The sequence below is a fragment of the Sander lucioperca genome, chromosome 10 (genome assembly GCF_008315115.2).
Source record: "Sander lucioperca isolate FBNREF2018 chromosome 10, SLUC_FBN_1.2, whole genome shotgun sequence".
Classification (NCBI taxonomy): Eukaryota; Metazoa; Chordata; class Actinopteri; order Perciformes; family Percidae; genus Sander; species Sander lucioperca.
Genome location: NC_050182.1, coordinates 36,153,482 through 36,217,155, shown reverse-complemented (window position 1 = coordinate 36,217,155; position 63,674 = coordinate 36,153,482). Strand labels below are relative to the sequence as shown.

At 41.4% G+C, this 63,674-nt stretch overlaps 1 protein-coding gene across 6 annotated transcripts; it reads left to right on the top strand.

Moving 5' to 3' along the window:
- The first annotated feature begins 3,849 nt into the window (after nt 1-3,849).
- LOC116035275 (zinc finger protein 516) lies at nt 3,850-58,253 on the top strand. Of its 6 annotated transcripts, XR_004898535.1 has the most exons (7): nt 6,680-6,954; nt 38,217-40,546; nt 43,752-45,224; nt 48,850-48,954; nt 51,779-51,849; nt 54,325-54,498; nt 54,531-58,253. XR_004898535.1 is itself a non-coding variant. In XM_036006194.1 (6 exons), the coding sequence occupies exons 2-6, from the start codon at nt 38,797-38,799 to the stop codon at nt 54,599-54,601; spliced, it is 3,573 nt and encodes a 1,190-aa protein (XP_035862087.1). In that variant the 5' UTR covers nt 6,679-6,954; nt 38,217-38,796; the 3' UTR covers nt 54,602-58,253. The 6 variants fall into 6 exon arrangements, 3 of the variants coding, with proteins under 3 accessions (XP_031134138.2, XP_035862087.1, XP_031134137.2); XR_004898534.1 differs by lacking the exon at nt 51,779-51,849 and having other exon boundaries at nt 6,679-6,954; nt 54,325-54,829; nt 54,869-58,253; XR_004101314.2 differs by lacking the exon at nt 51,779-51,849 and having other exon boundaries at nt 6,679-6,954; nt 54,325-55,622; nt 56,641-58,253.
- The last annotated feature ends 5,421 nt before the right edge of the window (nt 58,254-63,674 follow it).

Here is a 63,674-nt window from a genome sequence, read left to right as displayed (position 1 = left end):
AAAAATGCACATCATTGCATTGGACATCATGGGTAGCTATTATAAGAGCTGCCCTGAGGTGCTCGTTTGGGTCTGCCACACACACACACACACACACACACACACACACACACACACACACACACACACACACACACTCACACACACACAAGCAGCCATGCATGCAATAGTGTGCAAATGCATGCATGCATTGTTGTATGCATTTGCACTGCTGGTACAGTAGGCAGTGGAAGATTCTCAACCCCCCTCCCTGCCCTTTTTTTAAAGGTGAAGGTTCAGTGAGGTATGTTCTAAAATGCTGAGTGGGTGAACCTGCAGACTGAAGGGCGTTCAACAACCGACAGAGAGGCTTCTCTGCCGACTGGTTCAGAGGGAAAAGAGAGAGAGGGAGAGGATACCTTGGTGTGTGTTTTTGGCCTGACATTCCCTCTGACTTGGAAAGCAGGAATGGAGAGAGAGAGACAGAGAGAGAGAGGCTGTTTTAAAGACTGCTCTCTTATAACAGGAAGTATCTGAACAGTGACTCACACACTACAGGGAGAGAGAGAGAGAAAGAGAGTAGGGAAGCACTGTTCATTGTGTTGTAGCTATGTATCACCAATGTGTTGTATGTCTGTTATTACATTCATGGGTGTGAATAATGTACTAATGAACGTCAGTAGTGACAGTGTGTGTTTGCTTGGGAGTGTCACATTTTTCAAAGCATGGAATGTTGTTTTTTAGTAGCCATGTTGCATATTTAACAAATATCTTTGTGTGTGTGTGTGTGTGTGTGTGTGTGTGTGTGTGTGTGTGTGTGTGTGTGTGTGTGTGTGCGTGTATGTGTGTGCGTGTGTGTGTGTGTGTGTGTGTGTGTGTGTATAAGGAAGTTCACTTGTATGTGTATGGGTGTGAGTGTATGAGTGTGTGAGTAGATCACATTTCAAAAATGCAGCGCTGCATTTTAGTAGGTATGTGTGTGTGTGTGTGTGTGTGTGTGTGTGTGTGTGTGTGTGTGTGCTGGAGGGGCTATCGGTGTGTGTTTTAATGTGTGTGTTTCTTATGTGTACTGGAAAGTAGATCATATGTCATCAAGGACATAATGACTTACTTGACATTCTTGTATGTGTTATATATGTTCTTATATTTGAGAAAGCAGCGATGCATTTTAGCGCTTAAGATACTCATTGGTCACTGTGTGTGTGTTTCATTATATGTGTACAAATGCTCAGGGAGCCCCCATGTGTGTGTGTGTGTGTGTGTGTGGGGTGAATGCATTTGTAAAGCACTGCCATTACAATTCAAGGGCTCTTTGCTGATAAGATGTCTGTGTGTCTTAACTCACTTGTACATCACCAGTCAGCAACATGGCTCCCTCTCACTGCACACATGCTGAGCAAACAAGCCTGACCTCTGCACAACAACACCGCTGCGTGACAGTTATTACACATGACTTCAGCATACAATAAGCTGGAGTACGCTTTAACAGCATCTGTGTAGTGTCATGCTCTTAATGCCTGGCAAAATGTTTGGGGGTGATAGTTGTGATATGTGCAGATAGTGACAATTACACATGCATACAAAATAGTAGTAATTATAATACTGATCATAAAAAGAATTATTTGAAGAGCCCTTTTTATATAAAAGATGTAGGCCGAGCTCAAAGTGCTTTGATGAAATTAGACAATAAAAAGACAGTAGATGATAAAATGTATAGGTGAAAGTAAAAACAGAGACCATTAAGAATACAAAATATGAGAGAATTAGTAGAAAATAATAAGAATGACGTTATTTGAAGCCAAGTTTAATAAATTCAAATAAGGTTTTCAGCTGTGATTTATGTCTTATAGCAAGTCTTCGTTTTTTTTAAAGCCAAGGACCCCTAACTAAAATAGAAACGGAGCAGGGACCCTCGACTACATACGTATATTGTATAAACTGAAGTTGCATAATAAACTGGGCCCACAATAACGTGTAGGGGGACCTAAAGCCTCTATACATACATTTTTTGTATAGAACATTAAGCTAATAATTGTATGCATGATTTTATAAATCATGTTTTAATGTTAAACATACATGTGGCACAGTGAATCCTTAGGATTTACTGTAGCTGTGGATGGCCTTAGTGACTACCTTACCTATAGGCCAGTAAGCAGTGGGTTATATTTGATCAAATATGTTTGATTCATGTTAATATTAAATTGTTAAATTTATTAATTTAAATTATTTAATAAAAAAAAAAAAATAATATATATATATATTTAAATTAACAATAATTTGGAGGCCCTCCTGCATTGACTGTGAGGACCCCCTAGGGGTCCCGGACCCCCCCTGTTGAAGATCCCTGTCTTATAGCTTTTAAGGTAATTCTGTAATTTTGGAGCTTAGTTAAAAAGGCTGCGGTGTCTATTTCTTTGTCCATGTATTTGCGTGTATTTAAAAACCCAGAAGTAGAAGATCTTGTGAAGGATTATAAAACGACAGGGATACTGCAATGTAGGCCGGTCCCAAACCAATAAGAGCTTTAAAAACAAGTAAAAGAACCTCAAAATCTATTCTAAACGATACCGAGAGCTAATGGAGTTTAGCAAATCCCAAATATCACAAAAGACACTGATCAGAAATGATGTGTAATCAGATCTGTTGGCTAAACAACCACAGTTGTCAAACACTTCTGCACCATTGGGTTATCATATTTATTTCTCATGCTTTTTTAGATTTTCCAGTCCTGCAAGAGAGTTAAACCTTTTGTGTTTGGCTTTTTTTTTTTTTTTTTAGCTTAAGTAAAACGGGACCCAGTTAATCAACTCGTTTCTGTTGTTGAAGCTGTAGTCTGAAGTCTGTAGGAAGTGGAACACGGGTGAGCATTAGAGCTACATCTAGCAGCAACATGCGTGTTGTAAGGATCTTATAGTTATTATGCGATTGACTTTTGAGCATATAGCTCGACCATGGGGTTGCCACTGTGTTATGGCTGTGTTATTTTGTTTGTCGTTGTCAAGAGTGTGCGTGGAACAAGATTGAGAACCTGCTTGAGTGAAAATAAAGTAGTTAGGATAGTCATGCATTCCAGGAGTATCAAAAACAGTAGGACAAAATGTACATTGTTTGAGTACAGTTTCATTTCTTTGAGGAGCTGTCCACGTGAACCAAAACCACAGTTTCTGTGACAGCACAGAATGAGACAATGTGCTGGTGGAATCATGTAACAATAGGTAGCCTATTAATGTGTGTGACATCTTTGTGAAAAAAGAGGGAGATGTTTTTTTCCAGCTTTAACCAGTGAATCAAGTTAGATAGTCTATATAATATTAGTCATATTTTCATACGTGCATGCTCATAACAGTAAGATTGAATCCCTCCCCCCCCCCTCCCCTTTGAAACAGCTGCCTGGGTGTTGTTGCAACAGGGTGGGTCAAGGAGGATGACTCTTCAGCTGTCTATCTATCTACCCCTGACACTGCATTGGCAAATGACATCGCTATCTATACTTGTATCTACGACTGTATCTCTTTGCTTTGCCTTGACATCATTTAAAACCTTAAGTCTGAATTAGTCGGCACGGTGGACATGCACGCACTCTTTACGCACTTTTTATTTGAGTCTCTAGCAGTATCAACAACTTTTCGCTGATGAGACAATAGCAGATAGTTCCATTTAATGCGGGAGAAACCATTCGGCCGCGGGAAAGGGGTGTCAGGAAATTAGCAGAACAAACAAGGAGGCAGTAAGCTAACATACTTTTCATATCGCAGTCGTTGTTGTGGTTAACATCTAACATATGAGTCTAGGTGTTCAATTTCAAAACGAAATGTAACGGCGATATGCAAATAATCGCGGAGAGGAATCCCTGTTCACCCCCGCGGGACAGAATGGACTCGACCTACTCAATCATGCACTTCAGCATACACTGCAAAGAGCATGCTTCCACCTTTAGGATTGTCTATGTTTCTTGAAGTCCCCATGGAATATTCTTTTGGATAAAGCAGGTACGCAGATTTCTGATTTTCTCCATTTCTAACGCATACAGAATAGACTATACCGGCCCACCTCGTGTGCTCTGAATGGGATGTAGGTGGAAGGCGATTGTCGGATCTTGATTTATAAATAGGTTACATGCAGGCAAGGGTGTAGTGGTTGATTAAAGAAGAAAACAAAAAGATCTTGTATGACCTTCTGTCGGCGATCATCGCAAACCAGAATTGCGTAAGAAATAATTTATAATGTCCACTTTTCATAGACGCTATATAACTTAAAGCAGTTTAATGCTACTTGAGATATGAGTCACCGTAGCCTACTTATTGTCAAGCTTTAAAAAAAACTGCCTAAAGTCAGTTATTCAAATAATTTTTTTTTAGGAATAAACTGAGAATGGCCAGACTCATCTCTGAGGTTAAACAAACTTTCCACCAGCTCACACTCATCTCTTCCTCCTAATTATTTTTCGGACAGCACACTCTATCACCGCAGCATCGGACAGACAGATTTGTGGCAACAATAAAAGTGCGAGTAGCCTAGTAAAAAAAAAAAAAAAAAGACTCGGCTCAGTGCAGAAAACATCCAAGAGATGGATGAATAGGTTCTCTAGGCTACTTTCTTTCTTTCCATTTATTTTTTTTTAAGATTGTTTTATTCACACGGAGACAGACACACAGGGTGGAGGTTGACGTTAGGGAGGGGTAAGGGGGGGTGGTATATCCATATTAGGAAGACGTGTCCTACATAATAGGCATACAAGGCACACAACTGCCACTGAGCAAGGCACAGGTGCCGGCAGACGGAAACTGCTCTTCATGTCAGTAATTTGAGGATCTGAAACCGCTGGAAGATCTCTGGTGTGTCGCATGTGTTCTTCTTTTCAGTGTCTGCACCAAATCAAGCTCTCACAACTCATCTGCATGCAGTGTGTGTGTGTGTGTGTGTGTGTGTGTGTGTGTGTGTGTGTGTGTATGGGGGGGGGACATGTGGCGAGGGAGAAGTAAATGGAGGGGGTGTTTCGTGTGTGATTGGGGGGATGTATGTAACTTTTTCCCCCCCAAATAATGATGCACCTACAGGATGTGAGCCTGCTGTTTATGGTAAAGGGACACAATAGGACTGAGCCACAGCTGGGAGGGGGGGCTTTTCAGTGCAAGACAATCCGAATTAATTAGGGTTTTTTGGTTTGTCTTTAACTCCATTATCGGACGTGTACGTGCAGGTCTTAGCAACCAACATGTCTTTTTACGCACAAAACCGATAATGGTTGGACTGCAATTGTTCAGCGTCACCTCTTCTCTGGACACTTTAGAATACACACGCACACACACACACACACACACACACACACACACACACACACACACACACACACACACACACACACACACACACACACACACACACACGCCAGCTGATCCTGCTCATTGGAAGCGATGGAGACATAGGCAAAATGGAACAGAGACGCAGTGAAATGCGTGTCCTCTGTGTGTGGACGTAAGGTTTAGTGACAAGGACAAGCCTACACCGCGGGGACAAACTTTTCTGCTTCTCCTTTTTTTTTCCGCCCTCGATCTTGTCCTCGGTGTTTCACACACAGGGCTTCTTTCCATTCGTGGTGCGTTCAGGTGCTCCGGAAAATTCCGCAATGTCAATGATTGAGCACGACTTTGATCAGACAGACCCTCGTCGTGTTATTAAACGGGGAAAGGTAGCTGTACTCTCTACTGTGACTTGATAGGGGATGTCTGATGATCATGTGTGTTTTATCACAAGACCATCTAGCCTCTGTGAGCCAGTGCACTTCCATATAGATGAGTGAATTGTGGGAAATGGAGTGGGCATGGGTCTCAATCAATGGCATTATAGAAAAAGTCAGATTTCACTAACAAACCATGCAGTAGCTTATATGCCAACAAAATATGATATCTTAATCTGAAGAAACATTATTTTTCATGTGTTGCATATTGATTTAGCCTAACTGTAAACTAGTATAGCCTAATAATAAAATAACAATAAAACAACTAAAATGTTGCTCAAACTGGCAGTTATTTTCTCTATTCATTGAATAATCGATTAGTCTGTAAAATGTCAGAGAATAGAGAACAATTCCCGGAGTCCAAAATTAAGTGTCTTCAAATGTACGTTTCTTTTGTCGGATCAACAGTCCGTCAGTCGGTACAATGAGAGATGCAGCAAGTCACATTTGTGAAGCTAGAACTAGCAAATGTTTGCTATTTTTGCTGTAAAACCAACCAATTAATCAATCAGCAAAATGTATACTCACTGTATCATATTATTTCAATTGACCAGTCAATTAATTGACTAATCATTTCAACTTTATTGTCAACATAGTGTACCCTGCATGGAATACCAGATTCTGAATTAAAATAGCATGTTAATAATATCCCACAATTCAATCCCCCCCATTTTGGACCCCAAATTCAAGACACATAAGCTAGGTATATCTGATATGAATTATACTGTATGAATTAAAAAACAAACAAAAAAAAAAACTCGCCCTTCTTCTATGGAGACTCCATCAATGAGCTGCGTTTTTAATCACTTTACTGAATTTAGTTTTATTTATTTTTTATCTCTGAGTCACGACATTTCCGACAACACCTGAAGGCAGCAGCAGTGAAACGACAGGAGACAAGAGAGAGAGAGACACACACACAGCGAGAGAGAGAGAGAGAGAGAGAGAGAGAGAGAGAGAGAGAGAGAGAGAGAGAGAGAGAGAGAGAGAGAGAGAGAGAGAGGGGAACCTGTACTGTTCTACAACACAAGGAGATCCAGGAATTCGCCAGAGATAATAATAATTGCACACCATTTTTGCAGAGTTGAACCACGGGTCGCTGTTGTCAGTCGCTGCACTGGAAGACACAGTGTGTCTCCTCTTATCTCTGCCGGATCTGGACTTTTTATATTTTGCTTTTGGAGAGCTGCACCGGTCCTTTTTTTTGTGAGTGTTTGAGCTCAGCGGTGTTTTAACTGGTAAGGAAGTGGCTGTATAATTATCATTGTTTGTTATTTTAAGGGTGCGTTCGTCGGGCTGCTGCTACAGTGCAATCTTTGGCTGTTATTACCGACTCTTTGGCTTTAACCTAGTCATTTCCTTAAAGAGTGTAGAAAGGAATGATTAAGACACGGGCAGCACAAGTACATGTGCTATAATGGAGATATGGGTCATTTTGAGGATTTTTTTGATTGATAACACACAGTGGAACCTGGAAGGGTGCTAAACAAATAACAGACACAGTGGAGTTCTTAAAGTTTTTTTTTAGTGATATTACATGCAATATTACAATGATATAAAGTAGCATAAGAGCGCTAGAAACTTACTAACCAGCAGCAGGAGTCCCATACGTTAAAATGATAGCTATGCCATAGAAACACATCCATAAAGGTCACAATAAAAGCCATTACACATTAAATATAGGCTACCTATTACAGTTAGGGACATTATAGGATTGTCATAGTGATCCTCCCTTAGGGGCAGGATGGAGTATCAGAGGAGATAGTTATGTAAAAGCAGAGTTTACAGTAGAGAGAGAGAGAGAGAGAGAGAGAGAGAGAGAGAGAAGACAGTGCGCACGTGCATGTAGCCTACGTGCGCGCGCACGTGTCAAAACACGCGCACTTCTACGTTTTTTGTATTTTAAAGAATACAAATAATAAAGAAACACAAAAATGAGGGCTCTGTCTTATATGGTGTTGTTGGAATTTTGACTTTGAATAGCAGACTATATTGGGCTGACTGACACACACACACACACACACACACACACACACACACACACACACACACACACACACACGCACGCACGCACGCACGCACGCACGCACGCACCATGCTATTCCTGTTGTCGTTTGTGTGTGGTAGCCTACTTCAGCGAGTTTGGTGTTTTTCAACTTTGAATGAATTTCTGTGTTAGTACTAGGTGATATGAGCATTGTATTCTGTCCTGTATTCTTTCAGTATTCTAGTATTTATCTTTTACAAACTCACAGTGTGCATTGGATCATCAACTGTGAGCTTTCTGTACTTGCCAGCATTTTCCCCCTCTCCTTTGATATTGTCTTTCTGTGGTGTGCTGTTTTTCTCTCTGGTTGTGTGAAGATACAGTGTTTTCTTCTGTGTAAGGTCACATACAGAAAGAGGAAGAGATAGAGAGAGAGAGGAGGGAGGGAGGGAGGGAGGCAGAGACAGAGTGTTGTTTTGCAGACAGGATTACATGGTCTCCCCTATGTCAGATTTCAGACATTATGTTAAACATTTCATTTACAGCCTGCTGCCCTCGCTCTGTGGTTATACTAGTGGGTACAACACAGCACAGCAATAAATGATCTTACTTTCCCAAATTGACTGTTAGATAAAAAAAATAGTTCTTAAGAGTGCCACCTGTTCTCCAACTCATGAAAAGTAAAAGTGTAGTTAGCCTAATGTAGTCTGTGTAGCTTTCGGTAAAATGTAAATAAATGCTTTTCTTAACATTTCATTGATTTCTGTCTAATGGCAGTATCGGCAGACTTTAGGTTTTGTTTTTCCCTCTGGGAAAAGCCACAATGTGGTAGTATTTTTCTTTCTTTAGATGGTTATGTCATACAAGGTTCCAAACACTGTCATGTCTGAGATCACTTGTTGAGCATTGTTAAGTCAGGCAAAAGAGGAACATGACCTATGTTTAAATGTGACATACCAGTTGACTAATACAGAAGGGATTCATGTTGAATCTAGCTTCTACTGCGGTTGCAAAATGTGATTTTTTTTTTGTGTGTGTGTATGAAGAGCCGGTCACAGATGCTTCGTACACACAAATGGATCCGCAGAGAGCTCACACAGGACTTGAGTGAAGCTTTTTGTATTTGCTCGCCGTCCGCCCTTGTGTCTCTTTTCATATAATTAATAAATGCTCCATACATTTAGCTTTTGTCAATAGGACTGTTTGTCTTTAGTAGGCAGCTTGTGTGCTTACTTTTCCAACCACCCCCCCCCCCCCCCGCACCCTTTCCTATCGTGATCAAACTTTCAACTCTACCATGACTGTTTGTCTCTTCCAAAGACCTGACTCTTCACCCCCCCCACACACACACACACACACACACACACACACACCTTTCTCCCCCTGTATCTGTAGGAGTAAAATTAGCAAATTCATTTTTTTGTTTTTGGTATCTTCTCCCTTCAGAGTGTGGACGTGTTTTATTGGCGTGGTGAGAAACAATGAGGACAAGGCAGGGCTTTGTGGTGGCAGAAATGCATTTTTAACCCATGTGAATGAATGGCGCCTCACATTCCACAGCAGCAGGCCCTTTACTGAAGGGCAGCACTAACTCGGCTGTTTTCATTACTCATTACTGCCTTGTGCCTTTTCACCATGGACATAGTCATTTACCTTCATCAAACGAAAGCGGGGTTCAACACTATACAGACTGTCAGATGAGATGTATTTTTAGATAATATCACTGAGCTGTGTAGTTTGTTCTGCTGGTTTTTTCCCTCTTACTCAGCAGGTAATATTAAAGTTGCTTATAATCAAAGATATGATATTAACAATGGCTCCAATGAATGTGTGTAATGTGAAAGGTGTTGCTCAAAGTGATCAACGCACAGGGAATTTTCACCTAACTTTGAAATTCCCCTTAGCTCTACAGATATTTATAGAGAATTTTAGCTTATTGTTTTGGTTTTCTGGCAACTTTACTGTTTTGATTCGCTCTCAAAAGCTCTGTATCGCCTTTTTGATTTTACAGCGAAACAAGTCCCAAAAAACCCACGCTACATGCTCAGGACTAAACATCAGAAAGACAAAGTCAGGAACTATAGCGAACACAGGTGTGCATTTGGCAGAAATAAGCAGATATTTCCCTCAGGAGTTGGTGTAGACCACGACAGAGCTAATAAGAAAGAATATTGGATTTACATTCATCAGGTGGCCAGAAACACAAGCCTGGATTAATGCTAAAATGGATTGTGCTGGATATGTTAATGAGCCACTGTTTGCTAGCAAGTTTGTCGTTTCAACCTAATACTATGTCAATGGTGTACATTACAGCTTGCTTTTGCTGCCCCTAAGTGGCCAAAACATCACTCAAAGCAGGTTTACAGTAAGGATAGCACACTGACGTTTTTACAATAAGATTTGCATCTACTCTTGCTATCAGGTGCATATCCTGGTTAGTATCTCTATACTGTTCTGGAAAATGGCAGTGGCTTAATTGTGTTGGATCTCCTGTTTTTTTTTTTGCTGTAATGCTGACAAGTGTTGGCATCGACCAAGGTCTCTGTGGTTTCCAGCACCTTGTGGAATTAACGTCTGGAAGAGTTCCAGAGTGAGCTATTTGGTTTGTGCGTACTTATGTCTTAGATTGAATCAACTCAGTCCTTTTTAAAGTGTAATTGCTACCGTGCTTTGCCTCTACTTCTTCATCTCTGTCCAAACTGCTCATGTTAATGTTTGGTTTTGAACTAGAATGACTATGGAAAAGAGGAGACAACAATCACAAGACAGTCAGTTAGGCTGAAGTCCTATGCAGTCTAATGTGTCCAGTTCTTCCTGTTTGTTGGGGGATGAAACAAAAAATGACAATACTCCGAGGTCTGGTGTCTGTTCTGTGGTGACGGCATTGATTCCCTGCTGCATGGTGGGGGTTTCCACTCTGAAAGGGCAATCTCTGTGTGTTAGCCTAGAAACACCACCTCCTGGATTAAATTAAAAATGAGCCCTCCATGGGAAGCCTATTGATTACTGCCAAGGATAATCAGAAAGAATTGATATTTCCTGCGACTGTCATCCTACACATTTCCAGTATATGTACATTGCCCATTGTTTGTGAAACCTTGCTAACAGGTGAGTAGTTAATCCCTTTATTTGGGTCACACCTGCAGCCTCCCCACCCATAAGGATCAGTGTTGTATAAAGTACTAGAAAGCAATACTTGAGTAAAAGTACAAGTATCGTACTAGAAAAAGACTTTGGTAGAAGTGAAAGTTACCTTTTAGAATATTACTTAAGTAAAAGTCTTAAAGTATCTGATATATACTGTACTTAAGTATCAAAAGTAATTTTCTGATATTTAATGTACTTAAGTATTTGAAGTAAAAGTAAAAAGTTTTTTTTTTTTAAAAAGCAAGCGGTTAGAACTTTTATTGTGAACTTTATTGTGGCTTTCTTATAGTAAAGCATAAAGCATATTCAGGGTTCCCATATGTTCTTAATCATCCGGTAGGAAGAATCTTTCATTCCAATGTACAGAAACTTTTCTTGCAAATACGGCCACGGGTGTATGACGTTATCTTCACCACTACCCTGTTCACCGAGTTCACCACTATCATCGGGGTGGTCGTCTACGATAACGGGAGGTCCTCCAGTAGGTGCTCGTGCTTCCATGGCGGTTTCAGTTGTGCGTCTTCCTCCTCCTTTAGCAACAAACAAGCGCTGAAATAGAGCGTGCGGCGTGCGGAGCGTGCGTAATGCAATCTAGGAGCAGTGATTCGCCAAACCTCCCTTATTGCAATCGCACACATTTCTTCTAATTTTATTTTTTTAGTAACGAGTAACGAAGATGCTTAGTGGAAATATAACGGAGTAAAAGTATACATTTTATCTAGGAAATGTAGTGGAGTAAAAGTGAAAGTTGATAAGTTGTTAAATTTAAATAGCGAAGTAAAGTACAGATACGTGAAATTTCTACTTAAGTACAGTAACGAAGTATTTGTACTCCATACATTACAACACTGGTAAGGATCAATAGAGTCTTTGCCAAGCCAAGCAGCACTGTCCAGGTAGTGAACTGTGGGGACTGATAGCTGTCTAAAAAAGTGGAAAAAGTACAAAAATATTGTACTCAAGTAAAAGTACCAATACTTTGATGAAATATTACTCAAGTACAAGTGAAATTACCTATCTGAAAAATGACTCAAGTAAAAGTAATAAGTAGTTTATTTAAAATGTACTTTAAAAAACTGTAAAACAGGGCGGGGTGGGGGGAGCTCTCCCATGTAGTGAAAATAGGACAAGGGGGTCATAAATCCAAAACTATTTAGTTTTTATTTAAAGAAAAATCTATACAAATGTATTTAAACATCTATACAAATGTAATAACTACTTACCAAAACATCCTTCCGCAGATTAGATGTGGAGTTATTGATTGCTGCCAGTTCAGTCACCTTTGTCAGGCACATCTGGCATTGCATGATGATACTATTGGCCCTCTTGAATTTAAATGAAAAACAGTCTTTCAAATGGGGCCAAGGATTTTCGTCGTTTTGGGCAGCAGAATTCGACGTTTCAGTTAGCATTTCTACTGAAACAGTCTCTGAACCGTCGTCGCTCGCCTGATCCACCTCCATCTCGTTCTCAATCTCCTACAGAAAGACTTGGCGCCTGGTAGGCAGCCTAGATGCTGATCATTCGTCACTGTAGTGTTTTTTTTCTTCCTTTTGGTTTTCGTTAGTCAAAGTTTTTTTTTTTTTTACTCAGTAATGGATGGGAGCAGTACATTTTAAGTACATTTTAAATTACCGATTTTAAAAACTACTTGAAAAATACAAAATACACAACAAAACTACTCAATACAATAATGTGAGTAAATGTATTTCGTTACTTTCCACCTCTATCTAAAATAGACTCCAAAGAAAATGATGTAGTAACTGGAGGATTAAGATAGGAGAGGGGATAGAGTTGGTGGGGGGTAGGGGAGGGGATTTAGGCACTGGGCCTTTTCAGCGTTCGCCCATGGTGGTGGGGAGGGGGGGGGAGGAACAGGGTGGTGGTGTTGAGTAAGGTTCAACTGTTGCGCATACTGATATGTTTTTCATTCATGCTGCCGGTAGTTGATATTTGAGACAGCATGCCACCATGGGACTCAGAAACTCCCCAGTAAAAGCCAAACTACATGGATCGTTTCAGACAAGTAGAGCTCTATGTAGACCTGAAACAAATTTTTATCAAACACAAACTGTCAAACATATCACACTGTGTATATATTCACAGTGCAGTTCATTCATACTCAATAACAGCCACTTTTTCAAAAAGTGTCTGTTATTGCAGTCACACGGCTGCGCTGAAATGCTTCTTATTGAGAAATCGTCTAAAAGACAAATGTATAAACAATAATTTGTTAGAATACAGAAGGAGATGTTCTGAAATGGAATCAAGCCAATAAGGTGGAAGAGACAACTTCACAATTTAGTAAATCCCACGCTTATTAGCCATTTTTTACAATATACATTGCAAAAGGCTATACATATTATTACACCCCCAATTGTTTAACATTGACAGCTTAATGCAAAACAATTATGACAACACACACTGTTATAATCGGTATAAATAGAGCCTACACACAATACAGTCCAGACTGAATGTTTGAAGTAGGAACAAAGGGCACACCTGCTTTTAATCACGATAATTAACATGACCGTGTTCATAGGAGACATTTGAAGTCATTCAATGTTGAGATCACTCCCAGTGATAAGCAACATTCCTGAATATTTTAGTGGTGAAAGAAGATGATTACAGTTGCTGTAGATGTATTTGAGAGCTGTAGTTAGTAAGTAAATAAACACACACTTCTCTGATTGGAATTATGTGTTTTAAAAATACTTAAGAGTAAAAAAGTTACAACTAATAAAACTTTTGAGTTGTAACCGATACACGTTGGTATGAAGCTATTCTAAATGATTAGGCTAATTAATAGGGAAGCAGTGTTAGTGTGCAATGACTTTTTGGGTTTGTGTTAAAGCCGTCTATCTCACGCATGCAGGTGTGCGTCTGCCATATTTGCTGTTCGAACGCTGACAATTTGCGTGGTCAGACTACTACTACCACTACTACTAGAAGTTGTACTAATATATAATAATGTCATCAGCTGTGCAAAGGATGGAACCATCATTTAAGTCAGAGTTGGACCACACTGAGTTGCTGATAATCAAAAAATCAGGGTTGGATATCGACCCCATTTATCAGTGCAACTCTGTTTGCATTAACTGAGGACACTCGCAGCAGCCCGGGCCTGCAGGGATGCGAGCAACTTTAGTTCTCCTTGTCAGTTCAGAGATTCTATCAGCTGAATTGAGTAGGATGTGTTTTTACGAAAAGTACAAACCCACTTCAGTTCAAATGGTAAGCCCGTTTACTACATCACAAGCTGCATTATCCATCTCTGGCACTCATGTTGATTTCCCATCTTACACATTATTGATGATCCAATGAAATAGCAATCACGAGCACACAACACTGAGCTGAATGTGCTGGATTCATTAGCAGTGCTTATCAGGTTTTAAGCTGACATATAGTGATCATAGTTAATAGATTTCAGCCTGCATTTGTGAACCCAACGCTTGGCATTGTTGCTGTGATTGCTGTAGGATTAAAGAAGAGAAATAAGCTTAGCTGGGAGAAATAGCCCAGAGAACCACGTGGCTGTGATCAGGGATTGAGAGAGAGAGAGAGAGAGAGAGAGAGAGAGAGAGAGAGAGAGAGAGAGAGAGAGCTGCCGGGGGAAGGAACAGCACTCTTTGTCCAGCCCAGATGTCACCGAAGTAGACTACCATTATTGATCCACTGCTTCACACACACACACACACACACACACACACACACACACACACACACACACACACACACACACACACACACGCACGCACGCACGCACGCACGCACGCACGCGCTCACACACACACACACACACACGCACACACGCACACACGCACACACACCACATGCACTCATGCCTTAATTAGATAGCATTTAAATGGGAATTTAAAAGCTATACTGTCAATGCTGTTACAGAAACACCTTTTAGCAATGATTCACCCTTTATTTTATAAACTAGATGTTTCAGTATATGTCATTCTTTTAACTAGGATCACACAATGCACTCTGGTTGATGAACCATGAGTTGGACATATACTAATATAGATCAGTTTCAAGGATATTTGTGATATATTTTACACAATGATACGCATCCAGCTTTTCTTGCCTCTGCATTCCTTGTACCTTGTCTATCTAGTCTATTTATCTCTCTGGCAGACTGTGGCCTTCCTTTTGATGAGCTACTCCACGACACAAACTCCGTATGTATGTTTTGCAAAGGGTGACGGCTGGGCTGAGTAGGGAGGGGACATGGCACCCAAACTTAATCCAAACTCACAGCAGCCCAGAGGGCATTAAGGGTGGGTGGGGGTTGGGTGAACTGTTTCTTAAGCAGATAGGCTCCTTTTTAGCATTCACCGCTCTGTCCAGTTAATAAACACACTCTAAATGGGAATGAAAAAGTCTACCAAAAAATGTAATTATACAAATGTAGGTTCTTTGTTATGGTTCTTTCCTAGGAAATACATATTCGGATGCACAGGAAGTTATGCTTTGTTTGCAGTTGTTTTAGAATAAAGAGAATAAGTGGTAAGCGTAGGCGATGGTGACGGCCAGTGTGGCTGTGCAGACAAAGTAAGGAGTGTCACCCATGGGAGCTCAACTTCATGAACACAATATTTGATTATTTGATTTATTTCTGGGAAGGGAGCAGAAATATGACAGCAATGAGCATTAAGAACTTCAGTTGGAAACTAAATAAAGAAAAAAACAGGGATGTATGGAATGGACTCATGTATGGTACCATTTTAAAGATATTTGCAAATTTTTGCTGTCATATCTGTCATTGTCACTTTAGTTTCACTTCAATGCAAATATGCAACTGTAACTGCTAACTGCTCCACCCCATGACACACACACACACACACACACACACACACACACACACACACACACACACACACACACACACACACACACACACACACACAATCTCTAATCTCAAGAAACTACCATTGTTACTCCATTTATGAAAACAACTTTAGAGACAACAAACCTTTTACCCTAGACTGTATCCACCTCAATTGGCCCACATTCACTGCATTGTTAGCATCATCTATTAGTCCGTAAAAGTATTTTCTTTTTTGAGTCAGAGAGAATGGAGGAGAGTGGATGTAGTTAGTGCAGATTGAAGGCCAGTGATGTTGCATGTCTGACCAATTTAGGGAAACAAGCTGGAAAAGTCTCCAGGCTACTGCAGCTAATCATTCAGCCCACAGAAAAACTGATCGTTAGGCGCTGATGTCAGCCTAACCTTGCCGGGATGCGTTTTAGTGAGCGTGTGTGCGCATGCACGTGTATGTGTGTATGGTAAAGGGGGGTACAGAGGGATGGAAGTTTGGACTTAATCCTGTCAAAAATGCTGTTCTGATCATTGTAGAGGAGAATGACATGATTCCTTTTCTCAGTTATGGGATTACAACATAAAAATACAACAAATTGATACTCTGAAAGAACAATGAATAAAAGCAAAGACAGTGCTTTTTAAATGAGCAGGACCTCTGTACAATGCTGTTATTGACGTGCCTGCATGTCACTATTGTTCAGCCTTTTACTGTGGGAAAAGAGGTATGGCAGACCCACTTATATGGAAATACGGGGCAGTTTGACTTCAAACTGTTGGCTGTCTCAAAATGAGTCAGAAGAATGAACAATGGTAACAAGTGACCGTGTTTGTGCAATGTAAAAGTTTTATTATAAGCCAAATGGAATTCAAATTTGGGCAATAATTGATAGTGATAGTGATACCATGACTCTTACTCCCTTTGTTGTTATAATAATGTGCTACTTTGTAGTGAAGGGATTAAACAGGCGTTAGGAGACAGGGTTTAGGAAGTGATAGTAGAAATTTAACAGGGTCAAGCAGACTTTAGGGTCACTGAGGACAGAGGTGAGGAGGAGGAGGAGGAGGAGGAGGGTCGCCCAGGAGCTAATGAGCTCACCCCAAATCCACATGTGGATCAGAGATACAGTTCAACTCCACGCAGCGCAGGCTGTGGGCCATGTGTATCTATCATCTATTCTGAGGGTTTCTATTCAGCAAGGAAAAACAAGTACAAGGCTACCGTTCTTCATTTTCCATTCATCTATCTCCCAATCATATTTATTTAATTTTTTTATACAAAGAATGCCTGTTACAGACAAAAATAGCACGAATACTCTCCTCTCAATCACTGACTTAAGTGTTGTTATGAGTGTGAGTGATTACATTAGGCTCTCTCAAGCGAGACCCTCGTTGTAGCCCATGCTTTTGTGAACGTTGGAAAATCAGATTGTAAAGATAATTTCAGCTTTTCACTGAGATGGCTTTCTGGTTGACAAGATGGATGTATTACATGATATTAAAGGGAAAGTGCGTCAGTTTTACAGGTTTTAAGGGGTACTATGTTAAAAAAAAATTGTATAAAGCCCTTTGTGGCTCCAAAAAGAGGTGCACAATGTCTGATAGATTGTTAGTGATCAAATATTGTTGTATCTGATTGCAGGCTGATGTTGGGAGACGTTAGTCACATGTCAGATACAAGTGGGATTGTTGTGGTTGTGCTTGAAGTCACTATTTCTAGCTACAGAAGCTCATTGTCTCATAATTGCCGTGTTAGCATAATTATAATGAATAATTAATTAACTTAAATGAATGAATGATTTTTCAGTGGTTAATCCATCCTTCCATTTTATGCTGCTTATCTGGGTCCAGGTCGCATTCATTTGAATAATTATATCACTCAGAATTATTGTTATGTACTGCTGTGAAGTACTGACAAAATGTGATATGATAATAAATAATTTGTTGCCATATCATCCCTATAGGTTTTCCACCATACTTAGCTGGTATGATCATGAAACAGCCAGGTATTAAATTGGGTTTGGTGTTGTGTTTGAAAAAGTCTTACATTTTATTTGGTGAACCCTGCAGAAATCCTGATTGTGGGTAATGTGGGTGTTCCTTTTCTTTCTGTTTCGCATGAAAGTGGAACTCAGTTAATGTATTTAGTGTGTAGAGAGTACATGGGAATCCAAACCTCAAGTGATTGCTTGTTATATCCGGTGTATGTACCCTGTTAATAAGAGCAGAAACAACAGATTTTTACCACTGAATTTGTGCTCCCGCTTTGTGTTTTCTGGGCCGCTGCTTGCTACCTACCTCAGTTCCCAGCTGCCTCTCTATCCGTCTATTGCTCGGGGCCTTGCAGTCAACTACACAGGGAAGAAGAGACCAAAGACAGGGAGCTTTTTAGTACCCCCTCCCACCTTCCCACCACCACCACAACACACACAGCCCCAGCTCCCCACATCCACCAGCAGCAGCAGCACTACCACCACCACCTTTTTCCATTGGCTCTTGATGTTTTGTAAAGAATCCCCCAGCACACTCACACCCTCCCTTCAGCTATCCCCCTGGCCTCAGTGCCCTGTTCCCACATTGTATCCAGATGTGAGGAGGATAGTTGAGGGGAGGAAGGTAGGGGCCCCTGGTAGTGCCCCCTCCACCCCCTGCCCCAAACACCATCTCAGCTAAACACATCCCAAGACTGGAGGTTTTCCAATACTACCAGCTTAGAATGAGTGAGACCTGCAGAGTAGATATTCCACTTTAATCACATTCAATACACACAATATCAGAAATCAGAAAAGGGTTTATTGCCCCACTAAGTTACATATGTAATATGTCTACATATTAGACATAAATAAGAAATAACCAATAAATACAGAAACAAATATATATATATACATACAAATATATAATATATACAAAATAGCTGTTTAGCATAAGAGAAAGGAGGCTGAATGCAAAAAATATATAGTTCATGCAATGGGCAGATGTTAGTCCAGGATGGACTAGGTTAGTGCTAAGTGTAGTGACTAGGGATAGGGGGGGGAGGGTTAAGCGTCAATGTCATATTCCATGATGTTTAGAATTGTGCACAAACACAAACATCTACATACCACATCATAACCTACTGTATCATCATGCTTCTGTTTTTTATCCTTTAAACTAAAACCATAGAGAATCTGTTTCTCTTGAGGCCGACTGGCTGTGATCATCTAATCCCTGGCTGTAGAACTCTATTTAAAGAGCATAGCCACTAATCCCATCAGATTATACCTGACCAACTCCACAAAATCACCCAATTAATAGTCTTAAAATTGGTCACAGAAGCCTGTCTTCCCTAAAAACCAAACCCCAATGAGTCGCATAGAAAAATCTGACCCATTTATGGAGTCTTAACCTAATGCATAGTCTCAAACAGAGAGGCGGGTGGGGGTACAGCCTAAAAATGGCTGTGCCTCCTCATCTAGAAAAGGAGCTGACAATGGGAACTTAAAAAAAACAACATCTGCATATTTACACCAGTTACCATTTGCACCTAATTGAGACCATCTTAAACTGTATATTACCCCCAGACCACAGATGCTATTGGTGCACCACTCTACTGTGGACGGTTGTAGCTGGCTGCTGCACATATTCCGATGTGACTACTTGTACATGCATATCGATTTTCAAAACTAGGTTTGAGGCTGGATTCCCACAAGCAGTTGGTATGCTTATGTCTAAATACCTGGACAGCAGGCTCCACAGGCATCATTGTCCCAGATAGATCTGAAGTAGAGGTTTGTGTGCTATACTTGCATGTATTTTTTTTTTTTTTTTAAAGAGCTGGTACTGCCAACTCTTTAACTGAAGTAGCAGAGAATTTTGTGCCAAATTTGAGTATTTTTAAAAACGCCATTTTTCATTAGTAAACCTGTTAGAGCAATTCTAATAGTCAGCGTGGAAAAGCCCCCGAAACAGCATTTCATACACAACACATTCTCATACCTCAACAACATCAGTTCAAACACAACACATTCTCATACCTTAACGACATAATTTCAAACACAACACATTCTCATACCTTAACGACATAATTTCATACACAACACATCCTCATACCTTGACGACATTATAGGTCGATTTCCAAAGACTCCCAAAACGACAAATAAGTCTATTTACTGCCTCACGGTGGCGGTTTAATCATGTGACCATTCTATTTAATGTAACGGCCGCAGTTTTAAACCAGTTGAAAACGTTGTGAAGCGCAACTAGTTTAGGGAACAAAAATACTTAGGGTTAGTGAAACATCAGGGTTTGGGTTAAAATAAGTCACATAAAACTACTAAAATGAGGACGTAATGTGACAGACTAAAGTCCATAAAACATTTTCAAAATGACAGTTGATGTTTGGTTTCATACGGGACACGAATCCTGGTCTCCTGAGTAAAAGTCCTGGCACTCTGATACTCTGTCACCTCACTACTGCACTATGATAATTACTACAGCCTTGTGAGTTCACCGCCTAACAAGAAATGTAATTTTTGGTCGCACAATCGACCCATGTGGTCGTTTTCTGGGTGAGGACGGGCTGTTCATACTAAGCTATTATATTAAAACAAGTTCTACTACTAATAGTGTGGGACCAATTCAAAGTAGCTCATTAGAATCAGTTCAACAAGTGTGGCATTGATTCATTGTACAATACATATGTAATGAATTAAGCTGCATCATTTTCTAATGCAACAGTTATTCTGTATGTATATATTTGTTTTTTCTGTATTTATTGTGTATTCCATATTAATGCTTAATATGTTTGTTTGTTTATGTATGCACCTTCCACCAAGGTAAATATGTTTGTTTGTTTATGTATGCACTTTCCACCAAGGTAAATTCCACATAAGTGTACTTATTGTGGCAATAAAACCTTTTCTGATTCCGTGTAATCACAATATTGATTGCTGTCACCATCTATCTGTTCTTTCTTGGTTAGCTAAAGCTTTGTGTTTTCAGGTCGTACCCATGGCACTGTTGGATTTGCTTATCTTACATATTCATACAAATACATGCAAGGTAACCTGAAGACTCTCTCTGTCTTTGTGAGTGTGTGTGTGTGTGTGTGTGTGTGTGTGTGTGTCTAGGAGTGAGTTGTCTCCATTTTTAGTAACCCATCCTGCAGTCTTTGAGTCTGGGCTGGGCACAGTGTGTTGTGTAAAGCTGGTCCACTGGTGCGATGTGGAGAAAATGACAGTGTTCGTAATCCTCTGTTGCTTATTTCTTGTGTAACAGACCTGACGCTTTTTTAGCGTTGGCAGATTGGCTGTGTTGGTTGTGTTGGCTGGCTTAATGGCTGTTTTTGCTGCCTGGCTGATGCAGGTAACTCCCGTTGGAAGTGTCTGATCTCTCCAGGGAAAAGCTGCGCAAACATGACTGCTTGATGCAACATTTGCTTTCTCCTGTATAACCCTCGGCTGCTCCTCTGAATTAAGAGTTCAACGTTAAGTGGAGTGCAGAGTGGAGCTGATATTCTGTGACGTTATGCACAATTTTGAAAAGGAATGAAATGCTTCAACACAAAAATCTATAATCTACATTAAATTAAACGTCTCCAACTTTCATTCTTTTCAAAATGTAAAAGCCGGCTATATATGGTACTGCTAGTATTACTGCTAATACTGCCATGACAACTACTACCTTTAATGAAATAGCACATATTTCCTATGTTGCCGTGATTTATTAGTACAGCATAAACATACACTATTTCCTGTGCTAAGAGTGGGTTTTTGAAAGAGTACAGACATTGTTGTGTCATATATACAAACTGCATTCAAATTCTGGACACATATCTCCTGTTAGTTAATATATCTAGCTAAAGAGTGAGGCAGGGCTCGCAGCCAGCCAGCCTTGTACTCTACAGTTTGTCCTCAATATCAGGGTCAGTCCCAGAATCACCATTAGTAATTGATTATTGGTGTCTAATACAGAGCAACTACACAGGCTTGGTACTATACTGTAGCCTACATGTCATAATAACAAACTAAAGCTAATTTACACAATAGTGTATCCAAAAGTGTTTTCAGGAAGTAAAACCAAAAAAGGGCCATATATATATATATATATATATATATATATGTGAGCGAGTTTTACAATCCCTGACCACACACTGTTGGAGGAAACTTGCCTTCATTTAAATTAAAATAAAAAGTTGTTACTTGACAGCAATTTGTTACCATTAGTATCCCACGGACATTGTGTAGCCCATTACCAGACAGATTGTCATTCATGCCAGTGTAGGTGTGCTGCATGCTGCCAGATGTCGATCTGGTAAATCCACTTACTATCTCAACACAGTACGTGGTGCAGAGCGGGTTGTGTTGGTGAGTTTAATGCAAACAGGCGGGTTGAGGAATGCTGCTTGTGTACCGACAAGATGCTGTGATCTGGTTTTCTTAAGCCCACCTGCACCAGAAGGGAAAGAAAGTGAACCAGAGAAATGGCTGTCACATAATTGAGTTTTTAATCCCCCACCTTATTTCTGCTGTATTTACATTACAGGATTACAATTTGCAATTTGTTCCTATTTTGAACTTAAAGTATGTCATTTATGTAGGTGTGTTCGTTGTTTGGCAAATTTTGCAAGGAGGCATTTCACACCCAAGCAGATGTCATTTCTAGTAGCTGCCTTTATGAAACTGGCATTTCCAGTCAAACCTCAGCCATTAGGGCGATTCTTTTTTTTACTGGTACTTAGGCACAAAGATTGGAACTGCCAACTCTTTAATGGGATATTTCTTTGATTTTGAATGTTCTTTTTAAAGTGAAACATCTGTCAAAACAGAGGAAAAAGTAAGTCAAAAACTCACTGTTTCCCAGACACAACCACCGACCCTGCACAAACACACCTACGCACAAACCTGATGCACACGCACACACACACACACACACACACACACACACACACACACACACACACACACACACACACACATGCTGCGCATATTGTTGCACACTGTACATTGTAGGTTGATTGGGGGGTGAGGGAGTTAGTGTGTAACTATACTAGCAGATTGTCTCAGTAGGACTATTGGATGAATGTTGAAAAAGTGGATCCTGGCCAATTTCCTGTGCTGTGGTTGCACTGCAAATAATATCTGTCATAATAAGCCGTGTAGTTTGGTATTGAGTGATTCAATCATGCTTCCGCAAAGAAAGTTTGAGTGAGAAAACACCAGACAGAGTCTAATAACCAGAAAGACACATTTGTTTTTCGTACCCATCTTCTCATCAGACAGTGGTGATCAATAGTCCCGAAAAAAAAAAAAAACTACTCCTGTATGATGGACATTTTCTGCAGTGTACAGCCCACGGCCTGCATTTCTCTCTCTTTTTTTTGCTCTCTGTCTGCCTAGATCTCTCACATCTCCCTCTCAGTCAGCTCCTATTATCCCAATCTATCTCCTGCCGTGACTTTACATCACTATTTACCACTTATCTTCCCTCTGCTGCCCTCCCTCTCATTATTTGCTCTGCCTTTTCTACTCTCCTTGACATACATCTCTCTCCCTCTCTCTCTTCAGACGCTGTCTTGTTTTCCTCAGTATTAGTTTAGAGTTTTTTTCCCCCACTGGGTGGGTTAACAAGCCGGCATGATTTCATCAATGTGAATCAGTCAGCCTGATAAGACGTGACCCAGATGGGATCTCGGGCTCTTTTTATACAGCCATCCATCAAGACCACGTAGCCAACATACTCTCTCTCTCATGCGGTAATGCCTGTCAGCCTTCGTATGACAGAAATGTGTCATGTAGCTTCAGTGCGCTCTCTAGAAAAACTCTGTGTCCCGCATAAAAGACTAAGAACGTCTGTTATTCTCATCTAGCAGTTAGGGTTAGGGTTAGTTCCTGTGTGGTGCTTATTCTTTGTTTGTTTTTTATAATTATTTTTGGCTATGTAATCCTGGGCAGATGTTTCAGCACACACACAAACAAAACAAAAACACTCCTAGAATATTCCTCAAGGGACTTATGATGGTCAATGATGAGTTTGTGTTAACCTTATTGAACTTTGTGGTATTTTTTTATTTCCAGTTGTATCACTTTCATATTCCTATAATAATCACACGCAGACTGAAAGTAGGACACAATATATAATGGGCGGTAACATTTTTTTTTATTGTATCTCTTTCAAGGAAAGAGTTCATTTTGGGAAATGATGAAAGATACCACTCTCATATCTGTGTGATAAATACAAAGCTATCACCAGCAGCTTGCTAGCTTAGCTTAGCTTAGCATAAAGGTGGGTAACAGCTGGGAAACAGCTAGCCTGGCTCTGTCCAAAGGAAACAATATCCACTCGTGTAAAGCTCACTAATTGTGTTCAGCTCACCAGGAATTCCAGTTCGTCCTGTTGTTTCTCTCCTGTCTTCTGGGCTGGTAATTGAAGTTCTTGTTTTAAATGTAAACTTTTGTCTGATGTAATGTATATTAATACCATATCAATCCCAGAAGAAATAGCCCTATTACAGTAATATTGTGATATTGATTTCCACCACATCTGCCAGCACTATTATCACTACAATATTACTAGAATTAAGACTTCATAGTGTGTCAGTAGTGATTTAGTTCAGTTAGGTTTGAGGTTATGTTCTATGGTAGTTTTATTTCATTAGGTACCATAATAATTTGCCTATACTGTTTCTATGACAGTCCTATTAGGATGTATAGTGTCTATATGGTACCCAAAGATAATTTATAGCATATCTATGTGTCACTGCTTTTTATTTTGCACATGCACACACAGAGAGGGTCCAGTGTACTCTGCACAATAACACTTTTTTTTCCCAGGGGATTCAATTGGATTTTACCCACAGGTTACTTTGTTTGGAGCTGTGCTTCTTTATAATGTGTATGTGTTTTGTTGGCTTGTGTGTTTGTACTTTAGAGAAGTGTGAACCACCTCGCAACAACAACCGCCTGTTGAAGCCCACACACTCTCTCTGTAGTAGAGCCATCAGGAGATTTCTGTGGAAACCCTCCCATCCTGCCTGCCAGTTTGTGTGTGTGTGTGTGTGTGTGTGTGTGTGTGTGTGTGTGTGTGTGTGTGTGTGCAGGCGGTAAGGAAGAGTCAAAGGCAGATCTGTTGCCCTGTGAAGTTCTCATATCTCCTCTTGACAACTCTTACAGGATGTGTTATTCAGATTTTGCCTCAAGGTAAAGACAGGGTTTAAAACAAGGCGCACAGCAAGTAGCAAAAACAAGAAACCGTGTAAATGAGTTGTCAAAGAAAATTCAAACAGACATAATGTGTGCACTCACAGGAAAAAAGATATCATACTGCTTATGCAACACCTCTGCATGGACTTTTGTTCCTAAAACCATGCATTGATGGTCAATTTAGCTATTCAGGAATGAGATGACAGACTCCAGTAGAACATTGACCTGACAGCTCCATGCTAACACATTTTGAATACTGTGTCGAACAGCAAGTCATTTGAATTTGAGATTATGCTAGTGGAACAGCTCTGAAGCTGAATTTCGCATCTTAAAATCCACTGCAGGTAATCTTGGTATCAGTGTTCTTGTTTTTTTTTTCAAACTGATGCGCTTTAAGGTTGAAATCTGTTTTTTCCTTCTAGCAATAACAGGTGCAGTGAGGGTAGAGCCGTTTTCTCATACAATGTCAGACGAATCAGGTCCGGACATTGTCCAGAGTTGCCCTTTCGCACATGTAGCACCCAACAGGAGATAGTCTGACTATCACCAGACCAAGCTCAATCTTTTAAGATTGAACATTAGTCTGGGGAGTCTGCTCTGTATTTTCTACTGCACAAGAGGCGTGATCAACGGGCATAGTTCAAATGACTCTGTACGCAATTGGATAGTCCTTCAACCAATCAGACCAATGATCCGGGTGACGTACTTTTGCAGAGCGACGCGAAAACTCCAGGCAGGAAACGTGTCGACAAACGTGTTGGTTTGTAGCATTGATCAGCGGTTTTGCATAAGCAGCAATGGCATCGAGCGATTTTTGCAGGTTGTGCAACAAAAAACATGATTTGATGACGATTTATTTGCTAAACTAAAGAAGCCATTGAGCATCGTCATTGTGTTAAACCCGCCAATAGCGCGCCAGGTGGATAAGCCAGTTTGTGATGACGGAAGCAGGACAGAAAAATGTACAGGTTTCCAGCCTGAGCTGCAGGGAGAAATGAAATTGCCGGCAGATCAGGCTGGGTTTACCATTCTCGCCTACTGGAAATAGTTTGTTTGGTTTAGGTGAGGTCTTTCCGTTCCTTGAACTTGTCTGATAATTTCAGCATTGGCCCTTACCGACACAAGTTCCCAAATCTCGTCTCTGCAGTTAGACATTTTTTTTTATAATTTTGGATGTTTTTATTGTATTCTTTTATTCTTCCGGTTTGTGCCAGTCGCATAATAGAAAAGTCATCAACACGCCCATTCTCTCGCTGTGAATTCTCCAAACAATGACCTGCTCTATTCACACATGGGCTAAGTTGGACATTACACACACTTTTGTTCTGCAGCGCTAGCAGGGTAAAGTCCGTTTAATGTCCAGTCCAACTGGACATTTGCGTTCTCACATACAGCTCCTCTGGGTAATGTCTACATGAGTTCAGGGTTGCAGTGCATGTTTGAAAGGGGCTTAGGACTCAGGGTCCTGAGTCCTGAGAACTGACAACTGTCTGCAGTAGATTCTATCAGCTGTAGCTTGTTAATGTTAATCTCAAGCTCTCTACCTGCATTTAGACCAAGGAGGAACATTTATACATTGCACAACAGTGATTATTTTGAAATGTCTGTCTTGCTGAAGAACACATTGGCAGGTAATACTGCAACACTGGATCCATTCCACCGTGTGTGTGTGTGTGTGTGTGTGTGTGTGTGTGTGTGTGTGTGTGTGTGTGTGTGTGTGTGTGTGTGTTTGTAAACTCACTAACCACTGGGGCATCTTGCTGCGGCGAGCAACAAAATTAAACGGTTATATCAGAAAGTGTGACAGCGTAAAAGACTGGTGGCCAGCTTTCAGGTCACCAGTCTAATTACACTTCAGAGAGACTGATTTAGGTTCAGTTGCAGAGGTTGTTTGGGGGCCGCAAACGGATGGAGGAGCGCAGAGGAAGAGGAGGTATAGAAGACAGAGCGAGAGTTTGGAGAAGGGTGGACAGTTGGGCATGGAGTGAAAAGAGATGGAGGAGTTTCAATTTAGATTTCAATCGAACACTATTACCACGAGTGCCTCTCCTGCTTTCGCCACTATTACATCAACAAGTTGCAGCAAGTTGCGGTTTCACCTCTGCTTCTGGTGCGTTTCTTCTCCATCTTTCTCCGGCCCATACTGCCTCTCTATGCCTTTGATGTCAGTGTGAGGGAACACGTATAAGGAAAACAGGTTTTGCAGCCATTTGCGAGGATGCGAAAAGAAAATAAGGAAACATATTATCTTTCAAGCACGGTTGCAACTTTCTAAATGACTTGTTGAGAAATTAATGTTTGAGTGCTTTTAAATTTCGATCCTTGTAGGGGAAACGAGCGAGATCCTGTTACATAAGCACATTTTGATCATCCTTACATCTACTCTAGTAGTTTAGGATTAAGGTTTGGATTTAGGTTTATGGTTGAAGATGAAGGTCTGGGTCAGGGTTAAAGTTGTGTTTAAGGGTTTGGAGATCTCCGCACACGAAGAGGAAGAGTTTATGCAGAAAGCATATCATATTGGTTGTGAACGCTAAGGTAGTTTAGATCATGTAATGATAGTTTAGTCTGCGTTACACGGTGACAACAGATCTCAATGTGTGTGTATATATGTGTGTGTGAGGAATGCTGCTGTGGTGCACAAGGGAGGAGGGACTCTATGGACAGGAGCACCCAGGGGTTAACGAGCAGTGTGAGAAAAACAGGCAGTGTTTGAGAAGGGGGGGGAGACACACACACACACACACACACACACACACACACACACACACACACACGTCCACAATGAGCCCCAGAGAAATCTAAAGATGGCCGGGCCCATGAGAGAAAGCAGCTCTTGTCTTGTTGGCTTTAAACAGAGCTACATGATAGCAGCAGGTATCACTCCATGTTGATCAGTTCCTTGCTATTTTAAAGTAATAAACAATGCAATAAAGGACAATGCATGCAATTATTCTAAATGTATTACCAACAGATGCACAGTTTAGTTCTGGAAATGTTGACAGATTGTGTTTGTTGTTGTTTTTTATCGCATTTTGACCCTAGTTCCTTTTCTTTCAAAGATCCAAAATAATGTTTCAAGAAAATACACAACAGTAATAAGTCACACAGTGCAACAGTCAGAGAGCAGCGGACAGGTGCATACCAATCATTTTGAAAAAGAATCAGTCTAAACAGGTAGCTGTTTCCGTCAAATTTCCATAATTTCCTACAAAGTGTTTTGTTGGTGTTTAATGAGGTGTACTCTATACGGCTGGGAACCGTCCCCTTCTCCTCCTGACCCGTCCAGTAATCCCACTAGCATGGACTGGTCACCAAAATGTAACATGACAGTATTGACTCAAACACCTGCCACTTCCTACACACGCATAAACAGAGACCCAGTGGACTCTTTTCTATCCAAAGGCCCTTCTCACGCAAATAGAGTGGGCAGGCAAGATCCCTTCTCAGCCTATTTTTCAGAGGTGGGGTTTGAGAAGGGACAGACAGCGTAGGCCCCCTCTATTGTTCTGGCTGGGTTTAAGGGATGGGGGGGCGCAGAGATGGAACTAGGGATAGGATGGGAATTGGAGACCCCAACAATGCCACTAAACCCCCCACTGTTCTTCCTGCTTATGAGCATGACCTGCTCTGACAGACCAGGGACAGACCCTGTCTAGAGGGAATCTAGACCAAAACTATAACAAAACTGCATCCACATTGTTTGTTGAGCAAACCTAAACTCCTCCTAGATTAGACCTACATTGGAGACAATTTTGTGTCAGGAGTCACATCAATCAAAGTACAGACAAACTACCAAACGTCATGATGTGATAAGTTCTTGTGATTTTTTTACCGTGTGTATACTTGGGGTTTTTGTCTACCCATAGTCAAACAAAAATGACTCAAATAAGCACCAACGAGACAAACTAGACCAGAATTAGTCATGTGCCAAAACTAGAGTCACAACTGGAGTTGAAATTGAGTCAAAATAGAGTGGAAAAAGAGCCAAACCAGAGTCAGGCTTAATGAGCTGCCAGTCTAGACACAATCTAAAGTCAAAATAGACCTAAATCATGACGCAGCCACTGCAAAACTGACGAAACACACAGCTGCACCACATCCATCTGCATGTAGTCTCTAAAGGACTGTCCCATCTAGCATGCACACACACACACACACACACACACACACACACACACACACACACACACACACACACGTGCATACATGGCCAGATGTGGTTATGTGCAAGTATTTGAGCAATCTAAGTAAATCCTGGAATGAGCACATACATTTTAACAATGTTTTAATAACAATGTAGGAATAATGCACACAGCAAAGTCCTTTGAAAATACACTCTAGGTAAAAAAATACTTTTGTTTTATTTACATAATTACATGTACAGCATTCTTGAAAGTGTTCTTTCTGTAGTGTTTATAGTTTTTGTGTATACCTATACAGTGAACAGAATAAGAGAATAACTTTTCTCCACTTTCAACTGCAGACATAGTTTTTGATCAATGGGATAGAACGGAATCTACATTAGTTAACAGCAGTTGAAGCAGAACACTATCTGTAAACCACAAAGTTTGCAAACAGCTTCTTTTGTGCTCCACAGCTGACATGTTTGTCGTGTGTGTGTGTATGTGTGTGTGTGTGTGTGTGTGTGTGCATCCAGCTGTGCTTTACCCCTCTCTTTTCATCGTGGAGCTTGCAGCAGACCTCTTTGTCTACCGGTTTAGAGCAGGGTGTGAGGTGAAGAGCAGTTTGTTCATAATGGATTATTGATTGGTCTGAGAATACACTAGCTCTGCACTGTGTGTGTGTGTGTGTGTGTGTGTGTGTGTGTGTGTGTGTGTGTGTGTGTGTGTGTGTGTGTGTGTGTGTGTGTGTTTAAGACTCCATACCATCTCATCTGTCCCACTCTGAGCACTGAATGTCTCCACTTTATGAGCAACTGAACTGAGGATAGCAAGGTTTTTTGTAAAGTGCTCTCTGTATATTATGCAGTTGCTGTGTGTGTGTGTGTGTGTGTGTGTGTGTGTGTGTCTGTCTGGGCTGTTAAGCTCTCAATGCTGCCTGTATGAAACAGTGTTAAAAGCCCAGTGTACAGCACATATAGACTTTCAAAAGATGTGTGTTGACAACATTAAAAGCCCCCTCTGTTTTGCTTCTTGATTTCTCAGTTTCCCGTCGTGTGTGTGTGTGTGTGTGTGTGTGTGTGTGTGTGTGTGTGTGTGCGCGCGCGCGCATTTAAACAAGAGGCCCACTCTTTATTTCCCCCCGCTGTGTATTTTTTTCTTAACCTCTAATGCTGCTGTGTGGGAGGGAAGCAGAGCCCATCACGGCTGAAGGATGTCCCGCACGAGGACGACCTACAGTCATTATCAGTGATAAGGTGACAGTGTGAGTGAGTTGGTGTGTTATGAAAGCCAATCTCTGCACCCTTGGGTGCAGGAGATTTGTGTCATGGCTGCCTCTGAGATGATTGCTATGATAAAGGTGCTTCCTGGCTGGATGACGGTGTTTTCTATCACAGAGGAGCAAAACATTAAGGCTCTGCAACTTCTGCTGAAGCTTTGTTTGACGCTTTGTGAAAATGCTTTTTAAATAGTAGAATGCAGTAGTTCTGTTTTGGAACCAAACATGAATACTTTTTTTTAATATTAGTGAACCAAATGTGTTCTGCTATCTGGATTTGTGGCCTCAAGGGGGAGCAATTGAGCATATAGCAATTATGACAGACCACTTAGTTTAGTTTAATAACTGGATTATTTTCCACCTAAACTTGTTGACAGGTATCGCGTTGTTTGATGTAGAGAGTCAGAAAGGCCTCTAATAAACATCAAGAGTTTCTGCAGAGCTGGACTGGTCATTGATAATTGTGTTGTGTTTTTCACGGTGTCATGGTAATATTGATATTAAACTTAGTTTTTAAGTTAAAATGCTGGCTTTGTGACAGTACTAATGTGTGAAAACAAGTACAAAACAGAACACCTTACAGCTGTAGCAAAAGTAGGTTTTCTGCCGGCCTGCACGCACAGTTTAACACTGTTTGTTTCAAGACTCACTCCAGATGTGATTCTCAGGAGTGTCAGGAACAGAAATAGCCAGGCTGCTCTGAAAAGGTTGTGTATGGATGGTAAAATAAGAGTGGATTTCCTCTTCTTGCCTGACCTCAGCCGCTACGGTTCAGCGTTCAGAAAGCAGAACATCAGAGGTTGAGCATGCAAGGAAGGAGGGGGGGAAAAGAACAGTTTGTTTTTGTTTGACACAGCAGTCATTATCAGCCGAGTGTAGGCCTCCACTCACTCACAGTGGTAGGGCAGCTTAAGTGTCCATTAATGGCATGGCTGATATCAGACCAATGACATTCCCAACTAGGGTTGGACTGGTCTTAAGTATTTAAAGGAGTGATTGAGTGATTATATAGGGCATTTTACACTGTTCCTTAAGGTCTCCTAATAGGGTATGTAACATTGGTTGGGCTGAAAATTGCCCGAATGCTATTTTATTAGGCCCTTAACTACCCTGTGAATATGGCTCTATTTGGAACAAGAGCTTTTCTTCCAAATATGGTATGCTCATGAATATTTAGATGAGCTGCGCGCTGATTGGTTTGAGCGAACCCCATAGAAACACAGTGGAGACGAGACAGCAGGTCTCATATTTCAGACACTGCAAAGTTATACGTTGTTTGTCGGGCTATTTCGTTATTAAATTCACTTCTGAGACTTTTTTAAGCAAGAAATGAACTATATAAAGCTCAAATATGGGCCGTTTTACGAAAATTGATGGCTAATTGCAAAGAGTTTAGTTTAGTAAGACGTGTCAGACTTTAGGAGCTCCACACAGTCTGACGAGAAAGTGGCAACCTCCATACCCAGTTAAAGTCACCGGTTTTGGATTACTGGACGACCGGGGCTCGGGACTCCGCGGAGCTCCGGAGCTGCAAGCTAGGCTATGTGTCCCATTTAATAATAATCGTTGCTACACTTTCGGCATAACTTTCGTATATTTACAGTTTGAATTTCGTCACGCCACTTACATAACATGTACCCCAAGGTCTTATAAAGCTAACTATGGTGTCCGATTTCAATGTAATGCATTTTTGTGAACATTAGGGATTTGGTTAGCTGCTACTGTCCCTCAAATCCTATGTTTACAGATCGCGGCTAGTTAGCTTCACTTTCAGCATAATTAAAGTATATTTACAGTTTGAATTTCGTCACGCCACTTACATAACATGTACCCCAAGGTCTTATAAAGCCAACTATGGTGTCCGATTTCAATTTAATGCATCTTTGTGAGCATTAGGGATTTCGTTAGCTGTTACTGTCCCTTCAATCCTAAGCTGCAGGCCCTGGAGCTCCATCAGGGCCTCAGCATTTTGTAGTCCAGTAACCCAGAAACGGTGACTTTGCGCGGGTATGGAGCGCCGCGGGTTTCCCTTCGTGACGGAGATCCAGCTAGCTCACAGCGAGCCAGAGTCTATGAAGTAGGAGACGCCGGGCGGCGAGGCAGCACCGGCCACTGTCACGTAGCCTGCTGAGCTCCTGCTGAACTGCGACACACAGTCGGTCAAAATTTGCAATTAGCCATCAAGTGAATTTAGTAATACAAGAGCAGGCGAACAATGTAAAAAGTGTCTGAGATTTGCGCGACCTAGATTTAGAAGACTAACTGACCTCAGATCAGTGTAGCCTATGTAAATGTTTGGGCGTGACAAAGATAGAGACTAGAGCCAAATGAGGCAAGTGTATCTCGCTGCAGCCTGCGGGAAGGCGGGGCTTGACATCAAGCCCCACCCACATCCAAGTCAGCCATTTTTCTTTGCTTACGTCACTCCCCATACGCTTGAACGGACCAAGACAGCCTGGTATCATTTTTTACTATGAAGGAAATTATTTGGATAAATGCCATGTTTTCATTTTGAATCTTTTAATTTTATTTGAAAATTTTATATATATAAATGTAAATGATCTGAAAGAAAACCGAATATTCACCAATTTAAAAATGACATGAAATTATATTTTGAAACTTTAAAAAAGGACTGACAAATAAGAAAGCCATCCGGACTCTGAACATTTACAATGCCTTACAACCTCTTTAATGTAAATTTCATGTGCCCCTTTTTCGTGTATGTATGTATGCATTCAATGTTTTCAATGTGTTTATGGATCTGTACTTGAATAATAAAGTTTTTTGAAGACAAAAAAAAAAAAGACAGCCTGGTAGCGAAGCTGATATAGCAACTTGATTCACATTAGATAGAAACTGATGATGTATCTATCTATCTAGAAACTGACACAAACGACATTTCATGCAACAGTAAAGTTTTCATGTAGTTACTACTGATTTCCAATTTTGAAATGATATCCAAATTTTAAAAATGGGTCATTTTAAACCTTGTTAATATTGATGACAGTGTGTTCAAACGGAAAACGAGCCATATTTCATTTAATTTAGCCCTCAAAAGTAGAATGGTGTGTTGTTTCGTTATGGACTTTCATATTAACAGCAAGAATTGAGTCTCCATTACAACCAAATGTACAAAGGGGCGATTTTGCTTTAACAATTAACAACAGGTGAACCAGAAGCATACAGGTGAAACTCGAAAAATTAGAATATTGTGCAAAAGTTAATTTATTTCAGTAATTCAACTTAAAAGGTAAAACTAATTATATAGACTTATTACATGCAAAGCGAAATATTTCAAGCCTGTATTTGTTATAATTTGTTGACTATGGCTTACAGTTTATGAAAACCCTCAGAAAAAATTAGAATATTGTGAAAAGGTTCAATATTTTAGGCTCAGTGTCACACTCTAATCAGCTAATTAATCCAAAACACCTGCAAAGGGTTCCTGAGTCTTTAAATGGTCTCTCAGTCTGGTTCAGTAGAATTCACAATCATGCTCCTCGGATATTACCTGCACAGTAACACACCTAATTTAACCTAAGTATTTCAAAAGGTCGAACACACATACAGATATCTAGATACGGTAAAATCACTACGTGATTACCGTTATATCCGAGGGTTGAAGTTGCATTTTAACGGGGCAGTGCAAGTTGCTGCTGTGGTTTAGCTGAAGCTAACGCAGCCTGAGCTTTCACATTACAATATAAAAGGTGTTGACCGTTGACTTAGCTAGCACGCAAACAGTTCATTTACATGTCTACGAGCATGTTAGCAAACTACACCAAAAGACAAATACGGAGGAATATTGATAGAAAGCAGGGGAAACTAGTACTTCCATACTTTTTAGCATTGGTTAATTAGCAACCTGCCTGCCATTAGATGTTAGCTTCCGAGCTTGTTAGCAGCTAGCCCCAGAAGCTCATGAAAACAAGGCTTTCACCGGAGCAGTGTTACGTTATTTCCGAACCACTCTTTTCGTTTCAAAATCGGAAATCAAATGAACGAAAAAGTACACAGGCCCAATTACAGTTCACTGTTGTTGCATGAAATGTCGTTTGTGTTTAGCTTACATCAGTTTCTGTCATCTAATGTGAAACAAGAGGCTATATATCAGCTTTGCTACCGTCTTGGTCCGTTCGAGTGTATGGGGAGTGACGTAGGCAAAAAAAAAAATAACTGACTTGGATGTGGGTGGGTCTTGATGTCAAGCCCCGCCTTCCCGCAGGCTGCAGCGAGATGCTCCTCAAATGAGGAGGAGCTGCCGAGTTGACGTCAACTAGGCGGCTCGTTGAGATTTGCCCGTTTTCAGAGGCAGTTTCAAATTGTGAGATTTGCAGAGGAAAGAGGTGTCAATGGGATTTTGAGGTTCTATGTATGTCCTAGTTACCCACTAAACTGTCATTATTCAACTATGACAAGGTAAAATCGGTTTTGCATTCAATCACCCCTTTAAAGGTGATCAGAAAAACTTGAGTTTCCATCAGACTACAACATTTAAACACAGACTATCTCCAGTCTGTGTGGAGGATGTCAATGACAGTCAAGGTTTACAAATTGGACTGTTCTTGCTAGCTTCAGGACACTTTATCCATTTACTGTACCATATTGGCCTTTAGCAGAGCTTTTCTCTTTTTTGATGACTTCGATGATTGCTAATCTTGTCCGTCTCTCTTGGACAGTTTCTCCCTCTTTAAGCCAATTTGTAATCACCCCACCCCCCCACCCTTTGCCTGTATGGCGAGGAGCCTGCATTGTTTCCCTTCTGGGGGCTAATCTCATTACATTTCAATTTGCACATACAACTGTCTGGTGGATGACAGGCTTACTGTTGAATAGTCTCAACCCGCCTGGCCCTCCTGACCCCCAATCAGCGGGGCCATTTAACAGGAAATAAGATTATAATCCTCTGTTTTTAGCACCAGAACTGGAAGAAACTACTAAGTATTAATGAGTAACATTAGGATGTGGAGACAGAGAACAGATGGAACAGATGGAAGGGGAAACTATAGTGGATGGATAGACGGGGTTGGACAGCTTTGTGTTCCTTATTTTGCTGATTTACAGTATGTTCATCATCACCCAATTGTGTATCATGCCATGTGCTGGAAGTAACTCCCTCAAGCTTTGTTGTTCCTCATTTAAGTGATGTGTCAAGCTGATCAATATTTTAATCTTTCCAGTAAACCTAATCTCATAAATTCAAGAAATTCACTTGGTCACATTTGAGGTTTTTATACTTCATAAACAGTGTGATAATACGTGTGAATATATTATGTAACTAAACTGTAATTAAATCAGTCCTATCAAACACTGCACCTGTGTGACTACAATGCTGTACTGTACAAATAATCAATATGGTGTTATGGTGTTCAACTGAAAACTGCACACTGCTGTGCTGTTTCATGTGATTGCACAAGGGACACAGATTACATTAACAATATTAATATTCTTGTAGGCTATGCAGTACGAATTCTAATATGTGTAAAAACATGCTAGCAGCTCTGAGGCTGTACCTAGAAACAGCAATGCTTTGAACTAGATGTTAAAGTCAGCATGCTAACGTGCTCACAATGAAAATTCTAACAGGAAAATGTTTGGCATATTGTTTACCATCTTCACCATCTTAGTTTAGCATGTTAGCATGCTATCATTTGCTAATTAGCACCAAACATAAAGTGCATCTGAGGTTGATAGGAATGTCTTTAGTTTTGCAGGTGTTTTATATTAAACCAAAGTTTGAAATTTTAAAAGTCAGGAGATCATCATAATGTCTGTACCAAATTTCAGGGCAATCCATCCAATAGTTGTTGATACATTTCACTCAAAACCATGAATGTAAACCTTGTAGTGGCGCTAGAGAATAAGTCAGGGATGCATCCTTACATTCATCCTGTGGGACCTATGATTTTTATGCCAGTCCATCAAGTAGCATAGACGGTGAAATATTTCACATAAGTCAGGAGTTTACCAAAGTCCTCAGGATTCATCCCCTGGGGAACATGAATGTATGTACAGTAGAAGATTGTATGGCAATCCATCAAGTGGATCAGTCTGGAAAAAAGTGGTGGACCAACCGACCGACAGAATGTCTCTGCCATGCATAGAGCCACGTCGCTACTATGGCTAAAAAATGTAAAAGGTTAAGAGTTTTTAAATGCAAGCAGAAATTGAGCCTCTATCCTTGTTTAGATCAACATTGATACAACCTTGTAGGTCTATGTTATATTTAGACAGAAAAATGTCTGGATCTGAAAATACATTTTGTTTCAAAGTATTGTCAGCCACAGCTGCACTCCTGACTGGAACAGTACTGTACTTGTTAGCTGGAAGACTTAGCTTACTAAGCACTGCAAAAGGAAGCATGATGAACCATTGAGGGTGTGCTGAATTCAATAGCATAAATCATTCTAGATAGATAGGTGGCTCTGGCGCAGGGTAATCATTTTCAGTGCGAGAGTTTAAGACATATGATTGTTCTTGTGCTAACTTCCCTCCTCCACCACCTTATCCTCTTATGATTATGATCAATTATCCACTTATAATTAGAGCCTGGCAGTAACTCAGCTTATGGGCCCTGGCACCTTATATAATAGCCTGTAATAATGCTGTCAGTCACATTTCATATAGTCCACACATTCAGGCTCTAGAATCTGCTAAAATTAATACTCCAGTAAGAAATGTTTCAGTTTAATCAACAGAGCTGCAAGAGAAAGCGGTCTTTTGTAATGATATTATCGACGAGCCGAGAGGGAGAAAAGAATAAAGATGTGAATAACCTTCAGTGATTCTTGCGAGAAGATTGGGACTTTGCAGCAAGAAATAATATTAATAGGTCATAATAATGAAATATGGTGAAAACATGTTCGACAGATGTATAACATAATGCAGTTGAATGCATGCATTTAAATTACAGCAGGATTTGAAGGTTTTGAAAACAACAAGAGTCAAGCAAACTAGCACATAAACTGTTGATGAAAATATGCAAATGATTCCACCCATTGAAGGAAAATTTCAAGTATGAAATTTGTCATCACTGTCTACTTTCTTCTCTTATCACTCTCTCTCTTTCTGTTTGACTCTCTCCCCGACCCCATTCAACTCCAGTTTGAGAAATAGAGCAAAACAAACTGTCAGAAGAGCCACTTCCTGTTGTGTACTTAAGATCCCTGTCATGTGATAGTGTCAGTTGAGGCGGGTGTGCGTGAGGCCAGTATGGGGAGGGAATATGGTGGCACTGCTGATCTTGCTGATGTGAACACAGCCCACCGTCCCACCACTCCCCCACCCCGCACCCTGATTGTGTAAAGTGTTGACTCAGCCAGTGTGGAGTCAGAGCCCCCAAGCCCTGCACGACTCATGCACACCCACGACACACACCCAGTCACAGATACATAGTTTATACTTTATGCATGATAATACCCCATCTACACTAAATTTATACGCATGTAAATCTTTATCAGGCAAATTCTAGCTCATATAAGTTACAATGGATTTGAGGGTTTAAGGAGTAAACAATCTGTCAATAAAAAGGGGGTAAATATAACTGTAGCTATTGGTGCCATACTTGATCTTGATTATCAAACTCATTCATTTGGATAAGGAGAATCAAAAAAAAATTCACTTTTAATTATAAGTTGCTTGTAGTTTGTAGTTTGAAAAAGCACACATGTGCATGTTTATAAAGATGTCATGGATTGTATTTTATTCCTGTTTGTGGTTTGCCTTATGATGATCACCAACCCCCTACTTTTTAATTCATAGCTACATTACTACACAAACATATGCAGATATACTTTATGACATACTGTAGATAGCTTAGCTGTGCATGCAAATGGTAACCTAATGTGTCTGTAAACTGAATGCCTCTGGAATTATTTTTGCTTTCCTTACATGTTTTTTGTCTCTTTTCCCACCCTCCTTCCCACTTTGTCTCTTTCTTTTGTGTCTCTTTCTAAGGTGAATGATATGACGTATGTGCAGGCCGTGCTATAGAGACCTCACTGTTACATGATCTGGAATCTGCTAATGTGCTTCAAACTGAAGAGAATCAAGAGAAGCCAATAAAATGAAGAACAGAAGTGTGGTGGAATAACAAACCTGATGAACAGAACTCTCAAAATTTCTGACACAATGATGACCTGGAATTGAGTGAAAACCTTCCCTTTATTCAGAATAGACAAATAGATTGTTAAATCTAAATCTGGGACTTTCACTTCCATATTACTTGTCTAGATAAATGGTAAATCTACATACGTTGCTCTCTATGGTGCCAGTGGCACGCAGATAGTTTGAGCCAGTCATTCATTGACAGTGCTAGATGAAGATGGATAGATGGTGTTGCATCCAGTAACTGGAGAGTGCTAAATGAGCTGCTGTGTAAGCAGCTTGATCTCTGGATGATTAAAGGCAGATAGCATTTTAACTGACCAACAAAGGCACGCTATACATCCCTCGATGTGCAACTGCAGATAGCAGTAGTTTCAGGTTTTATTGAGCTTGTGAAAGGCCAGGTAGACAGGGTACTTTAGTTTGTACAATGAATCCTAGAGACAGCGTGGAGGTGATGGAGACCCAGACCCGAGGTCAGAAGGAGAAGCTGGTTGAAGACCCGATCAACCCTGGCAACGAGGTTGAGGGTGAGGACGACAAAATCCCCGGGGCTTACAACTGCAACGTTTGTGGACGCAGCTTCCCGTTCCTTAGCTCTTTGTCGCAGCATATGAGACGCCACACTGGTGCACGCCCTTACAAATGCCCCTACTGTGACCACAGGGCCTCTCAGAAGGGCAACCTCAAAGTTCACATCCGCAGCCACAAACTGGGCACGCTCTCTAGCCACCACTCCAATGAAGATGAAGAGGGTGGGGCCGAGGAGGAGGAGATGAGTGTTTCAGAGGGTCTCGACGGAGGTACGAGTCCAACTAAGAGCAGCTCTGCCTGTAACCGGATGATCAATGGGGACAGTGGTGAGGAGAGTCGGAGGAAAGTGCCTGGGAGGAGCATGAAAAGAGAGAAGCCTGTTACCGACCAGAGGCCTTACTGTTGCCGTCTGTGTGGCTATGAGGCCCTTCGAGAAGACCAGCTCCTCAGCCATATTGAAAAGGTCCACATAACAGCAGATACAGAGGAGGAGACCACTGTTAAGGAAGAGGCTGTGCCCGAACCTGATGTCGTCCAACCCCAGAGTGATGGGACCTTCCCCTGTGAGACCTGTGGTCAGATCTTTACCCAGGCCTGGTTTCTAAAGTCACACATGAAGAAACATGCAGGGATCCTGGACCACTGCTGTCGTATTTGTGGACGACGGTTCCGCGAAGCTTGGTTTCTCAAATCGCACATGAAAACACACAACACCAGAGCCAGGTCAAGGTCAAAAGCAGAATCCACTGAGCAACCGGCCACTATCAACGACGTAGCCCAGGATCCTGAAATTGTCACTGGCTCTATTACATCCATCTATCAAATGTGTTCCAAATGTGGGAACCTGTTCCACGACAAAGAGAGCCTGAGGGCCCATGACAAAATCCACAGTCTAAGTCATGGCAGGAAATCCCAGAACCAATGCAGACTCAGTGATGATGAGGACTCACCAGCTGCTAAGAGACGTTACCTTGACTACTTTAACCTCCAGCCTGTTGAGAAAAAGACCCTGGATGAAAAGGAGAGTGAGAAGAAGATGCTAGGTCAAAGAATCCCAGAGCTGGATCCAGTTTGCAGCTACCAGGCCTGGCAATTAGCTACTAAAGGAAGGGTTGTTGAGCCAGTGGAGGCGAGTTCCAAGGCCGCCTATGGGGTAGGAAGTATGGGGGAGGAGGCCCTCGCTGGAGCTGCTGTGGTTTTTGAGAAGGAAAGCAGCCGTTACGTCCTGCAAGGTCAAGAGAAACGCAGCTCAGGGCGACGAAGCAGCTCTGGATTGGGAAGCCATGCTTCTTCAGGGGACCGGACACCAGAGAGCCTCAGCGACTCAGAGTACCGGCCTTCGTCTCGCCAGGACCGACGGCGACCATCTTCCTCGAAGTCTAACGAGTGCTTTGAGTGTGGGAAGGTGTTTCGCAGTCGTCACCAGATGATCGTCCACCAGAGGGTCCACAGCAAGCACGGAGGTAGGGCATCTGTGGGACACAATGAAAGAACTGCAAGAGACGACCGATGGGGGTCCACCAGTGATCCAGAGTCAGGCTCCCCCAGCCGGCCCAGCACCCCGGGGTATGGAGACTCTCCACCAGCCTCCACCCTTGGAGACCAGGCCTCAGAGATGGGTACCGCAAAATCTGGAGAGATTGCAGGTTAGTCAAAAACTTCAGTCTTTTTTATCCAGTTTTGAAATGATCATCTATAATCAAAGGAACAATGTAAGGGCACTGAAGGATTTGTTATAAATATTAGCCTGATGGGAATCAGTCACATATTCAGCATAAATGCATTAATTGGAGGTCATAGCGCTGAAGATTCCTTTGTTGCTATTTCGTTCATTGATTATGACCATCATTGCCAAGTCGGCATTCCATTTGTCTTTTTAAGATACTGACTCAACTTCCCATCATAAAACAATATGAAAATGTAACTGCTATACAGGTAAATGAATGGTATACACACCAGTTCACTAATAGAAGCCTGCTCTGCAGCATTTTTAGTGGCAGAAATGACTGTAGCCCTTTACAAGCCTCCCACTCGAGGCCTCTGACTCTGTCACTCTGTAGTAAACATCTGTTGATGAAATGTGCTTTGTGTAGGTGCAGCTCCTCAGCTTTTCAGTCTCTATGGAGAAGGAAGTGGAGCCACCATGTGGCAAAATATCAGAATTACATCTGACTTCAGCTCTTTTATAGAGTGCTACACACAAATACTATCAAACATGGTCAATAAACTTTAACTGCCACTGAAAATTCAGTTTACAACAGTGCAAATATGTGGTATCACAGAGCAATAAAGCTAACAGTTGAGTCAAAGTGTGTGCCTTTCAGTGGCATGTCAGTAGAGTAGAGGGCATTTTTGGAATGCCTATCATTTTTTTCACCTCCACCACCAATAAACACTGCAGAGCAAAAAAAGAAAACTACCCATGCAAAGGCAAAACACCCATAATCACGGCTGAAATATGGCAAAGGAAGGATTCCTGTGCAAGCAGTGCATCGGAGCTCTCTGGCGTTAGTCTTTAAACTTTCAAACTCACTGAGTACGGGTTAGGATAGTGGATTGGTAAGAATTGTAGTGATTGCTTCCATTACTCCCTGTTAGTACAGACATTCAAAAATAGCAGCAACATTTCTGCCTGATCGAGCTGTGTGCTATTTCAGGTCTTCCTGTGTCAGGAAACTCCCCTCACCCCCCGTATCTGTGTGTGAATACAGTATGTCTTTTGCTCTCCTTTCTGTGTCTTCACCATAAAAATCTATCTGCACGTTTCCTTTTACTCTATGCTGAGGTTGTTTATTGTACAACAACCAATTATTAGTTATGCAACATAATAAAGGCCCTGTACTCTAGCTGTTAAAAGGTCTGGTCAACTTCCTTTTATATTAATAAACATACTGTATAGTATTGACTCTCTCCCAACCCACTGGCATCCTGGTGTCTGGTTTCAGGAATTGCATTTGGGATGCAGGATCTTTTTATACTCAATACATACAATGTACACAAATTAATGTAAAATATCGGACAAAAACTGTCAGGACACATGGTAAAATGTGATAGAATCTGTTGAAGCATTATCACTTTGTTGATATTTGATCAACTGTATAAAATATTTGTGAAAAACTTATATAATTAGTTTTTTAAATAATTCAATAGTTACCAAACATCTTGTCTAGATGTAGAGGCTTCTGTTTATACATCCAGCCATCCTTTTACTCTATGCTTTCCCTCCCTGTCCCCTCTGACTCTTTACTAATCTATAACCTCCTGTGACACCACTGCCACTCATCCACTCTTCTTACTATTGAGCCAGCCAGGCTGCCCGATGTCTGAGGGATTGGATATTTATAGAGTCACCTCCCGATGGAGAGGGATACAGGCAATGGGGAAAGAGACACTCAGAGGACACTTTAGTCGCTGTTACTCTGATGTCCCTTACAGCTATATAGCTACTTTTTGGGAATGCAAATGTGAAGTGGCAGTGTACATGCACATACACGACATATACATACATGATAGGCTTTTAGATACATTTGTTACGATTAGTTACAGATTAATAACATCTTCCATGGTGGTAATTATTGTGAGTGTCAGGATTGGACTGATAGGACTTGGAAGAGCAATACGAATATTTTGGGTGTAAAGTTTTTTTTATAATCAGGAGCTTCAATTCCTTTGATTCTCACATGTCAGTAACTAATTAATACAAGACCAATATCAGCCTGATAACCAGGACACATCAGTCTAACCACCTTCCCTACTAAAACTGCCCAGCCCCAGGGCTTCACCTTGGCAGAGTCTGAGCTGTGTGTGTTGGTCAGTGTTGCCAACAGGAAGCCAAATGAAAAACAGATGGCAGGTTACTGTGGTGCTATTGTGAAAAAGAGGAGGGGTAGTGGAGAGTACTATTATATGCTACTTACAAAATCTGATCTGTTGGCGTGTGTGCATGTATGTGCTTGTAAGATCAGATAACGCTCTATGGCCCAGCGTTCGGCTACTTTTGTGGTTTTCTGTTCAAAACCTCTGAATTCCAACTTGAGGATTTTCGTGCTTTACATTACTTTACATTTAATAACCCTTTAACAACCACTATGAATACAACAACTTCTACTACCATAATTCCTATTTTTTTTTATTTATAGCCTTATTCTCTTCCTGAATTCCTGAAATTTAACACTGATAGATTTACAGTTTTACCAGAAGTTTACCAGTATAATTCACTTGTAAAGAAAGATGGGTCACAAATGCCATCTTGTGGGGAATTCATAGAGCTGCACTTCAGGAATCAGAGCCTCACAATCAATAAACCAACTTAGCTTTATAATATATATGTATCTTATATTTGTCAAAATGTATTTACTAAACTCTCACTGTTTCTGTTGTTGTTTAATATTATGGTGTAATTGTTTCACAGCCTATGGGCCATAATACATCCCAACCATTACCATAGAGATGAACCAACACCTCCCTGACAGTTTTAACATCTGAACATTAAAAAAACCTTTACAAAAGTACTATCTATTAAAGGGCCCTCAAGATGTCCTTAAAACAATATCTAATGATGATATAATATAATTATTGCTTTTTGTGTGTTGATATGTTGATTGTCTTTGTAGTAGGTGAAGTAATAGTTTCATTTCAGGATACATTCGCATGTAAAAAGATAAGAGGAGATATGGGAATACAGGCCAATACTGCAGCCTGGTGGCTGTTCAGCAAAACTACATCTGGATGGAACAATATGAATCTTGCACAGTGAGCTGTAGTAATGAGCTCTGACTTACAGCTGGTGGTAGAGAAGAGTATCTCCTTTGCACTCATTGACCTTTATGTTGTCATTCCTTTTCCCTACAGATGAGAAGCCTTATATCTGCACCCTTTGTGACTTCGTCACCACAGAGTTGCAGGCCTATTTGACTCATGTCCGTGTCCAACACCCGGCTGCCCCCGGAGATAGACCCAGCCCCATTCCCAGCCCAAGCTCCAGCTCGGAAAGAGGCACCCCTAGTGGTTATCCCAAGCTCAAGAAAGCTCTTCTTCAGGGGTTGAACAATTCTGCATCCCCTCCTGCGTACCTTTCAGCCCTATCCTCCTCGCTCGATCCCAACATGACCCCTGTGGATCTATGTGTGAGGGCTGAGGGCTGCAGGGGCATAGCCTTCCTAACCCAGGACAGGAAGAGCCTCCCTAGCCACAAGTGCTCCTTCTGCTCCCACTCCACCCGCTACCCCGAGGTGCTCTGGATGCACCAGACTGTGGCTCACCGCATCAACAGCAGCAGCTCCAATCTTGCTCCTAAATGGGCTCTCAAACACAGCTCCAAGGGCTCCAGGGACAACTTATTATCCTCCAGGAGACGCACTGGTCCCCCGCCAGTCCTGGAGGGAAAGGAATGCCCACCGCTGCCTCCACTGATGCGTGCCCAACGTACCCGGCCCCCGACCTTCTCCAGCGAGGTTCTAAAGAAAAGCAGGCCAGCTAGTCAGGCAGCCATGCCATCATCATCATCCTCCTCTACCCCCTCCTCCTCATTCTCCAGGGGCTCCATAACCACCCCAGGCACCCAAGCTCGGAAAGTCCCCGTCCGGCCAGGCAGCAGCAGAAGCAGCAGCAGCAGCAACAGCAACAGCAACAGCAACAGCAACAGCAACAGCAACAGCAACAGCAACAGCAACAACAGCAGCAACAACAGCAACAGCAACAGCAACAGCAACAGCAACAGCAACAGCAGCAGCAACAGCAGCAGCAGTAGCAGCGTCAGACACATGGAGGACCAGAGTCATCAGTCTCGCTTCAAACCCAAAGTGGATATTTACCCTCGGGGAGGCTCGTCGTCTTCCTCCAGCTCCGTGGAGAAGAGCACCGGTGCCCTCTCACGTTCCTCAGCCCCAAGCCCCAGCTCTGCTACTGCATCCCGGATGGCTGACCGCTACTTGATGCCCCAAGAGGGCCTTGGCTTCATGCTGTCCAGCAAACACGGCCTATCAGAGTACAGCCGAGCAAGGGGTTCCCCTCATCAGCCGCTTCCCAACTCCCACGGCCAGAGCCGAGCTAACGCTACGAGGCCCAGCACCATCACCCACAGCTCCACAGTGGGACACAACTACGGATCTTCCCAAGCACATGGAGGCACTCTGCTGAATTCCTCCTCCTCCTCCTCTTCTTCTTTGCCTTCAGAGGCTCGTGGAGATGTGAAGCAGGAGCCAATCGCAGAGACACCAGAGACGCCAACTGACATCCTCGGCTTCCTCAAAAACTACAACCCCCACGAACTGGCTTCCCTCTACCACCGCTGGGGTGCGGCCAATGCAATGTTGGATCCAACTGGTAGGGAGCAATTTCAGTTTTTTTGATTTTGTTGACTTATTGACATATGTTTTTGTTAAAATGTGTAGTAACACAATGCTAAATAGTTTTTTTTTGTTAGTTTAAGTATTTCATCGCTGTCGGGCAATAACCTTGTGTCTCCATATTACATCATTTTAATGTTTCATAAATCAATGCTATTGGTCACCCTTTATGTCAGCCTGTGGGTTTTACAAATATTTAAACAGTGGTGTGGCGAGTCAATTTCCTGAAAAGCAACAATTTGTAATACCATCATTCAAAATAGGCTCTCTTTGAGAAAGCCCTTTGGAATCTCTCATCATCAGCTCACATACAAAATGCCAAATGTCAGGAGTGGAATGTTTTTCAGTGACCGAGCATTTTGTTTTGAGCTGTTATGAATATAATTGCCTAAAGGTGACAGGCTAAACCAGGAAAAAACACCCGCAGTCACCTACATACACACTTAACGTATGAACTATATTCAATCAGGTGTACATATTTATCCTCTCTAACACGTGCTGCCTCTCTCTCTCACACTAACTCGCCATCTGGCAGAAAGTGATTGACAGACACATGTACTGCTCGATTCTGACAAGGTTTTGAATAATGAAGAGGAGATCCATTAAATGGGCACACACACGTGTGCTTGCATGTTTGTGAGTGAGGCCGGATCTGGGGCAGCATGTGTGTCTGCGCATGTGCGTCCATATGTGCTTGGATTTTTAGATAGGAGTGTGTGTGTGTGTGTGTGTGTGTGTGTGTGTGTGTGTGTGTGTGTGTATTTTTCTTTTTTATGTGGGAGACATGAGAGAACCTTTGCTACTCTCAGGTCTGCGAGGCATGCCTAGTCTCCAGCTCCACTCTCCCAGAAAGCTGTCACAAACTGTTTAGGTCACGGCTCTGCCTGACGAGAGACTCGCACAGATGCGAATGGAGAGATGCAAAACAGAGAGAGAGAGAAAATAAGAGGCAAAGAGAGAGATGAGACAGAATAATTACCCCACCAGCTGCTTTGGAAATGGTCATTACCAAACATGCGTATTATTTGCCCATTTTCAGCTGTGTCTCTAAGGTCAAGTGGGGCTGTATGAAGCCAGGGGTGAAAGACAACAGCCCCAGAGCAGACGCATGACATCGCTGTCACCCGTCCGGGCGCATATCGTCACTATCCGCCTTAGCCCTTTGAGTCACATGCTATAAAGTGACCTTTTTTGAACAACTGAGTCTTTCTCCCATTTCTCTCCGTAATATGTGTATGAGTGTGTGTGTGTCTGCTTGTGTTTTCCGTCCAGCTCTGTCTTGTCTTTCATTAGTGCATCAGTGAGAAGGGCTGGCGGCCCAGAGTAGAAGTAGAGTATCCAGAGGCCAGCAGTCGGGCTGCCAGAGACACTCTCTGTCACCTTCTCCGCCTCCCTGTCCTGCTGTGTCCCTCCAATCCCCCCCAGCCCCCCCACACACCTCTCACTTTCCACACATACACAAAACTATTGGACACTGCCCAGATATATGCTTAATGCTTGTTTTTTTTTGTTTTTTTTTTAACATAAACAATGTACAATCTTGATACAGATCACTTTGATTTAAAAACTAAAATTATTACAACCAAGACACATACTCAGTGGAACAAGTCCACTCTATTTGACAAACTATGTAATGGCAAAGCTTTTTCTAAATTACCTCAGCCCTAGTTTGGCATGTTTGTAGCGCAATATCTAGTTTCTTATCGGCTGACATTACAACGATAATAACCATATATCTTCAAAAAGCTAACATCAGCTGTTATATGGGCCCGCAAATGTATTGGTCTAACTTTATTAAAAAAAAAAAATTAAAACAAAAGTTTTCAATTAAATTTTGTTACATGCAAATAATGGAATGATGCTCTTGTTATGATATGTATAGCATTGAAGCAAGAAGCAAGAAGGGGTGTCCAGGTTACAATAACATATGAGTGTCCTGATTTTTATGTGAAATTCTATCAGTTCGTCTCAGGCAGATAACTTCAGCGAAGTATTGCAATAATACTGTATAGTTAATTCATCCAGTTTGCATAATTTCAGTTTGATCGAATATGAACACAGCTTTTTAAAGTTTTGCATAAATTCTGACAGAGCAAGAAAGTTCACTTATCAACAATGATGTGATCTTTCCCCTACCTCCACTACGAGACTGACAAAGACAGACCTTCCTGCTTTGACATTTACTCATTTCATGTCATGTCACGTGACAGGACTTTTGAAATCATCAAAATTCAAGTTTTTGGGACGCACGCTCAACCAGGTGAGCTACCTGGGCGCCCTAAAACTTGAATTTTGATGATTTCAATGTTCCAAGGCTCAGTCCTTATCACAGCGGCTAAGGTTAGATTCCAAACCGCGGCCCTTTGCTGCATGTCGTCCACCCTCTCTCTTTCCCCTTCCTGTCTACAGCTGTCCTATCAAATGAAGGCCAAAAAAGCCCAAAAAATAATCTAAAAGAATTCAACAAGTTTCTTCGCCATTTGAGACCCTTAAAATGTTAACCTGACTTGCATGTAATGGTAGTGTTGTTGTGTCATTGTGTGTGTGTGTGTGTGTGTGTGTGTGTGTGTGTGTGTGTGTGTGTGTGTCTCCAGTGTGCGCCACAGCCTATGCCTCACTTTCCTCCCTTGGACCAGACACATATATAGGCCTACAACTCTTGAAACACATACACACGCAGACACACACACCTGACATGTGACACACGGGCCGCGGAGCAGGCACATCACAGCCGGGGCATTTTAATTGCCTGTAATTTATGCGGTGTGTGTATGTGCTGTGTGTGTCTGGCTGTCAGCCTCTGAGATGATGCTGTGTGACAGCTGCAGTCCAGCCCCTGGAGCTAGCCGCTCATAATGACACATTAGACATACTAATGATGCCTGCACGAGTCCACTACTACTGACGCTGCCTACCTCCACCGCTGCAGCCAGGCTCTGTGCTTATGTACACCCACTCACTTTCTGCCCATAACTGACCTTTACATCGCCATTCAATCTCAAAATGTCTTCTGCCTCGGAATAAACTGATGCTGATGTCCACCTTTTCCAACACTCTTATCGAAAAAGAAAGAAATAAAAAAGTTAGGAATTCTTTTAGGAAAGCTCACACCTTTGAATTTGAACACCTTTTTTTTCCGCTTTTCATATTTGTCTTTTGGTATGTGAAATTAAGATTCCATATGTGAAACCTGTGCCAAAAAGGGCTTATGTTTTAAACTCACCTGTCTTTAAGAGAGTGGCATTGTTCACAGACAACACTTGATCAAGACCAAATTTGGCAAAACATATGCTGAGATATAAATGGGTGTAGCAAGAAAGACATACTTAGAATTTTGCGATATGGATTCATTCATTAAATAAATAAAAAAAAGTTGACTTCGAATAACTTACAATAATAATAATAACTTCTAGAACTATCTTAACACAGCTGTATCTGCTAACAGTACATCCCATATGTTCGATTTATATCGTACCTCTGTTTTGACCACTGTAATGTTAAACCTGTGATGTAAATTTGCTATTTAGTACTTTGTTTAATTGTATGTTTCTCTTTTCTGTGTGTGTGTGTGTGTGTGTGTGTGTGTGTGTGTGTGTAATCAGGGATGCTGAGGTCTCTGATGCGGCAGGGACAGTATTTCTGCCATGAGTGCGGGAAGAGTTTCAGTCAGCCCAGCCACCTGCGCACTCATATGAGATCCCACACAGGTACAAACACACTCACAAACACAAACACACTCAAAGGAACACAGATCTCATACATTACACATACTTCCAGTTGCAAATTAATAGACAAATTAATGGAAACAGCTCATTTTGATCAACTAGATCACAGCTTTTAACCGGTGCGTTTTGTTGAAATTAGCTTTACTTCCTCATGGCTTGTATGCGTAAAAATAATAATAATAAATGCATTTACCTTTTCTCTTAAAATATACTTTCTTCTTCTGACCTTATTGAAACTCAGTATGTAGAAAAGTATTTTAAAACTGAGCTTGCACATTTGATTGAAGTGACCAAATATGAAAATGAGCATGAAGCTTTAGTATTACAACAAATAAGGAAATAATTCATGTTTTATATATTATATGGGCTATGCATAAACAAATAGTATGTGAATTATTACTATTATGTTTGCCAAAAAAAGTCATTTCAAGACAAAGAAATGTACTTTATGCTACACTGCACTGCGCCGTTACTTCTGTTTGGGGTCAGTTACATGATATTAAAACTGACGTAATTTTCATACGTTCAAAATCATGTTTACAAGCAATTTTCTTAAAAGAGTGTAATCTATATCTATAAGTTAGTATCAAGATAGTCTCGCATTACCAGACCTTCCTCCACAGATGCTGCGGAGGAGGGTCTGGCTAGTCCACACAGCATTCCGTGCTCTGGTTTATTGGCATTTCTTAAAACCAATCACAATCCTCTTGGGCGGTGCTAAGCGCTGGGCGGAGTGACGGTGCCGCTGCAAAATAGCCTCGGGAAGGAACTTGTTTTGGTGGAACATGTGTACGTTCAAAGGTTGTTTTAGTCGTGCAACAGAAAACTCAGATTGGACAGATAGTCTAGCTAGCTGTCTGGATTTACCCTGCAGAGATCTGAGGAACAGTTAACCATAGTCCTCATAAATCCACCGGAGTTTAAAATGCCAACACAAAGAAAGCGGAAGGTAACGGAAATCTGGCCGAAAAGAAGGACATCCAGCGGAATTTCCGGCGCCACCGGAGAAATCCTGGAAGTGGAACGTCGTGGATATGGTATCAAGATGATTAAACATTGCTAGGTATGTTAGTTGTGCTGTTAAATCAGGTCCAGGGTCTCCAGGAACCCAAACAGAACAATCAAGTCCTTTAACATGAGTTTTTAAAGTCATATGCAGTAACTAAAATAGTTTTTTAAAGAAACATGTTGCAAGAGCATCACTCACAAAAACTTTAGAATTATTTAAAAGGGAAGGGTATGGCGGACAGGCAAACAACCTCAGCACACAAGAATTTGTGCACACTGTCTCACAAGTCCAGCACCCTGCTTAAACCTGTGGAACAACCTTATTAGTTACTTGTTATTCATGTACTACTAGATGTTCCCACTTTTTCCTTCAACAGTCACTCATTCCCGTGACACCTGCGCACACACATCATCACCCGCACAGCTATTTATTCAACTTAGAAACACTCGCATGAGATATAGAGAATATATGCATGGGGATTCACATTCTCAACAATATTTCATCGTCTGACTGTCCATACGTCCGCTATGTTCCTGCATTCTCCAAAATAAATCAAAACAGATCTTTTTGTTCAGTTGAGTGTGACAGCCAGTCTGTGAGTCCTTCCCCGCCCTGGGCTGGGCAGCTGTCTCTATTTTTTAAACTGAAACGTGATTTGCTCCGGATACTGACCTGTGACAAATTTTATACATTATTAATCACATGTCAATTAGAGAGATGGAATTGCGCATTCTAATGAGGCAGAACAGCATTTGTCCACGCCAACTTTAAGAGTCCATTTGCATGCGTACCCGATGCCATTCTCTAAACAGCTTGATTTAGACATCCTGCCTTTTCTTCTACTTTTCCTTAGTGCCCTTTCCATTCCATTCAATCCCTTTATTTCCACTCTTTTCCTTTCCTTTTTCCTTGTTTCCTCCCATTTCAACCCTTTCTATCTCCTGTCCTCTTTTTTTGTTTCCCTGTTTTGTCTCATCTCGCACTTTCTCCTGTCCTCTTCCTCTTTCACATTATCTATTGTTTCCTCTCTTGTTTCCTGTCATTTATTCTACTCTCCTGTTCTTATTTCCTCTATAGTCTTCTCGTCTCTCCTCTCATTTCCTCTTCTCTCGCCACCCACAGTCTCTCTCTCAGTCTACCCTCTCCTCTCCCATTGGTCTGCCTTCTTCCCTCTTCATTTCCACCCTTCCTCTTCCCTCTCCTGTCCTGTCATGTCCATCAACCGGGCCGGCGGTGATCATAGAAGACAGTGAGATAAGTAGCTTCTTTATAGAGAGTGTGAATGATATGTGACACAGCCAGTGATTCTAAGTGACAGAGGCCAAATGGTAAGTGATGCAACGCTCAGCTCAGCTCCCCCCCCCCAAGCCCTTTGGTAAACACACACACACACACACACACACACACACACACACACACGCCCATGCATAGGGTCGGTAAACACTCGCCGAGGCTGTAATTAATGTTGTCACCGATGGTTGTCTTCAGCATTGGACGTGCACACGCAGAAAAGGCCAGCCACCCCGAGGCCTCTATTAACATGCGTCATATTAAATCACAGACTTGCTTCCACCAGGTTCCATCACCACCATCATCACCACCACCATCATCACTGCCAGCTCCCCTCCATTAACAAGGGTGCTGGTGGCAAACGCTACTGTGTGCGGGTGGTGGTGGAAGGGGGGAGGGAAAATGCTTGTGTGGATCTGGTAGAGCTTTTAACCGAATGCCAACCCCCCCCCCCCCATCCTCCTCCTTTTCCACCCCCCCCCTCCCATCCTCCTTCTCCCCCCACAGTTGGGTTTGATTTTAACGGACTCCACAGAGGTACTGACGCTCACACCACCGCTTCTGAAGCTCCCAAACAAGTATGTGGCACGATGGCTAACCACTGGGCTCCCTCATCGCTTCTGCACGTTTCGTATTATTTTTTTGTCTCACCTCCGCATGTTCGTCTGTGTCAACCCCGCAACCCCCATCCTTTTGAGTGTGTGTGTGTGTGTGTGTGTGTGTGTGTGTGTGTTTTTTTTTCTTCATGTGTAACAGTCACATTTGACACCTTCTGCATCCGGCATTAACACCTGGCACTTTCACATGCTGCTGGATCACACCTGACATTAGTGTGTGTATCCAGTAATACATATCACAGTCGTCTCATTGAAAAAAAAAACTTCAATTTTAGTTTTAATTACACTTGAAGGGTTAGTGGTTCCTTTATTAATTGAGAAGACATTACCAGACGCTTGATAAATTCAGCTTAAAGCCTTTATACAATAATAATTGATTTTTTTTTTTTTTAACACTGTTCACTATTCTTGCAGATTCTTTCAAAACATGGTTGCATCACTTCTTTGTATTCAAGTGTGGTTTTGTCTTTGGCTGGACTGAATTCGCACTTTTAAATATATACAATGAAACTTGTAAATTCAATTTGTAAATCTAATTTGTAATGTCCAACGGTAACTTTTTTACTTTTTTCTGTTAGAAATTCATATAAAACAACAGTAATTCAGCCTATCAGTTCAAACTTCATAAAAGCAGTTAATACAAACTAACATTAAAATCAATTAAATGAGAAAAGAAAGGGCAGATTGATTAATAATGAAAGTAATTGTTGTATGAACACGAAAAGTTTAAATGGGTTTTTAACACACAAACACGTAACAAACACATTCCCTGTAGTTTCTCTAATGTCTTTAAAGAGTTTTTAGAGTCAGTCATTGAGACAGAGGAGGAACAGAGGAGTAAATCTCTTCTGCTTTGACATTCGGAAAGAGCCGGTTTCTACACCCTGCACCTCCATCTTAATTAATCACACACATATCTCACTCACTCACACACACACACACACACACACACACACACACACACACACAGAGAGACTCAGATTTACCGCACACTATGAATGATGGGAGCAGGCGCGGCGGAGGGGTCCAATTAGATGTAGTGTTGACGCTGCTTTACGGTGACGATAACCTTTATTATAATGTAGTGCAGCGGTCCCGTCGGCGATGTTTCCTCGCAGGACGATGTCGTGGAGGTTCTCGCTTTTCCTCTCACGTCTAACCTCGCCGTCTCTCCAGCTGTTTTTCTTTCTTCTTTTTTTTTGATTTTTGTGATTAATTATACCTTTTTTGTTTTTATCTCTCTCTTTGTCATCCCAATCCCCAAAAGAACCACCTCGCCACCCCCTCCCATTCTTTCTCTCCGTTGTGTTTCTGATGATGTATGATAACGGCTATATTTCCCTGTTTCTTCTTCAGGGAGAAAGGTGCGGGAGGGGCACAGGGAGTCATTTGTTTTCCCGCTTTGATACTCTTCCATTTATCAAAATGATAATTAGGTGCAATTAAATGGCAATCTCATTTGTTTTGTTCAGGTGTATGTTGCTTAGTGTCTTCTTATTTTTTTTATATTTTTTATATATTTCTGCAGAGGTGTCTGTGCCATTGTAGGTCAGTCTAATTAGGAGAGAGAGTAGTGTGTGTGTGTGTGTGTGTGTGTGTGTGTGTGTGTGTGTGTGTGTGTGTGTGTGTGTGTGTGTGTGTGTGTGTGTGGGGCGGGAGGGGGGAGCATGGCATGGGGTGGCCCAGGTGATTGAGAGAAATACAAAAGTAGGACTGTTCAGACAGGGGATGTGTGGAGCTCTTCTCCAGATGGCAGGAAAGAGAAAGAAAGAGTCCGTCCATCTGGGTCAGAGTGAATTTTCTCTGTTGCCATCAAGACGTCGTTATATTTGATCTGCTTTTAAAACTAATCGCCACTCTAAGTCATTTATCCCTTCTGCAATTTCGACTTTTAAATGGAAATCAATTATTTGATTATTAATTATCTACTCTCTAGGGTGTAGGCCTATATGTAGGCTTGTGTGCTGTTATGTGTGTGTGTGTGTGTGTGTGTGTGTGTGTGTGTGTGTGTGTGTGTGTGTGTGTGTTTATGCCTGTAGCTGCTCTTAACTAATTTCCCCTTGTGGGATTAATACATTTGTTGAATTAAGGATCGAAAAGCAAAGTTAACTTTTTAAGTGAAATGAGGTGTTAAAAAAAGGAAAAAAAATTAAATGTGAACGCTGCTCTTGTCCTGCATGATATTCCCCTATTTCCAGTCGAATGCCATCATGTGTCTCGGTTTATGCTTGTCTGTGTCTTTGTTTGTTTCTGCCTCCTTTTTTTGTTTCCACTGCAGCTCTCATCTGAGTTTACGCCGTTGTGTCTTGTTAAATCTCCTGTTTATTCAGCATTCTCTAAAAAGTCTTGTCCTCTCCAAATCTTGTGTATGCCTTCCTCTCTGGCCTCTACCTGAACCTTTCAACCTAATGTGTGTTTTGTGTGTGTTTTCCTCAGGGGAGAGGCCATTCCTCTGCCAGCTCTGCCCATACCGAGCATCTCAGAAAGGGAACCTAAAGACGCACGTCCAGAGTGTCCACCATATGCCTTTTGACAACAGCCAGTACCCAGACACAAGGAGCTTGTTACTGAGCCGGGAGGAGCGAGGAGCGCTGGCTGCCAAACAACCACCAGCGCCCCAACAACATCAACAACATCAACAACAGCAACAACAACAACAACAACAACAGGAGACCATCTGATAGACCGGGATCTGGACTTGGGACCAGACTAGTCAGGGAATCACACAACCTAAAAACACTATCGCCATTCCTAAAAAAATCAGAGGAGTCCTCTCCACTCATCATCCTTTAATGACCTTAGAATAATTATCTACAATGAAGGCTCTTGTAGTTGTTGTTGTTGTTGTTTTGTTTTTTTACATAAGAAGCTAGTTAAAGCTGTGCTAGGCAATTTTAGCAGCAGAGAAAAGTGTCTTATCTACTAACGGAAAGAATTTCTGGTGAAATTCTGCATTTGGAAATTCAAAACAAAAAAAAAGTGTCAGATGTGCACACAGGTGGGACATTTTATTTTCTCTGCACAGAAGAAATGAAGAGTAAAAAAGTGTCCCCTCAGCAGGAAAGCTGGACTCACCAAGGATCGATCTTTTGCTAATTCAGTTTGAAAATTGGCAACACTGAGCAGATTGTGTGTAGTTTACATCACCTTTCAAGGATTTCTGAATATAGAAGCCCTCAAAATTCAAAAGAGTTGCCTCTTGCTGCCATTCCGGAGGCACCAACGAGTTGAAGTTGCCCAGTGCAGCTTTACGAGAAAAGCGACGTTTTTATGAAGAGAAGTGGAAAAACTGAACTTGAATGCAACTGCTCGTGTTTTGATTAAGGACTGTGGCATTGCATGGCTGCTGTAGTTGCCCCCCTTTCATTTTTTTTCTTAGCTTTATTGTATAAGAGTTCGTGCATTCCTCAGGACACCAATCATCAGAGATGAGATGAGAAAAAAGATGCTCTGCAGTTCATCAGTCAATTTGCAAATGAAGACTTGCATCTGTCTGCGTCTCTGTGTGTGTGGGTTGGTGTGTGTGTGTGTGTGTGTGTGTGTGTGTGGGTGTGTGTGTGGGTGTGTGAGTGTGTGCATGTGTGCATGTGTGCACAAGTGTGCAAAACTCACCTCCCTCCAGTCCAGAGTGTAATGTTAGAAGTGCAGTGACCACTCTGAGGCTGTGTAGCTGATGATTGGAAGGAGAGAGAGAGAGAGAGAGAGAGAGAGAGAGAGAGAGAGCATTAATGGGGGTGTCTGCTTTAGTGCTCATTAAAAAGAGTGTGCGTTTTTAATAGCCAATATAAATGAGCATACCAATTTTATGGTCATTCAATTATTGTCCATTTAAGAGGAAGGGACTGAGTGGAGGCAGTTTTCCTCCATAACTCCATCTTAATAAAGAGTGTTTCCGACACTTCTGACTTTGAGTTAGTCTGACAGTGGGGAATGCAGGAAGATGCTAGCTCGGCTGTGGATTGCACTGATTAAACTCTGACTTGTGCGCTTGCAAAAGAGAATATGGTACTATTAGTGTTAGCCAGCAACATTTTCATTCATATTGCTAAAGGGCAACACTGACCTTTTGGCCTGTTGGTTTTTAAGAGATGAAAGCTTTGGTACCCAAAATACCGCAGTATCTCTGGTAGGAAGCCTGTCAGCAGCACTAAATACCTTAGCTCCAATGTAACCAGAGGGGTTACAAGATACTTGATACTCGATAGAAGAGAAGCAAACAAAGTTCTTCTTCACAAAGTTAGGTTTCTTTTTTGTGACTTGTCTCATCTTGTAAAGTAGTGAAAAGTTTAACCCGTTCAGGGCTCTAAAAGTGACTCAAATTAAACAATTTGAGAAGAGAATTTCAGAGCCAGGTTAGCTGGTTTCCTCGTTTCCAGTCTGTGCTAAGCTAAACTAAGCTAAGCTAAGCGGCCACTTGCTGAATTTTTAGTGGACAAACATGAGAGTGGTATTAATCTGATCTTCTTTTCTTATCAAAATCTCTGCAATTAAATGAATATTTCCCCAAAATGTGCCAAACTATTCCTTTAAAAGTGACAGGTTGGTTAAACAGATAAAAACGACATAAAATCCAACATGTCCGCTGTAACAGAGCATGCACATTCAACAGAACAAACTATCAGAGATAAAGAGCTGATTTTGTTACCAAAGCATTCAAGCAGACTAAAACTCCCATACTGTCAGGTTTAGTCTTTTGAATGGTGATGTGAAGAATTGCATTCTGGGAAGAAAAAGTGATGAGGTCATAGAGAGAGAGAGAGAGAGAGCAGCCAGAGATCAGGATGTCAGGCTTCCAGAGAGTTTAGATGGAGACGTTTTGAAGCCTATTGAATCATAGAGCCGCCACAGCCTTAACACAGGTGTGTGTGTGTGTGTGTGTGTGTGTGAGAGAGAGTATGCATTTATGTGTGTGTACGTGCATTCATTTCAAACCTCTCCATACTGTATACGTACTCCAGCCTCCCTCTATGCTTTGTATACTAGCCTACCTCCTTCGCGATTAAAAGCCTGTTTTAAAGGTGCAGTAAGTTATTCTGCCAAACAAATACAACGCCCCCCCCCGACTGTTCTTTGCTCGGAGGAGATAGAAAAAGAAGAAGAACAGCAAGACAGTTAAAAGCAGCGCAGACGTACAGAGCAAGAGTGGAACTGTGGAGACATTTTTGTATGCATATAATCAAAATTCAAACCTGTTAAAAGATGACAGAGCATACAGAGTACTGTACCTGCCATCTATTTTGAGATCTTAGTAGTTTTTCCACGATGATGAAATGGTTGCTATACCAGTGGGTTGTTGGGTTATGCATACATACATTGTGTGCTTGAATATGCCTAATAATGCACAAATGTGTGTATTGAAGATGTGGGTAGTGAAAATACTTGAAAACGGATACTCTAGCCTTCAAGGTAGTATAGTACTAATACCAATGTTGTACAGAATTCCCTTTAAGACTAACTCCTCAGTTATGAATTTGTACTCCGAAGTGTGACTTAGAAAAACTATGAAGCAGGAGTGAGTGTATGTAATATAAAGTGTATATCTGTAATCCACTCTCACACAATTACCAAACCCTTATATACAGCGGTAGAAACCAAATGGCATTACTAGTGCTCTTAGACTAGGTTACTGCTTTAACCGTTCTCATTTTGTCCCATCCTAGCTAAGGTTTCTTTGAGAATGTCTTTTGATGGTGTCAGCTAACACACGTAAATGTCATTTCTGGTTTAGAGGCTTTTTGTGTGGGTGATTCCATAGGTTAATGGCAAAAGATTTGTTCTGTGACGGCTGTGTGGCCCAGCTTTTTAGCTTTGTTTCCCCATTGAAAGTTTGATAATGCTAGGCACAGCACTGCTTATTTTTTTTCATAAAGATGTAAGAGTATGTTTTTAGTCTTTCTCTTCGCTAAATTGTAGGATTTGTTCAGTAGCTAGTCATGGCTGCCCTCCCAGAGGGGCTGGCAGGTATTGTTCTTTTTTTCTTTTTGGTTGGGTTATTATCATGCTTCTTAAGTTGTATTTTTTGTGTCCGTATTGCTTTTTTTTTTTTTTTTTTTGTTATGAACTTCATGATTAATTTACCTTAGAAGACATTATTATTCCAAATGTATTTGGTTGATATCTGTATTTATTATCACTTCAAAAAGGATTAGAGGACAGAGGCAGACAGGAGCGTTTGTTTTAATTTGATTTTTCTGGGTTGTTTTTGTTTTTAATACTGTGTAGTTTTCATGCCAGCAAGCCGATGTGAAAGCTCTACCTCGTCTGAGCCATTCTCAGTTCTGTTACACTTTTGTACATCATTTCAAAAAGATGTAATGTCATGTCCACAATAAAGACACACAAAATGGCACCTGTTGGCGCTGTTTCATCTGGTTTTGCTTGTTTGTTTTTAAATTTACCGCAGACATTGGGACTGAACACGTCCAAGTTTAGATGAAAAAGCTTCACAGATTCACAGTTTGCAAATGTTCTTCTTCCTTTTTACCCACACTGCCGGTGTGAAATTTACAAAGAGCAATGCAGCGCACCGTCTCTGAATATCGACGAGATTAAAAACTAAGCATACTTTGTATTCTTTTGTCTCTCACACGACTTATTCTTGCCATGTCACTCGCTGTCATCATGTTACTGTCGGCACTGTGCACACAAGCTTTAGTGGTTTATCAATCCTCAATATTCATGTCCACAATTCCTCCCTGACTGCAGCTACTGTACACAAAACCCTGTTAAACCTACATTTTTACTTTGTTACAATTTATCTTTTCAAATTAACAGTTGAAACTGTTCTTGGAATTGTACCCTAATAATACCATATGGTTAGCATTGTCACCTTGTAACAGGAAAGCCCCCGTGCAAAACTAAATGGGGCCCTTATATGTTAAGATTATACGTGGCAGGCCGTGTATTTTACACCTGGGCCTTCAGTACTATGCTACAGCAAATACACCACCTTCGAAAAATGTCACCATGACACTAGGGTAATATCGTGTGGAATAAAGTGATTTACCACAAGGCTCAACACCTAGAGAGTTTCAATACACTATTGCAGAGACATGAATACACGGTGACTGAAGCCATCACTTTTGCGCAGTACGACAGGATGCTGCATCATATTAGAGCTGCAAAGATTAATCGATTAATTGTCAACTGTTAAATTAATCGCCAACTACTTTGATTGACTTTTTTGTGACATTTTTTAGGTCTTTATTAGATAAGACAGCTTTAGACATGAAAGGGGGGAGAGAGAGAGGAAACGACATGCAGCAAAGGGCCGCAGGTGGGAATCGAACCAGCGACCGCTGCACTGAAGACTAAGCCTCTGTATATGAGCTCACGCTCTACCAGGTGAGCTACCCAGGCACCCGTTTGAATAATTTTTTAAGACAAAAATAAAAATTCTTTGATTCCAGCGTCTTTAATGTGAACATTTTCTAGTTTCTTCTCTCCTCTGTGACAGTAAACTGAATATGAGTTGTGGACAAAACAAGACATTTGAGGACGTCATGTTGGGCTTTTGGGACACACTGATCCACATTTTTCACAATTTTCTGACATTTTATAGACCAAACAACTAATTGAGTAATCGAGAAAATAATCAACAGATTAATCGACTATGAAAATAATCGTTAGTTGCAGCCCTACATCATATATAGTCAAAAATGTTTGTAGCCTAATTACCAAAGAAACAAAAACAAACTCACAACAACCAGTTACATTTACTCATACGACGACCACAAAGCAATCAAAAATGCTGTTAAACACAAATAACATAATCAGGAATCAAAAGGCTTCCCCACAAACTCCAGCCGGGGTGAATGCACATATGCGCAACACACAGAGTATACTTAAGGAATTTCTGGTGTAGTTTTTTTAGTATGTTATCAATTTTTCGAACCCCCCACTTCACATGGATACAAACTAACTAGTGTGACCAATGTATCCAGTGTCCAGGATGTTTCACTGCCTTTAAAATAATGGGATAGGTATCAGCTTAGATGGATGGGTGAATAGGATGCGTCTGACCACTTTGTCTTAGGGTGCTGCTTACTCTATCTGGCATTTTTAATGTTTAATATGTTTGTTTGTTTGTTTATGTATGCACCATGTCACCAAGGCAAATTCTATGTAAGTGTAACTTATTGTGGCAATAAAGTATGACCACCCTCACATCAAACTTGCCATCCTTGGAGAAAAACTTTTCTCACTGCTAAAAACAATTAGGTTACCGATTGTCTATACATTAGACAATATTGCATCTATTTTCTTAAATCTTGTGGCTCTGATTTGGCTCCACACACAACCTCCACGACCTGCAGAAGAAAGTAGTCATGATTCATGAAGATGAGGTGAAAACAGATCAGACCTTAGCCATACTGCAAGCTGTTCCCTTTCATAAGATGTGACATGTTTGATGGATAGCGACTTTGATGTTCGTCCGGGGCCCGTTGGCACCTTGATGTCCATGTGTGGCTATGCGGTTGAAGTCGAGCTGCCAAGCAACGGTGATGAGAAACCCTCACCCTTCAACTACGAAGGGCCACCTAGGGATTCGTTGCTGCTTTGCCAGTCTCTTTCATGTTCAGTGTCTATGTGCACCATCTGTCTGTCGATTTGAGCGACGGGTGAATGACAGGTTCCCTCTGAGAACATGGCACATAACGTTAATGCCAGGCAGGCCCGCGGGCTGAGAAAAGAGTGCAGCTGCCCGTCACTCTTCCTAACCTCATCAGTCACTGCGAAGGCAGACGTGACGGCCCTGAGCTCCCTGGAAAACCTGTTCGCTGACATCACTTCTTTCTGTCACACAGCAGAGAGAAGCTGACTGACTGAATGACTGACTGAGACGGAAAATACGCCGAACGTCAGGCTGACTCAGATTTGATGGATAGGTGTGGTGGAGAACACAGCATTATATGCTTTTCTTATTTTACTTCTTTATGTCGCAAAATAAAGCAGTTGTTTGTTTGCTTTTAAAGACATGTCACCACAGGGCTTTATCTACATTTAACTTTTGCCTTTGAGCAGAACATGTACGTATAAGGTTTTTTTGTACCTGTTTCGATGCATGTGTATTGCTAATTTAAGTGTGGTTGCAACTACAACCGATATGGGTCTTTGAGACAGGATCTTTGGATTGACACTACTTGTGGCAGATATTATGTGTATATTTGAATGATTTTGATACGACTATGATAAGAATCATATTCTGATCAAGGTGACAAAGCCTAGAACAACATTTAGACGTCCATGGAACAGTAAAGGCATCAGTATGCTTCAAAATAAATACTTTTTGCATTGTCGAACAGCGTAGGAAACCTCCTTCCTCCACAGCTTTTCGACGTTGGATCTGATGGGGCTGTGTTTGACAATTTTTGTAACTTTTATGAAACCAAATCTGACAAGCAAGCCCATTTCACGCAGCATAAGAAAGTTGGCAGGATTTACACTCTCAATCTCTCTTCTTTCATTATTCACAAAAACCCTTTAATCACTTTTCTTGTTCAAACGAGTGTAACACTAAGAATAACTTCAAGGAGAGATTGTAAAAAAAATGTGTGCTGTTACCCCCTTTTGATCGATATGACAGCTTTTCACCCCGCATTCGATAGTGGCTATTTGTACCAGTTATAAACATGTTTGCCTTTATGGGGTTAGGCAACATTTTGTACAAACTGGTTTATTTCAAGCATACCTTAGTCTTAATACGCTCTACTATAATGGCAAATTCTATGTAAATACGTCCAATAGTTGTAGATATTTTAGCTTTGAACAAAGTGGTGGACTGACCAATCGACAGGCTGACATTGCCATTCTTAAAGGTACCCTGCTAGCAAGACTAAAAACCCTTCAATAAATAAAACTCTCTGGCAGACATCCAAAAAATGTCTTACTTTTGTGCCATCCTGTGGTAGTATCAAGAATGGCAGTCAGAAATGCACAACACTTCACCTCCCCCCAAGGACCTGACCCTGGGACACAGAATAAAGGGGCTGAAAGGGACACATGGACTGCACTCATTTTCACCAGAATTGCTTGATTTTCCTGCAAAACTTCAGCTATCAAAATGACTTGAATGAAACAATCCATATAGGGCCAGTTTCCAACCCTTGTTACAGTACACTATATTGTGTGACTCTTCCTGAGCATACCTTGCATTTCATCCATGTTTATCTGGTATCTCTTGCACTGTTCCTGCATCTAAGAATGAACTGTAGTCATCCCTCTGGAGTAGCTTCCTCTCTTCTTGCATGCTCTGTAGCTCTGCTGTGTACCGTCCAAGTCAGAGGGCATGATCTATATCTGCCACCAGGGAGCACTATCCCTCTCTAATGGCTGCTAAACGGCCTTCATCAGGAGGATAAGGGCCACATCATAGACCAAATGGCATTTGTACATGTGCAACGGCTGCGGCAGTGTGGGCGGTCGAGGGGTAAATATACTTAAAACACACTACGGTGTATATATGAGCGCGGCAGCCTTGACTACAGTTACCACTAGAGAGTCCGACTCCGCATCTCCCAGGCAAAAGGCCAAACGCATTTACAACACTTCAGGTGTCTGCGACACAAGAACGCCCTCTCCACTGTGAAATATGTAAATATTGCACTAATCAAAGGGTTGTGGAATCTCAAAATGCCACGGAAAGGTTATGACCCGGAGCCTGTGCTAATAGGGGAGTGAGGGAGGGGGAGGAAGAGGAGGTGATGGAGGGAGGACTGGGGGTTGAGTTGTGGCGGCGGTGTGGGGGAGTGGAGGAGTGACAGCTACCACAGGCGTTTCTCCTGCCTGAGGAGGACCTTCACATGCTGACCTCCGCCTCCTGCACTCCAACGCTCTGACAGTAATGAATAGGAAGGGGCTGTTTATGCATATCAAATGTTATTTACTCTCCCACAGTCAACTGTAGCAACAGAGGAAAGAAAGAGAGAGCAGCAAAACGCCAGGATATTCCCAAAGACCGTGGGCTGCCATTAGAACAATGTGGACAAGAATGCAGAGGCCTCTGCGGTGCACTGAGGTTAATCTATCTATCGCAATGAATTACATGACATGGTTTTTGTGATGCTCGAGCTTTACTAGCTTTTTAAAATGCTGCATTGTTCACCGCCTTGATTTCTTTTTCCCAGGATCGGAGTGCTTGACAGAAATCGAGTACCTACATGAAAACAAGCCCTTGCGAGGACATAAGTGAACTTGACAATGAACTCCTCTTGATATCTAGCCCACATGACTATTTACTTCAACTATCTCCAGCTCTACCAAACTAAAGTCTATATCCAGAGACAGAATCAGGGGGGATGTTAACATACATTCTAGTCATGTAATATGTTTTTAAGCAGGATTAATTCTTTTTCACATTGACATGATTGGTCTTAAATAGCACAACCCTTAAAAGCCAGAGGGAGGAAAAGCCTGAGCAGAATTATTCAAGGGAATGACGTTCGACGTCAAGCTCAAGAAAATAACCTTGAGCACGAACAATGAAGAATCAGCCGCCAGAAAACGTTTGTGTTTTTTCTTCCCCAGCGCTGCGTGTCACCGTCATCGGTTTACGACTCGGCTTCATTTTCCATCACCCCTTGTGAGAATTAAGTTGGATCTTAAGTATGTAAATGAGAACCTATTCGGTGGCCCCCACCCTCTCTTATATGAATCCCAGGACAGACCATGACATTTAACATCGCCTTCACTAATTTGTGCTTAATAGCCAAAAAGTGATTAGAATTAACATTAATGACATTTCATATGTCTCTCCTTCTACATTCATTACCCCTTCTCTGCTGCTG

Coding starts and splice junctions, on each gene's coding strand:
- LOC116035275 (XM_031278278.2), top strand. CDS start 38,797: ATGAATCCTAGAGACAGCGTGGAGGTGATGGAGACCCAGACCCGAGGT. Junction 40,547..43,751: donor AAAATCTGGAGAGATTGCAG/GTTAGTCAAAAA, acceptor TTTTCCCTACAG/ATGAGAAGCCTTATATCTGC. Junction 48,955..54,324: donor TCATATGAGATCCCACACAG/GTACAAACACAC, acceptor TGTTTTCCTCAG/GGGAGAGGCCATTCCTCTGC.